This window comes from Rhododendron vialii, chromosome 10a (assembly GCF_030253575.1).
Source record: "Rhododendron vialii isolate Sample 1 chromosome 10a, ASM3025357v1".
Taxonomy (NCBI): domain Eukaryota; kingdom Viridiplantae; phylum Streptophyta; class Magnoliopsida; order Ericales; family Ericaceae; genus Rhododendron; species Rhododendron vialii.
In genome coordinates, this window is record NC_080566.1 from 4944754 (window position 1) to 5006845 (window position 62092).

At 37.6% G+C, this 62092-nt stretch overlaps 6 protein-coding genes across 12 annotated transcripts; 2 read left to right on the plus strand and 4 right to left on the minus strand.

The window, feature by feature from the left end:
* Positions 1 to 6490: 6490 nt before the first annotated feature.
* On the plus strand, positions 6491 to 10462 carry LOC131302306 (EID1-like F-box protein 2). Of its 3 annotated transcripts, XM_058328867.1 has the most exons (4): positions 6491 to 6673; positions 7909 to 8098; positions 8295 to 9064; positions 10156 to 10462. In XM_058328867.1, exon 3 carries the CDS (start codon positions 8304 to 8306, stop codon positions 9051 to 9053), a length of 750 nt encoding a protein of 249 aa, XP_058184850.1. In that variant the 5' UTR covers positions 6491 to 6673; positions 7909 to 8098; positions 8295 to 8303; the 3' UTR covers positions 9054 to 9064; positions 10156 to 10462. The 3 variants fall into 3 exon arrangements, with proteins under 3 accessions (XP_058184850.1, XP_058184851.1, XP_058184849.1); XM_058328868.1 differs by lacking the exon at positions 7909 to 8098 and having other exon boundaries at positions 6492 to 6673; XM_058328866.1 differs by lacking the exons at positions 6491 to 6673; positions 7909 to 8098; positions 10156 to 10462 and adding exons at positions 6694 to 7417; positions 9714 to 10129.
* A 689-nt stretch (positions 10463 to 11151) lies between these two features.
* Positions 11152 to 14744, minus strand: LOC131302310 (uncharacterized). Its single transcript, XM_058328872.1, has 6 exons — positions 14717 to 14744; positions 14449 to 14583; positions 13359 to 13432; positions 13132 to 13211; positions 12126 to 12277; positions 11152 to 11562 (listed from the first exon to the last, which is right to left on the minus strand). The coding sequence occupies exons 1-6, from the start codon at positions 14718 to 14720 to the stop codon at positions 11483 to 11485; spliced, it is 525 nt and encodes a 174-aa protein (XP_058184855.1). The 5' UTR covers positions 14721 to 14744; the 3' UTR covers positions 11152 to 11482.
* A 2161-nt stretch (positions 14745 to 16905) lies between these two features.
* LOC131302268 (pentatricopeptide repeat-containing protein At3g29290) lies at positions 16906 to 20620 on the plus strand. 2 transcript variants are annotated; one of them, XM_058328816.1, is made up of 4 exons: positions 16906 to 18850; positions 19427 to 19605; positions 19697 to 19821; positions 20203 to 20620. In XM_058328816.1, exons 1-3 carry the CDS (start codon positions 17213 to 17215, stop codon positions 19698 to 19700), a joined length of 1821 nt encoding a protein of 606 aa, XP_058184799.1. In that variant the 5' UTR covers positions 16906 to 17212; the 3' UTR covers positions 19701 to 19821; positions 20203 to 20620. The 2 variants fall into 2 exon arrangements, with proteins under 2 accessions (XP_058184799.1, XP_058184798.1); XM_058328815.1 differs by having other exon boundaries at positions 16907 to 18850; positions 19424 to 19605.
* Positions 20621 to 20634: 14 nt separating this feature from the next.
* LOC131302259 (chaperone protein ClpB3, chloroplastic-like) lies at positions 20635 to 29698 on the minus strand. Its single transcript, XM_058328797.1, has 10 exons — positions 29197 to 29698; positions 27490 to 27708; positions 26435 to 26672; positions 25538 to 25733; positions 25080 to 25134; positions 24762 to 24912; positions 24178 to 24486; positions 23376 to 23641; positions 21916 to 22842; positions 20635 to 21159 (listed from the first exon to the last, which is right to left on the minus strand). The coding sequence occupies exons 1-10, from the start codon at positions 29434 to 29436 to the stop codon at positions 20827 to 20829; spliced, it is 2934 nt and encodes a 977-aa protein (XP_058184780.1). The 5' UTR covers positions 29437 to 29698; the 3' UTR covers positions 20635 to 20826.
* A 7679-nt stretch (positions 29699 to 37377) lies between these two features.
* Positions 37378 to 41457, minus strand: LOC131302314 (membrane-anchored ubiquitin-fold protein 1-like). Of its 3 annotated transcripts, none has more exons than XM_058328877.1 (5): positions 41120 to 41457; positions 40447 to 40766; positions 38497 to 38661; positions 37762 to 37861; positions 37378 to 37656 (listed from the first exon to the last, which is right to left on the minus strand). In XM_058328877.1, exons 2-4 carry the CDS (start codon positions 40577 to 40579, stop codon positions 37806 to 37808), a joined length of 354 nt encoding a protein of 117 aa, XP_058184860.1. In that variant the 5' UTR covers positions 40580 to 40766; positions 41120 to 41457; the 3' UTR covers positions 37378 to 37656; positions 37762 to 37805. The 3 variants fall into 3 exon arrangements, with proteins under 3 accessions (XP_058184860.1, XP_058184859.1, XP_058184861.1); XM_058328876.1 differs by having other exon boundaries at positions 37766 to 37861; positions 41120 to 41454; XM_058328878.1 differs by having other exon boundaries at positions 37766 to 37861; positions 41305 to 41329.
* A 2417-nt stretch (positions 41458 to 43874) lies between these two features.
* On the minus strand, positions 43875 to 56086 carry LOC131302272 (probable galacturonosyltransferase 13). 2 transcript variants are annotated; one of them, XM_058328821.1, is made up of 6 exons: positions 55488 to 56086; positions 53647 to 53702; positions 53354 to 53512; positions 47640 to 48230; positions 45658 to 45960; positions 43875 to 44800 (listed from the first exon to the last, which is right to left on the minus strand). In XM_058328821.1, the coding sequence occupies exons 1-6, from the start codon at positions 55675 to 55677 to the stop codon at positions 44519 to 44521; spliced, it is 1581 nt and encodes a 526-aa protein (XP_058184804.1). In that variant the 5' UTR covers positions 55678 to 56086; the 3' UTR covers positions 43875 to 44518. The 2 variants fall into 2 exon arrangements, with proteins under 2 accessions (XP_058184804.1, XP_058184803.1); XM_058328820.1 differs by having other exon boundaries at positions 55464 to 56084.
* Between the last annotated feature and the right edge of the window lie 6006 nt (positions 56087 to 62092).

Here is a 62092-nt window from a genome sequence, read left to right on the forward strand (position 1 = left end):
ATTTAGGAAGTAATCCCCTCGGTCTGCTGTTCGATTTCTCATCGGGTGAGTACCCTGATATTTAAGTGGAGGGCCGCAGCTAGTGTGCTGTAACTAGCTCTTTCCAAAGTTTGGGTTGTACAATCGAGTCCATTTAGGCAATAGAACTGTTCCTCGGTCACCAAAAAAAAAAAAGTCAGCGGGTTAACAGAAGAATGATAGGGGACTAAATTGCTAAGAATGTAAAAATCACAAGTTTTTTTTTTTATAACTTAGATGTCCGGACATAAAAATTAACGTTGACCTACATGAATGATACGTGCTTCGAGAAAAAGAGGGTGGTCTTGGGTCCAAAGTGCTTAACGAAGGTCGCCATGTCCCGGCACTTTTGGATCATCTCTCAAAAAGCTGATACTCTGTGGGCTAAATAGATCCGCAACTACGCAAGTAAAAATCAGAATTTGTGGTTCACGAATAACCCTTATACTTCTTCCCGGACAATAAGGATAATTTTTGAAATGACTAATTTTGTTTAAACTTTGATTCGATATGCAGCAGGCACCGGTGCTCATACATTTCTGTGGTTAGACAAGTGGCACCTAATTGGGCCTTTCCCGCAGGAAGGGGGGGCTGCTGTCCTGATTTTTGGGCCCACTCCGGTCTCGCTCCGATGATCGGAATTGTTCACTTTGTAGAACTCGTCGAGTAGAACACCTATGCTAAAAATCAACTTAATTAGATATCATTAAGTGCCTGATCGGAGCCCATATAACTCTCGGTCCATGGGTTATAGTGGATTTGATCCAGTGTTTGGGGTCCATTTTTTTCAAGCTAAAAAGGTTCCGATCAAGCACTTAATGATATCCAATTAAGCTGTTTTTTGCATAATTGTTCTACTTGACGAGCTCTACAAAGTGAACAATTCCGATCATCGGAGCGAGACCAGAGTGGGCCCAAAAACACCTATCCAAAATCTTTAAAAAAAATAATAATAAATTAGAAAGTTTAGAACCAGTGGCGGAGCTAGGATTTTCAATAAGTGGGAGTCGAAAATTTAAACAAACTAGCTAGCGCTACATTTGAGAATTTTGTGGGTAGAGATTCTATTTCGACTCTTTTTTGCCTTAAGTACAAAACCCTTATATAGATTGGGGCAAAAATAAATTTTAAAGTGGAGTTAAATTAGTAAAAATGAGGTAAAAATTATACTTATCTCTATGAAAATTTGGCAACCAGTGGGGTCGACTACCCACCCTTGTCCCTATGTCCCTCCACCATTGTTTAGGACCATACCCAAAAAACACATCCAAATACACAAACACTCACGTATAACATACTTAATGGGGTCTAACTTAAATAACACTTTCTTGATCCTCCCAACTGAAATGTCTTTGATTCAAATGTCGCTATAGGTGAGATAGTGTTATAGCGGCAAGGGCGGAGGTATGTAGGGGCTAGGGGTGGCCCTGGCCCCACCCAGTTTCATATTTTGAAGTATATTTTACATAAAAAAAAATTTATAAATATTGATAAAAACTTATAAAACTTAGGAACATAATTAAAAGTAAGATCAATTTTCATTTTGAGAACACTAAATTATGGTAAATGATACGGTGCAATAATGATTATGCGTTTGCCAAATGATATGATAGCAACAATACTTAAGATCAATCCTTCAATTTATCAAAATCATCCCATAAAAACTCGAATGAGTGGATTTAGTCTTGAAAAAATCGTCGAACCAAAATTTCATTAATATTTTGGCTCCCTCCGATTTTGATTCCCGACTTCGCCACTGTATAGTGGTCTTGTATACTTCACTCTATACTAGTTTATATAGCTCACGTTCTCTTCCTCTCCTTTTTTTTTTAAATATAGAGCAGTGTAATTTCTCTCAGTATTTAAAAGGAAAAAAAAAAAAAAACATGCACAGTTATGCGTAATTGCTACGGGCAAGGTCCGGGTAAAATTGGCCTAGAACGTTAATCATTCCACTTTTATGGATATATTTGTGTATTGTAAGGCATAGTGAAGTTATTCCATTGAGGCCCCGTTTAATAACCCTCTAAAGCTTTGGGATTGGACTATCAATTCCAAGGGACTACTAAACCCTTATTTGGTAACCCAAATAGGTCCGGACCAATAATCCTTTGGAATGAGTAGTGTGGCCTTTAGGAATATTCATAATACCCCATGGGACTTGGTATTGGTAATCCAATCCCAAGTAGGTTGATGCCAAAAATACAAAGTTGCCCTTGGACTAGTAATGGAAGATATGCCAAAAATACAAAGTTGCCCTTGGACTAGTAATGGAAGGTACTTTGCATAAGGGCAAAAATGGAAATATATACTATTAATCCAATCCTATCACATGGAAACAAACATGATATTAATATTCTTATAATTTAATCTCATTCCAAACAAACATACTCATTATCAATACCTTCTCATTATCAATCACAATTCTAATCTCATCTCCTTGCGAATCTCACTCATCTATCATTGTTATCAAACGGGGCTTGAAGGTCTCAAACTCTCAGATATGTAATTTTTACACACTTTAAAGCCTGTTTTCCCTCTACAGTCAATGGTGTTTGAGCCAATGTATTCACAACTCAATTATTTTTCTCTCCGATCCATTAAAGACATGTCATTCATGCCGAGATTATAGGATTAAAAAAAAAAAAAAAATCTCTTGCAGCTAGCCTAGTCTAAGGTAGGCCTGTCAATGCACCGGATCCAACAAATTCCAATCCAATCCGAACTCGATAAGACTCAAATCTGATCCGGATCCGATAAGACTCAAATTCGATAGTGGTTATCCGAATCCGAAAATCCGAATCCAATCTGAAAACTTTTTTACTTCAAAAATTTTAGAAAAATAAAATATATTTTTTCAAAAATAATAATAAATAATAAATTTAATATAAAAATACAACTTCTTAAACATTTTTTTTCAAAATAAAAAATTTACTTTTTTTAAAAAAAATAAAGTTCAGATTCGGATTAATAACGGATTTAATCCGATTTGATCCGAATACAAATTCGATCCGATCCGAATTTGGATTACAGGATTCGGTTTATCGGATCGACGTTATCAGATTCGGATCTGATCCGGTCCATTGACAGGCCTAATCCAAGGAGTTGCCAAGTTGCCTCTTGAACTACCTTGGGATTTTTAAGAGTCAAATAACTAATCGTTAAAGATAACAAGCTTGAGTTGTGCTAGCGGCGCCCCTCTAGAATTTGCTCATTTTCCTCTGGCCGACTTTGGCCCACTAGCTTTTGGTGGGGCGATACTTGCTATGGCTCCTTAATCCTTTTTGGAATCTATCGCGGGTCTAGAGTCTCTATAGTCGCACACAGAAGAAGGTTGCTATGCCCGATCATCCCCGCCTCCGCCTTTTTAGCTTAGCAAAAACTACTTGTTTAGAGATGCTTTATAGCCAACTTGACAGGACTCGGCGTCCCTGCAGTGCTTTGAAAGCACTGCAAACAGCAGTCATAGCAAACGACCCCGTTTGTGCCAAGTATGACAAAATCATTTACCTTTTGCTCCTCTCTCTCTCTCTCTCTCTCTCTCTCTCTCTCTCTCTCTCTCTCTCATGAACAATGCAAATTTTTGTTTTAGCTATCAATTCAATTTTTTATTTCACAATTACACCACCACTATCTATTTTACTTAACATAACACCAAATAAAATATAAATTTTTCTTCTTTTTAATTTGATTTAGATTGTTTATATTTTAAAAAATTAGGTGCTCCAATTTTAAATCCGCTTGAACCAATGTGAAAATCATATTTTTTAGATAATTTTATTCTTAAAATTCATAATTAATTTTTATTTCTAAGACTCTCATAATTAAGTATCTGCTCTTTATTTGGAACCCTATAGAACAGAAACTTAGTTATGAGAACCCTATAAAGAAAAATAAACCCTGTAGGATAAAATGATAAAAAAAAATATGATTTTTGCACCAGTTCAACCAGATTGAAAATTGGAGCACTAATTTTTTTAGACTTCTTTATATATTAAAAAATTAAGCACTCTAATTTTTAATTTATTTGAACTGGTGCGAAGATTATATTTTTTTGATCATTTTAGCCTAAAGGGCCATAATTAATTTTTGTCTCTAGGGCTCTCATAATTTAGTTTTTGCTTTATAGGGTCCCAAATAAAAAGCCGATACTTAATTATGAGAGCCTTAAAGACAAAAATTAATTATGACTCTTTAAGATAAAATGATCAAAAAATATGATCTTCACGTTAACTCAAGCGGTTTGAAAATTGGAACACCTAAATTTTTAATATATAAGTAGTCTAAATCAAATTGCAAAGAAGAAAAATGTATGTTTTAATTGGTGTTAAATAAGATAGATGGTGATGGTGTAATTGTGAAAGAAAAAATTGATAGCAAAAACAAAAATATGCATTGTTCTTGATTTTATTTTACCTATTTATTGATAAAGGTGTACATGCTCTAAGAGATAAAGAGTGAGACAAAGAGAATCAGAGCAAAAGATAAGAAACGGTGTCGTTTTCCTTTTGGCTGCTGTTTGCAGCGCTTTCAAAGCACGGCAGGACGCCGAGTCCAACTTGACAAGGACGTGAGAAAGCCTTGTCAAAGAGTGTGATTCACGTGGGCGGGGGATTTGGTTTTGTTAGTGTCAAAAGATTCTTTTGTGGGTCAGTACAGACCCCTTGAACTCTTAAATATATCTTTCTTTCTTTTTTTTGGTCAATAGGAAATTCGAAGTCTTAATATAGGTATTAGGTGCTTTTTACTCTTTGCTCAGTGTATTTTTTATTTTATCACCACACATTTACGTGAAATTAAATATTAATTAAAAAAAATAAATGGAAGATATTGATATACCGCGTGACGATACTCAATAACATTGAACAAGAGCCTTAAAATAGTACTTACCTCAGTTAAAAGAACTTTTAAAAGTAGAGTAGGATTCTAACTATTTGGCCGGCATTCATTTTTTTTCTTTTTTCGGCCTTCATTTCATATAGCTACTCTCGATAATTGGTCTCGCGATTTCAGATAATACGACTCAATCTACTGTGCAGATCGAAGACAAACTTGATCTTTTGTTTCCCAAAAACACTTGGACGCTTGCCTTTTGTGTAAGGTGTTACACACGCTAAAAAATTGAGCGGTGCAAGTATGTTTGTCACTAGCATTATTTCTAATCAAAGCACATACTCTAGGAATTATTTTTAATAATACTAGAAGAATATAGTTGATTTTTAGTTGTACATTAATGATTTGTCATAATTGTTTTAGGGGGAAAGTGTTACCAAAAACAGATCATTGAGCTGCCATTAAAATAAGAAAACTTCACTTACAGAATTTTTTATGCATATTTTGACATTCCTATACAAAAAATGATATTGACACTCCAAAGAATGATGGAGGCACTCCAAAGAACAAAGAAAAATGATTTATACACTTCCAAATGTTTTATAGTATACGGTGATTTCTTCCAACCATATCAAATGGTTTTCTTATTACACGTTATTAAATAGTTAGATAATTTATACTAGTAATTAGCACATTCCAAGTTTTGAAATTCCAACCAAAGTGATAAAAATAAAAATAAAAAGCACCAAAAAAGTTAATCAAAGAATTTTGAAATTCCTAGGGGAAGAAAAAAAAACAAGCCGAATGATTAGCCAAGTGATCTTGGCCTGGGGCTTAAGGACATACTCTTTCCTAAGTAGGAATGTAAATGAACCGAGCTTGCGAGCTGCTCGATTCGGCTTAGCTCGACTCGTTTAGTAAATGAGACAAGCTCGAGTTCAAGTTTTCGGTTCATTTAGTAAACGACTCGGCTCGTTCAACAAAAGTCCGGCTCATTAAGAGAGGATCAACTCGATTAAAGTGACTTGTTAAGGACTCTGCTTGGCTTGTTTGCAGCCCTACTCCTAAGGTATTCAATTTTCTTTGTTAGCGACTCTTGAGATCATATCACCTCACACGTAAGAGTATAAAACAATTACGAGAATGACCGTAAGAATTAGCCCGAGACGCTCGGCCACGCCGGAATGGGACACCAACATTACCACACACAAAATGTAAAGAATAAAAAAGGCTGCTGATTTTGCCATTCATTTTTTTGTTAACGACACTCCTCTGCAAATATATTTTTTGTGCGTGGTAATATATTTTTTGTTAACGTCACCCTCCTGTAAATATATTTTTAGTACAAAAATACACTTAAAAAAAAGTGACGTTAACAAACAAGTGATTGGCAAAATCCTTTTTCTCATAAAAAAGCATGGGCCCCGACAAGATCGCAAGTTGCGTGGTTGATCACTTTGACCGTACTTGGAGCCAATGACAGCCTCTTGACCCAAAGCCAAACAAGACAACGTGGGTCCCACTGAACTCTCCACACGACTGCCACGTTATGGATGAGGTGTCAGAATCCAACTGGCATTAACTGATTCGTCCAGCATTCATAGGGAAATTCTAGGGTCTCCACACAACTGTCACAGTCCGGTCAGTCTAGAATTTCCGCAAATGATATGGAGTATAGTTTTCTTCTCCTATTGCATAGGGAATTCCAAACCCTTCTCCTCTCTTCCACTACCATTTCTGCAAATCGCTCAGGAAAACCCAGCCACCATAATCTTTTTTTCCCTGGACAAAATTAACCCAGTTGGATAGGGAGATTTTCCAGGTATTTTTTGCAGGTTTCTTGGTTAATTGCAGTTAGTTTCATCCTTTCTGATTTGTCCACTGCAAAACCCTAATATGTTAGATGTGTTGTTGAATTTAAGCTGGTCTGGTGGGTTTTGATCTGATTCAAAGTCTTGAAAAATTCTAATGAAGTTCAAATCAATGCTTATTTTCCTGGGAAAACTTCATTTTTGGAGTCCAGGTTTTTTCTGGATCTTAGACCTGTTGTGGTTACTTGAGATATACTATGTACAAGATATATATATATACACACACACATACATAGTTGGGAATGAAAATTTTTGGGAGCAACCACTTTGTCTATATATTGTCAAAGGTTAGGACTGTCTCCGGTCCTACCCCGCCAAAATACCCCCCTCGATTGGTAATGTTTGTTGTTATTGTGTGGATGAGAACTGATATTAAACTGATCTAAGTGATTGTGTCCATTTTGATCTATTCCGGAAGCGGTGCGGTGCGATGAGTATGATTTGCTTTTTGTTTTACTTGTGCTATAGCTTCTGATATATGTGTAAAGGGCGTAGTTTCCGATTTTAACATATGTGGGCAAAGTGGTCATGCTTATTTGGAACTGTAAAATTTACGGATTTTTTAGCTAGTTTTTGAGTCAACTGTTTGACTATCACCCAGCCCACCTGATGGGATCATGCCAAACAATCTGTTTCAATGTCCTATATTACGTCCGAGTTTTGATCCTTAAGCAAGTGTAAGATGCATGCCCAAGGTATATGGTCATCCTCAAGAATCGATGTCAAGTTGTCAACTTTCCTTTGACCAATTTCGTTGGACTTCATTTTAACTGATTTGTTATCTTAAGCCTTAAGGTCCTTGCTTGGAACAAAGTTGCAAACGTTTCTCAGATTGTTAGGTACTTCTCAGGGAACCGTCAGTTGTTAATTTGCTATTTGGTGCCAAAATAAGTGTGTTGCTCATACTTCATTCTGTGATTCACTCACAAATTCTGAGTGATATGAGTCACTCCACTTGATCTAAATGTGATATCTAATTCTTATCTTCACAAGCTTGGGTCTTCTAGATTCATTAGTCATTTTAAATAAAGGAGGGCTTCTATCTACTTAATTTAAAAGTCGACCCGCCGCACTGGGCTATAAGATAAGATACAGCTCTTGTACTACTTGACTGGTAAGAAAGAGCTTCCAAGCCAAAGAAAAGTTTAGATGGATCATTTGATGAAATTCAGCATGACTTTTGCAGGAAGTGCTTCCCAATCTGTCATGAGCCATTGAAGTTTTTTAGCATTATAGTACTATTTGATGCTTGGCCGGCAACATTTTGGAATACCCGTTGGATTTGTTGAGGTTAAACAGTCTGCTCTGGTGATCAGCTCTGATATTGGTGAAGCAACAGCGGCTTTCATGAGAAACCACTGTTATATGTTAAACTGGTGATTATACTATATTGGTGTTTGCTAATCAACCCTTTACCACTATTAACCTTGGAGTCTTAAATATAGGACTTCGTAAGGTCAAGTTGATGAACTGTATAATTGATCCTAGTTTGTAGCACACCCAATTGAAAATTTGGCGGGGACAATGCGATGAATATTGACCATTAACTCCTTTGAGGTTTGGCATTACTAGGTGGAGACAATGATTTTAACGAAGCAGTATCGCTGCATACACTCAACGAGCTGTGCGTGCACGAATGGGCATCTAAACGAGGATGTGATCTTCCTAATTTTTCGGCACTTAAACTGGAACCCAAAGTTGATAGCCGCCTTCTCTTGTGCATGCAAATGGTTTGATGATGTTGCTAAAAGAGCACTGTGGAAGGAGTTTTGTCGGGTAAGAGCTCCTAAGATGATGCTTGATCTGCAATCTAGTGGGAGCCACAGTGTTGATGGGAACTGGAGGGCACTTGGGAAGCTGCTTATTTACTGTTCTGGATCTTCCAAGGGTGGCTTGTTCAATAATGTCCATATCCCTGGCCACTTTGTTTATAGGACCCGGTTTTCTAGGACTTCAGGGAAAAGCTTTCTTTTACCGCAATGCAGAAGTGATGTTCTTTATGTTTCAGACCCTTGTGAGCATCTTGACCAAGGGGAAGAGGGAGATGTGGGGTTTTTCCGGGGGATTTTCAAGTCATTTGCAATGTCAAAAGTTCGGAAGATGCTGATCAGTAGGGGAGCCCAGCTTCACCCATCAGAGGTGTGCCCCTATTGTAAAGCGAAACTGTGGAGCATGCTGCAAGCAAAAATGGTACCACAGAGTGCTAGCTGCAGATTAGTTTCTTACGAAGACTGTGTAGAGTATTATGTGTGCCTTAACGGGCACGTGCTTGGAATCTGCACTCTCTTGCCGTTATCTGATTCAGAGGCATCAGAGTTGGAGGATACTTGAAGTGAACCAAGGTACATCTTCCACAAATACTTTCCTGTAATTTTTTCATGTCATAGTTTCTTCCTTTTAAATTGTTATTGCACTGTGTTATCTTGAGGAGATTTTTAAAATTGTGTTATCTACTGCTGCATCTTACTCCTAGGGAATTATCAAGCAGCTCAAAACACATCTTCCATAGTTGAAGATTACTTTGAAGATTCCCTTTGATATCTATCTGACCACTCCCTCTTCCTGGGAATGAATCTCCCTATTTGTTTTCTTCACCAGTTGGCCTAGTTCTGAACTGGCTCTCCCGTTGTTTTTTCACTTGATAAGTTAAGATTTTTCTGCTTAGTTAGGGCCCAGGAGAGTACCTTGGAAATATTAGGAAAGCTGGAGCTTCAATTGGGCTTGTTATAAAGTAAGTTGCCCGTGCTTGAGCTCGGGTAGGAACATTGTAAGCTGGGTTCAGCTTGAAAATTTTGCCTGATTACGCCCAACAAGACTACAATATATTTTGCATAGAATGTCAAAATATCATTGGCTTGAAGGTTGGCTTAGCACTGATTTACCCATTTGAACATAATGACACAATGTAAAACCTTGCAGACCATTTGACGAATCCTTTGAAGTTAGAGACCACATGAAAAGTATTGATATCCTGTTCCTATCTACCCTCAGAGATGTATAGAAGTTCATGTATACTACCAAGTCAAGGTTTCCCGAGGTGAACCTTCTCTTGCTGAAGATCACAGCAAGGAAGCTCAGATTGTCTGGTACCTAGGTTCGATTAGCTTCAGAGAGATAGATGTCAGTAACACAAAGCTGTTGTGAGTTGAGGTTGGGCTGCTTGACTTGTTTTAGCTCTGAGATTCAGCACCCATAGTGGACAGATAGTACCTCCTCGTCGAAGGTCATTTTCCCAAATGGTTTTTTCACGTTGCCTTGCCACTTATTCATGCGTGTTTGTTTCGGTTAATGTGGTGGGCACCGTCTTCCTAATGCAAACGCATAAAACTGAATTCAACAAATGGCCAAACCTCCCTTCTCTGCTTTCGCTGTTCTCCTTTTATATGGCGTTTTTCAATGATTCGTGCAGCCATAATCTGCTTCTATTGAACAGGTTTTGGATCACTGCAAATGTAGAATCCTAATCCGATGCTGGATCAGTCAGACAGGCCGTAAGCAGAACTTATTACCCGTTATTCTTCCACAGCTTTTTGGTGTATCTGAAAACAACTGTGATTTAGGGCATCAAGGCTATGTATAAATTTGCAGCTTCCCAATGTTAAAGGAGCTGCGCCTAACCATTTGTTACCCTCATCCTCACTTGGAAAAATTGGTACTATGCACTGTATTTGAATGTTGGAGTCGTGTCTGTAATAATTTACAGCGACTGCTTATTTGTGAGAAATCAGTTAATTTACCAAGTGACTTGAATTTCTTATCGAACTTCACCCCACCACATAAGGTATCTGAAAGTTTGTGCCTGCATTGAGATGCAGAGAAAGATGAAAAGGATAAGAATAAGTGTCGCGAATGTAACTTTATTTAAAATTGAAACTCTTTTGGAATCACTATAAGAGATATTCCAATGATTACCGTGTTTTTATTTTCTATTTCTTCATATTTCGGCTTCTATGAAGTTTGCACCTCGCAATATTACTTTTCCGTCATGAACATTTAAAGATGAATTTGGATGTTTCAATACTAGTATCTTTTTTTTTTCCTGTTCTTACCTCTGGAACTGGTTGATAGTGAGCATGAGATGGTTCTTGTTCCTCTCATCACTGTTTTTGCATGAACGTTTTATGCTGTACTTGGATCATGGCTTTGGGAAGAGAATTACCGACGGAAAAAAAAATCCATAGGGACACAACAAAATATTCTTACAATCTCCTCTTTGCGTAATGTGCAACACAACCATAAAGCTAGCTGTTCTAAAGATCCGATAACTTTTTCATAGCAACTGTTGATCTCCGTGCCAGAAAGAAAGAAAGAAAAGGTGCAAACGATAATGAAAGAGATGAAAAAGGGCACTGCAGACGGGGCAAAATGGTGATGCCATGGGGTAGTTAGATCACGATTAGTTCCATATATATAACAACTACAAACAAAATAAGGAAGATGGTTTGCAGCCAAAATTGGCAGTAGTATGAAGATAAGTGGCACTTGAGGAATTCTGGTGAACAGAGAAATAGAATATACAGAGTGCTTGAAAAATTACAACTGCAATAACTGGCAATCCCAAAACAAAATGAAATTCTGATGAGAAATGCATGTACACCACAACCAGATAAACCCATGCAGAAGCTTTTTACGTCAAGATTGATTACTCCCTAGGGGACAAGAGCATGTAAATCAGAAACACCAAGCAACTCAGGCGCAAAATGGATTTGAACAGTAGAGGCATCAAAGCACTGTCCAGCGTAACAAACATGAGAGAATTCTTACATACTCTCGTGGACGCACTCATTTCCTACACCTACTTCGAATTCCAGCCCTTCAATTCTCATCTGGCCTACATTAACTGCATGTTCAAACTTCTTATTAGGAATTCGACAATATAGCTCTAAATCATACACCCAAAGAGGACCAGAATGCTAAGGTAGTGACTACATTTTAGCAATCATTCAACTCAACGAAGGGTGGCTCCGAAGGAATTGCTTTCCAAAATGAGTAAAGAACCATGTATTATGCGCTGTAATAGCATATATAAGCTCCGAAGGAATTGCCTTTGCTTCCCGTTGCAAACAAAATCACGCTTCCCTTATTTGTTTCAAATTAACACACATATGACAAAACAGAAATGAATTCTCGAGTTAATTTGTGAAAATTAAGACGACAGAATTCTTATTCTCATTGCTTCTAGAAAACAGTTGCCCTATCAGCGTTTACAATGTGTCTTTCCCACTTGGATTTATGTAAAGCCAATATCCTCTGGAAACGAAATTATGATTCTCATCGGTTAGTGCAACAGAGGAAATCCATCAGTTTCTATGGTCCAACAGTTTCTTATCCAAAATAACTGTAACTAGTATAAGAAGGCACGACGAAAAATGGAAGGGACGAAAAACGAACTCGAATGCTTACCAACGGCATCCATCCCAGCTAATTTGGGCATGAACTTCATTATATGTTCCTCTGCTTCTTTCTCAGCTTTCAGAGTCTCACATTCAAAAGAAACTAAAATCTTGCATTTCCCATGCTCCTGTTCAACCATACCAACAACATCCTTCTCCCACCTGGATACGGGCAGAATGAATTAAGGAATTTGATGATGAAGCAACTTTCTGTGAACTGTCTAGAATGAGAGACAAAGATGGAAATCGTTAGCTGTCGATCGAGGAGCTTTTGCATATTTGAAATGAAAAGACAAAAGATAAGAATAATATTGTGTTGGGACTGGTGGTTGAGGACAAAAGGCATGATCAAACCTTCGGAGAAGGAGCTGAAAAAGAAGAAGGAAAAGAGGGCCAGGAATTTCTTGTGAGGATCTGTGAAAGCTTCCTTCCATCCCGGTGGAATAGCAAGAAAAAGGCTTCAGTGAGCTATCTCATGGAATGCCAATCAAGAATAGCCGGAATAGTTATACAATAATCAATGGGAATTCTGGGTAAAACTTGTTCCTACCAACTGAACAAATGATTATTCATGATTCCATACCAAGAATGGGCATTAGCCGATAGAGATAGACCGGATTGAGGATAGAGAACATAGACAATAGGTACAAGATAGGCCGAGAGAACTTGAAAAGGAAAGAGATCCTGCTAGAGTTGTTCTTTTTTCAAAGGTATGAGTATTATATGCTTATAAAATACATGTTCACATCAATTTTAATATCTACTACATGTGGTGTGGTTTTATGAACATTATTATCACCCTTTCGGAAAAGAAAAAAAATATGCACACAATTAAAGCTTGATTAATCTACTAACAAACTCTGAAGAATAGTCCAAAGTAAATAGGCTACTGAAAATTTTAACACAGCTAAGATAAAGGATATCAGCATAGAGAACACAAGACACTTGAAAATCGGCTATTACATTTTTCCTCGGACACTGTGTGTAGAGCAATAGTAGCTAACATATTAGCTTACCCATGAGCATGATCAACATTACAAAACCGAGCAGCATCATGTCCTCTACACTCCACCACCACATCACGTTCTTCTTTACTCTATGCTCGTCATATCAAAAGAAAAAGAAAAAGAAAGAAAAGAAACAATGAAAGAAAGGAAAAGTCAATGGCACCAAATATTTGTGGTGTAAATAAGTCAGCGAAGAGGAAATCACAATCAAGGGAGGAAGGGTGAACAGCTCATACGGCATAGTCCGTGATTGTGAGCTTGATCAAGCGGTAATCCTCACCTCTGCTGCATTCCCTTTCACATGCCAACTCTTTTCAAAGAAATAAGAAACATATGTCAAGGGAAAACCATTTAACTATTTCAGGGGGATAACAATGGCTCAAGATCAAGTCAAATACTGGCACAGTAATAGGAAGGGAACCCACTATCTCGTAGGCTGTAGCCAGGATTAAAAGGACCCCAATAGCAAAAATATCCAGTAGCTAAGATCTTTGGGTGGGAAAAGAATGCAAGGCTGTAAGCTACAAGAACTTCCCTCGAATGGTGAATCTTCAAAAACAAACTAATAGAACTTCCCATGAAATGCAGATCTTCATAACGTTTTAGTAACTTGTGTGTGAGACTACTAATTCTATTCCCGGTAAAAACGTATGACAATTTATAGTTACAGCAGACTCTGCAACTAATATTTGATGAATACAACCAAGCATTTATAAGCTTCATAGAGACCCAAATAGTCACTGATTCTGAATATCGAGGGAAAAGGAGCAGCATAGAGTCGAGCTGAGAAATGGGTTGTTTGGTTTAAAAACATTATCTGGTCCAAGCTTGGTTACCTTATATGCTTATCAAGTCAAAGTAATTAATTTTTCAAGCTTGATTAACAACTTAGCTTCAAAAGTGTGTTGAACTTAGTTTTTCTTGTAACAAACTTTCATACAGTTACAAAGTTGTTCCATTTGATTGATTGGCATCAACCACAGATCCTCATGTCACATGGTGGCCTGGTACCTAGTATGTATATCTTATGAGACGAGAGTAGAGTGCATTTGCACCAGCTTTCAACTAGCCAAATACAAATTAAGCTCGAATATTTTGGTTCATTTAATGCCCCTAGTTCTATAGAGAGTCTAGAGACCATATAACCACTGCCACCGGTAATTTGATATATGCGATGCGACTACGGTACAGATGGAAGATAACAAGAAACAAAACCAAGTGAACGGAAAACAAAACAAATTCATGACCTTGTATTGTTACTTCGTAGCAAATAAACAATGCATATATACATAAAATGCATATGTACACAAAGACAGAAAGATTTACCAGTGCCATGGAGGCCATAGCAGACAGAATGGGGAAGTTGAATGAAGTGTCCAGAGATGGACCCACATGGCAACAATGCAATGGATGCAACCCCTTCCAATACTGCCCCCTCCTTCCCTCTCTTTCCTTCTTCATCTGCTCCAGTATCAAAGTATCAGCACATTTTTCATAGATATTTGAAAAAACATGTGCAAGTAAAATAGAATTTTCACGACTTTGAGTGGATACTCAAGAGCGCCCATTTACAGGAACCGACCGAAAAACATACCCATCTGAGTCTTCTTCCCCACGATTGTTAAAACCCGGAAGAAAACCCTCTTCCCTTTTTATTTTGGGTTTACCTGCACTCTATAGTCTATATTGCTGGAATTCCACTTTAGCCCTTATACTTTCAATTGTTACAGTAACCCTTTACACTCGGAGAGTCAAATTACGATGTTATTCTCCCATCCTAGGTCACAAAATCCTGGAGAATTGCCTCCGCTCCCGCTCCCGCTATCAATATTAGTTCTGCACTCGCGCTCTCAGTCTTCCCTATCGCAAATTTTAGCAGTTAGTTTACTCACATCAAAAAAAAAAAAATTTAGTAGTTTAAAATATTTTTCAAGAACGCTATCACGTTCGTGCTCCTGCTCGCGCATGCCCACACAAATAGTGTGACTTGGTCTGGAACACATAATGCGCGTGTGCGTACGTGAGCAGTAGCATGAGTGTGCATGAAAATATTTGTCAAAAGTATCTCAAACTACTAAAATTCTCATAAATAGATTAGAGAGCAGAGCGTAGATTAAAAATAGAAACGAATAATTGTTTTGGTTGATTATGTGGTCTTTATGTGGCTGAGAAGTGAGATGTGAGACTTCTCATTAAAAAGGCTTAAATACTTAAATGATCCTTACAAAATAGAGTCGGTTTCATTTTCGTCCTTATAAAATTTTTTGTTTCGATTTCGTCCTTCTAGTTTGTGACTCAGTTCAATATCACCCCTTTCGTCAACCAGTGGACGGAATTCGCCTACTTGGATAACGGAAGCCTTATTTGGTACCTACCTGGCCCACGTCTCTTCCCCCAATATTACCAACATTGTTTTCTACCAAAAAAAGACGCACAAGATCAATCTGCCATTCAATTACATTATGAACGTGCGACAAAAAAAATCACAAACGATATAGGTTTAGAGAAAGCGCTCACTAGACTCTTTTCATTCAATAATAATCAATCACTATCTTGCCCCGAAGGCTAGAAAAACCCTAACTCTAATTGATTGGCCTCAAAACGGACACCGAATCAATTAATAACGGAATTATCAAAAATGAAAAAATTCAGAATAATAGCAAAACTAGAAAATAGAGAAAATTGTAAGACTTTTCCCAAAATAACGACTTACTTTGGATTTTTCTTGCCCAAGTTATTATTATCAAGTCAAATATTTCCTTAAACAACAAATTTGAGCTTCCGAAGGCCTAAACAGCCTTAAAGGGCTAAAAAACCACGGTACATGGCCAAAGGCCATGTGCATTGACCGTTGGGCCTTTTCGAATTGAACCCAAATGTGTACAAAGAAGGGACCACAAATGCATACAAAACAGGCATTTTTTAATAGAGAAAAAGGTAGGTGAAAGGTATAAAAAACCACACACATTTTAAATTTGTCCCCCACTGAAAAAATTAGTATATAAACTAATGATACAAATTAGAACTATATAAACTAATGATGTTCCTGAAGTAAACAACATCTTTTGGGCGGAAAACCTTAAACCATTTGCATTAAAAACTTGGGTAACAAACTGGAAGGACGGCAAGGGTGAATTCCATCCATTGGTTAACGGCAAGGGTGATATTGAACTGAGTCACAAACTGAAAAGACGAAATTGACACAAATTTTTTTATAAGGACAAAAATGAAACCAACTCTATTTTGTAAGGACCATTTAAGTATTTAAGCCCATTAAAAATCATATATAGTGACCACAATCCCATTGTGGTTTCTTGTATTTTTACCAGAATGGGAATTCAATTCTTTCTTTTCAATTATTGTTATCAACAATGTTGAGGCACTTATGCCAACTTTTGTGAGCAGCGCCATCATGAACAATAAATGAATTGAAGTGTGACATAAACTCCCTTGGTCCTAATTTGTTTGTTCATTTTTATGTTCGTGTCGATTTTCAGTTGCTTATATATTTTATTATGGATCTAAAAAAATATGCAATATAAATCTTATTTGATAATTCTTGATAAGTTCTATAGTATAATTTTTTTTTGAGATTATAAATATTAATTAAAAGATATAAACAATTTAAAAAATGCACCAACATTGAAAAAGGACTAACAAAATAGGGCATAAGGTAAAAGGAGTAGGTCAAAGTAAAATGCCAGTGAAAGTACAAGGGTGCTAAGCGTAGTTGGTCATTATCCAGGGAAGTGCCGATACACACACCGTATTTCTTCAAAATTCTCACATTAGCAACACTATCAAACAACTCTCTCTCTCTCTCTCTCTCTCTCTCTCTCAGTTCTCTGGGTGGTGCCAACGGATACCCGTTCCTTCCATATCCTAGGTGGGTTTGCTTCGTTCCCATGGACTCAATCATGAAGTCGGGCCTTTTCCAGGTAAAAGTTTGTATAAACAATCTGGGAGAGGTTGAATTAGTATCTCCTGAAATTGGTTTCATGAACTCTCAGCCCTACCCTTATTCCCACTGTCTATAATCAAGTGAAGAAAATATCAAGTTTGTTTCTTTATCCTTTTCGGTGTCGAAAATATGGTAGAAATACTGAGCAATTTATTAGCAATCACCACTACATCCCATGGGTATAGCTGCTCATATCACTCATGTAGCCCAGGTATCCATGAATATAGAACCCATTATCCTTATTTTTCTTGTTGTATATACCTTAGTTCAGACACAAAATCAAACAGAAGGCGTGCCAAAAGCTATGGCCTGAAGATGATGACCTTGCCTTATCGATGGCGTAAAGACATAAAATCATCACATGTGTGTGATAGTTCTTTCGCATTCCAGCGAAAGGTTGCTATTGTCGAATATGGGTTAGCTTGTGAAGAAGAAAATATATTGAGTAGAAGAGAGAAGGAAGAAACTGATTTGAACCTACTGAAACTGAAACCACCTCCTTGGGGTAGTTCATCGATTCAACTGGACTCGGATTCTGAAACCGGCGGTGCTAATCGGTCTTCGACAATTTCAGAAAGGGCGGGAACTAGAAACGATAATAGGCATAGGGTTCATTTTCTTGAGGAAAGAAATGAAGAGAGGTTATCAGAAAGAATTTTGAACCTTAGCAGAACGAATAAGAGTAGAAGTGCAATGGAGTTGTATTGGTCCATGGAGTATTCAGGTCTTAAACCGACTTTACATGCATGTAATTCTCTTATCTTGTGCCTCTTGAGGAACAAAATGTTGGATGATGCTCTAAGCATTTTTAAAGCGATGAAAGCAAGTGACAATATCACTGGCCATACTTGTAGCTTGGTACTTAAAGCAATTGGAAATGCTCAAGGCTGTGACGCAGCTTTGGACATTTTTGAGGAATTAGGAAGAAATGGTAATTGTAAAAAAGTCTTTGACACAGTTGTTTATAACACAATGATATCATTATGTGGCAAAGGGAACGATTGGGTTGAGACACTCAGAATTTGGAGAAGTATGAAGGAAAATGGCCTCGCTGGAACAGCAGTCACTTATTCCCTATTAGTTTCTATATTTGTGCGTTGTGGTCAGAATGAACTAGCTATTGATGCCTACCATGAGATGCTTCAAGATAGGTTGAATCCTGCTACTGATGAGATGCAAGCTATTATTGGAGCTTGTGGTAAGGAGGGGAAGTGGGATTTGGCTCTTAATGTGTTTGAAAATATGTTGAAGAGGGGTTTGAAGCCTAATCTGGTCACATGCAATGCACTGATTAACGCATTCGGAAAGGACGGGAAAGTGAAGCTAGCATTTAGAATTTACAGCTTGTTGAAATCTTTTGGTCATTCTCCGGATTCGTACACATGGAATGCCCTGATTGGTGCCTTGTATAGGGCAAATCGACATGCTGATGCTCTTCATTTATTTGAGAGCATACAAAAGGAGAAAATGCCTCAGTTAGATTTGCATATATACAATACCTGTTTGATGTCGTGCCAAAGGCTTGGTTGGTGGGATAGAGCTTTGCAGCTACTATGGCAAATGGAAGCTTCTGGACTTCCTGTTTCAACTCCCTCGTATAATCTTGTTATTGGAGCTTGTGAGGTGGCAAGGAAGCCAAATGTTGCCTTGGAAGTGTATGAGCACATGTTGGACCGAAAGTGTGCTTCAGACACATTCACTCTATTGGCTTTAATTAGAGTTTGTATCTGGGGTTCACTTTGGTATGAAGTGGAGCAAATGCTAAACGTAAGTTGCATTTCTAATGCAGCCCATTTAAATTTATTCAACTCTTTGTCTTACGTCATATTTACGTTCACTTCTGTTTAATGTTTATCCATGTATACGAAAGACTTGCACACTCAGGTAAAATGAAGTTTGTAATCTTGGCACTTGAGATGAAACCCCCAACTTGTTTATACTGTGTTAGAGATATTCAGATATAAATAAGGTTCTGTTAGAGTAAATGCAAAATTCTTGAATGCCTGAAATTTACAGTCAAATATTTTTTCCATGTTTATTTCTTGTGTCATGGGATCTTGTTTGCTTTCCAATCTCATCTTCTGCTAATATTCTCGCTTTTTAATCCACCATTGGACTTTGGAGAAAAGAAAACTACCTTTATGAGTTTGTGAAGTAGGTCAGGGCATTTTCTTGTGTGGTGCTTAGGAGTCCAATGTCGAGATACTTAATCAATGTATGAGTACCCACTCCTTTTGAGATGGAATTTTCTTGCACGATTAGAGTATTAGACGTTTTCATGATTCATGATTTATTTTCATTCCAGCTTTTAACAGCTTACTCTTTACTGTTTTTCTGCAGCAGGGTACACCAGATGCATCTCTCTATAATGCTGCCATTCAAGGAATGTGTTTAAGAGGCAAGAGTAATTTAGCAAAGAAATTATACGCAAGAATGCGTAGGATCAGTCTTAAACCTGATGGTAAAACAAGGGCATTGATGCTTCAAATCTTTACCGAAAGACCTGTCCCATTACGCAAAAGGTGGTTTTCTTATCCCAGAGAGGTACTTAAAACTGTTTGCTCACCAGCTTGGGTAATGGCCAACCTGTTTTTTCCACTTCTCTCTCTTCAGGTAATCTTACTATGACCAACTCTAATGGAAGTTGGAACAAAATACGGGGGACAATGAACACCAGTGTTATGCGAATCAGTGACCAGAATCCATGGAATGAACCATGTCTGAGAAAAGATCAACAGGTTTGTCTTCATCTCACTGCTCACGTGAACAAATTTCCAGATTTCGTGTGATCAAAAAATAACAGGTCTCTGTTTTCAAAAATTACATGGGATGATAAGATTGGAGACCATTGAACCCAATTGATCTTTAGAATTGAGTGTAAGATGTTTTAATGATCCTGTTCTGGCATCATGTGGCATAATTCTTGTTCTGAATTAGAGATGCTGCATATTGATTTTCCTAGAGGGCCTGTCCATTTCAAGTAAATAAGTCGTTCGATTACAAATGGAAATATTCCCTTCACCTATTTGCCAGGATTTCCATATTGCGTCCCTGCTGTTAAACCCATAACTTTTTGTTTTGTTTTTTTTGCTCGGCAAACTTTTGTTTGTTTGCAACAGGCTGCCTGGATGTCTGTTTAGGGTTTCTATGTGAATGGAGGAGTTGGGGAGGGAAGATTATTTCAGAAAAGCAGCTCTAACGTAGCGAGCATCACAAAGGAGTGGTAATAAACAAACATGGTGTATCATCTCATGGAAAATTCAACTCGGAATGACTAATGGTGGTTTTTGGTGGAAAAGGACCTCATACCCGGGACCAACCTAATTTATTAAACAAGCATCACCAAGCGAAGAAGGTGTTATAGGTGTTACTTACATCGGAAGACTTCGATTGCAAACATTTTCCCATCTTAAGTAATGGCTACATGTACTTGTAATCAGTAGCCTTACAAGTTTTGTAATTGTATTTAACATGCCTTGTACAAATTCTCCAGAATTATACCAATCTCCTCAAGTGTTTCTCTTTCGGTTCTGCCAATCTGCCATTTGCAATTTTGATCTCTTGCTTTACTGAAAACTTGCAATTAGGTTAAAACCCTAGACATCTGTATGCTACATACGGTCAAAGCATAAGACTGTTACAAGACAGTTGCGTTATCAAATGACTAAACAAAATTCAATACAAAACTAGGTGCCTTAGCTCATGGCGTTGTAAAAACTATATTGATGTAATATTTACAAATGTCAGATCACAGTCTGTGAGAAAGCCTCTTGGTTTTCTGCAGCAGGAGCCTCTGAACTGGGTTCCAACCTCTTGAAGACCAGCTTTTGCTGTGGAAGCTGGCCATTTGAGAATGCCATAACTTCTGTGTCTATTAGCACAGTGTCCTCGTCCTTGAACTCTCCTCGCAAGATGCCTTTGGCCAGTTCATTTTCAACATTCTGCTGAATCACCCGCTTCACTGGCCTAGCACCATAGTTGGGGTCGTAACCTAGACTTCCAAGGAGTTGAACAGCACCATCGGTCACTATGATCTTCATTTTTCGATCTGCTATCCTCTTCTGCACTCGTTCCAACTGAAGTACACATGCAAACATGATGTAAGATAAAGGGCAACATCACTCGGGAGTTCTCCAAAGACTGAAGAAACAAATTACAAGGTTGAAACACATCCAAGGCTGAAACACGTATCAAAGAAAGGGAGCATGGCATTTCTACATGGAATTGAAATGCCCAACTGAAGGGTCAGTCTTTCCAGATTTTTTCTAAGGTAAAGCATACAAAGTAATGAAATTTGCCCAGCACGTACGAATGAACCATGTCCCCACTTGTAGCGGTACGAAGAATGGGAATCGAAACGGACACATGGTATGCCACATGCCCTAGATTGTGTTACGATGGTAGACATCTATAGATTACAAAACTAGAATATACTTTTCCAAGCGAGAAGCCCAATAAACCAAACCGAGCCTTAAGTCCCAATCAATTGGAGTTAGCTACATGAATCCATGTTTCTAAGAGCATAGTGACCAATTTTTAATCATCCATTTCACTTGCCAAAGCTCCACTTTCTCTTGATTTAGATTTTTGAACTCGTTTTTTTGGAGAAAACATAGGAGATCAATTTTGGATAGGTAAATTCAATGGTTTGAAACAAAGGCCCACTGTACCATGTCTCGAAATGTATGTTGCAAAACGTAATAAAAATAAGGTATTAGCTTTCCTAGTAACACAGTGACTGAAATAATCCTACCATTGTACCTTCCCCTCCAGAAGCAAAGGATACTATAAAAAACAGCAGACAAAAGAACCATGAGAGTGGAGAAACATACCTGCAACTTCACAATACGATTAATCTGCTCACGGCTTAGAGGCTGGAACACTATGTACTCGTCCACACGGTTCATGAACTCAGGGCGGAAAACCGATCTTGCCGCTTCCATTACCCTCTGCTTGATAGTCTCATAGGCCATCTCCTTTGGTAAGGTATCGTCATCCATATTTAGTATGTATTGTGACCCCACATTAGAAGTCATAATGATAACAGTGTTGGTGAAACTAACAGTGCGACCTTGCGAGTCAGTAACTCTTCCGTCATCCAAAATTTGAAGGAACACATTAAACACATCAGAATGGGCCTTTTCTATCTCATCAAACAAGATAACCGCGTAAGGCCTCCTGCGAACCGTCTCTGTCAGTTGCCCACCTTCCTCGTACCCTACATAACCAGGTGGGGCTCCTATCAACCTTGAAACTGCATGCTTTTCCATGTACTCGCTCATATCAATTCGCACAAGGGCTTCTTCTGTATTGAACATGTAGGAAGCCAATGCCTTTGCTAACTCCGTCTTCCCAACACCCGTGGGACCCATGAACATAAAACTGGCAATTGGACGGTGAGGATCCGAGAGACCTGCTCGAGATCGTTGGATGGCCTCAGCAATAGATGTCACCGCAGGATCTTGACCCACAACACGTTTATGCAATTCTTCTTCCAAATGTAATAACTTCTCCCTCTCTGATTGTTGTAACTTGGAAATGGGAATTCCTGTCCACTTACTTACAATTTCGGCAATGTCGCTTCCGGTAACTTCCTCCCTGAGCATGGACTTCCCTGACTTAATGTACTCATCCAATTCTTTTTCTGCAGTTTCAAGTTGACGCTGCAAAGAGTTCAAACTCCCATACTTGAGTTCAGCAGCACGATTAAGATCGTATTCCCGCTCAGCCTGTTGGATCTCAAGATTTACCCTGTCGATCTGTAAAAATACAAACATCATTAGTTAATTTGTAAGCAGGAGTTTCTCAAAGTTCCATTTCAAACAAAAATAAAAGAACTGCAGTACTAATATCTCATCAAACCACTCTCCAAAATCACGCAAGACCCAAGGATAGAGAGGAGGAAAGGGGAGAAAACCCTAGAGTCTTGGGAGCCTTGACACCGCATGGAGAGAGCACAAACAAGCACTACGGTTCCTCACATCTCAATCACCGTCAAATGACAGACTTGGGTCCCGTAAATGGACTATTCAAAACCCCAAAAATAGAAAACTTTACAAAAATAACCCTGCTATACAACCAAATAACAAATCAGGCAATCTCTATAGAAGCATGTTGCATTAATACTTCCTTCGGATTCTGCAAATTTCCACTGAACTAGCCATGTCCTTTTGATTTAGAATAGTCATTTAAAATAACTTCAATCTGCTAAACTAGGGGGGCACAGTGCAATGGTCCCCTAACTCAGAAGTCAGAATACAAAAACTCGAAGTGGCTAATATGAGTGGCATACCTCTTCTTTAATCGACTGTAGGCGTGTCATGACAGTTTTTTCATGTTCCCACTGCTCATTCAGTTGCGCTTGCTTCTCTTTTAAGACAGCAAGCTCTGCTTCAAGACGACTCAACCTATCTTTGGAAGCTTTGTCTGTATCATTTGTAAGAGAGAGTCTCTCCATCTCCAGCTTCAACACTGAACGGTTTATCTCATCAAGGGCTGTAGGTTTTGAAGTGATTTCCATTTTCAGTTTAGCAGCTGCTTCATCGACCAGATCTATAGCTGCAGTTGGAATAAGAATTGGTGTCAAAGCATAACACTCAGTTACATACACATCACAACACGACCTCTTTGTGAAGAAGAACAGACGTGATACTTCCCTGTCCCTTTCTGTTTGCGTATCATTCCTTATAAGGATGTCTAAAACACATGTCCATTTTGACTATTTTTAGTTTCCAAACCCCCCTTACAAATGGTTATCAAACTGTCAAAAAGTGGCAACCAGCATAGTAAATCAATACCTGCTGAATTTGACTGCATTAAATGGATATCCCCTTGAAATTAGTGAGTTAGTGGGAAATTAGCGAGTTAACAACTAAATGGGGTTTGATGTCTCTCCATAGACTCAAACCCCAAACCTCCTCCCCCTTGAAAGCCAAAGGGGTACAACCAGATGAGCTAAGAGCCATATCTGGAACAATTGTTTGAGACGGAGGGAGTAGCAATATGAAATGGACTTGTCATGAATGATAATAATTGATTGTTGGGTTGGAGCAGTTTCAGAAAAACAACATCCCTAGGACTTTTCATGTGCATACCTTTGTCAGGTAAAAAACGCCCGCTGATATAACGATCCGAGAGAATTGCTGCTTCAACAAGTGCACCGTCAGAAATGCGAACTCCATGATGCAGCTCATATCTTTCACGCAGTCCACGAAGAATAGAGATTGTATCTTCCACTGTTGGTTGATCAACATAAACTTGCTGGAAACGGCGTTCCAATGCTGGATCCTTTTCAAGATATTTACGATATTCATCCAATGTCGTTGCACCAATGCATCTCAATTCTCCGCGACCAAGCATGGGCTTCAAGAGATTGCCAGCATCCATTGCACCATTTGTAGCACCTGAAACATAAGTGGAGCACATTTGCTTTCATCTCATAAATCATGTTGCAAACCTCATCCCAAATGTTGGAAATCAAAAGAAAAATTCTTAAACCAAACTATATGTAATTACCAACGGGAATAGACAATAGAGATACACTACTTGTCATTTGATATAACCAGCTAAGTGGTTTTAAAGATATTCAAGGAACTGGACCCAACTACCAGATGAACATCCAGAAAAAGGACAATTGCCATCTCAACTTTCTGAATTAACAGGAAGCCCAGTCAAGTACCTGCCCCAACAACCGTGTGGATCTCGTCAATGAAAAGAATAGTTTGTCCATCCGATTCTGTTACTTCCCGCAGCACAGCCTTCAGCCGATCTTCAAATTCTCCACGATACTTTGCCCCAGCAATAAGTGCACCCATGTCAAGGGATATCAACTGGAACCAGAAAGTGTATTATTTCAACGGTTAAATTATCAAAGGGCTTATGACATAAGTATAATCCTCCGGTTCATTAAAGCCTAATTGAGAGAAGTAAAAGGAAGAGATAAAACCACTAATTTCTCTAGACAAAATTGTAATAAACTTCTAGAATCTCTACACACCCTCCGGTTCATTAAAGCCTGAGGCACATCCCCTTGTACAATTCTCTGGGCAAGCCTGTTGAAGAAGCATAGTTAATTATGCAAATCAGAGGAAGATACAATCAGCTCCGGCCTTGTAAGCCTTTAAAGTATGGAACCCAGCACAATGAAAAATGAGTAAAGAGTGTTATCTAAATAACAAAATTTCACGGAAATCCTTCCTAATCAATAAAGAACTGTTGATGCAGGACTTTAAATATGCCTAGGTTAAAAAACTGCTGAGACTTCACTCATACGCAAGTTATTGTCTTCACTGGTTCCTATCTTAACATACAGCAAATGATCCAGAATGACCATGAGCTAACAAAAACTGCATCAAGTTAAGCCACGATCTGGAAATAAAATCTAAATGTATAAGAATGCCAAAAACTTGTTTCATGCACACCAATAATAATGTGTCTCAACAGACCACAGCTTACCCTTCTGAAATTGCCGTTTTACCAACACCAGGCTCACCAATAAGCACAGGATTGTTCTTTGTTCTCCGGGAGAGAATCTGAATACATCTGCGTATTTCATCATCTCTTCCTATGACGGGGTCAAGCTTTCCTGCTCTTGCCATGGCTGTCAAATCTTTGCCATATTTCTCTAGTGCTTCATATTTGCCTTCAGGATCTGTACCAAACTAAAAGTGAGGCTTCCATAATAAACATCATCATATCATTAGTCTCCAAAAGAACACCTCATTGTACAATTAACTTCAGATATACCAATATACCAAAGTAACATCGTATAAATTAGGTAAAGAAACTCCCTGATACGACATCAACGGAAAGTTCAGCACTACATAAAGGAAAATACTGTAGAGGGAAAGGTGCATCACACCGAGTTTACATTAAACAGGACAACAAAAATACAAGCATTCCCACAAGGACTTGAGGGTTGGTAAGGGGTCACACTTCCATGGTCCGAGCCCAGTAATGATCTCAAGGGTTGCAGACATGCTACTGCAGGAATCATAATCTCCCCACTTCAAAGATTACAAATTTACACCGTGTAAAGAAAACAAAGATAACCTGGAGTTATTTACGTACTGTCAAGAAACCACCAGCACAATTTTGGAGCAAAATATAAAAGGACATACAGGGAAGGGAAAAAGACGCGGTAAGAAGTAAGAAAGTCCTCTTTATGCAAAGTGGCAAACAGATAATGCACCATAAATTAGGATCAGCAAATTAAAGCAAAATGGTCCAGGAAACAGAGGGAAACTAAACATGATAAAAGCACAAATTCTGGACATAAAGCCCAAAATTCAACATGCATCAAGTAAACATAAAGCTAGCTAACTTACAGCTAAGAAAGGAAATTGTTATCACCTTGGTCAATGACGTTCTGGTTTCCCCTAATGGCTTGTATGGTATTTCTTAAGGTGTTGAGTGAAATTTGGAAATCCTTAAACAACTGTTTCCCAAATCGATTGTCTTGTGCAAAACCAAGCACCAAATGCTCTACTGACACAAATGAATCACTGTACTCTTTCTTGTAGTCCCTGGCTCGCTGTATCAGGGCTTCCAAATCCCGCCCTAACATTGAACCCGCCGACTCTCCAAGAACCTGGATTATTGAACACAGATAAACATAACAAAATTGAGCTTATCATATATGTTTTGACAGACTATTGTGTTATCTGATAAACAAAATGTTTCAAATCAAATCATACATGTGATAATAACCAAGACAATTTTATTCTCTTAACTCCGATATGATGGGTTCCTCAACTGAAAGGTGAGCACGGGGAGCTTCCCTGGACTTGAGTTAAAGTCCAATTAATTTACTTTATGTAGATGGAGTCCATTAGAAAATAGGGTAACCACATAGGATGAAGTACGGACGTTTCAGCCCCCAGGAGGGCCAGGACGACAAGTAGGTGTTCATTCTTGAGGTTTAGGTTATGTAAGCTACATTAAAAAATTTATAGACGTTCCAAAAGAGAAACAATTCATGAAGTCCCCACCAGGCAGAAACATTACCTATTGAGTGAAAACAAAAGAAAATAGAAGCTTCTGTTTACTATCTTTGGAAGGAACGGAATGGTCGGGTTTATCTTCAGGTGGGTCATGAATCTACTGGAGTTGAGAAGTTAATTCTGGATGAGGTTAAGAGTTGTGCTAGTTCCTGGAAACACGAGCTCAAAACCCCCGACAATCTCAGAGATTGTTGAGAGTGGAGAATTTCAGATTCAATTTTTTTGTAATTTTTTGATATCTTTGTTTTGGCTAGGCTGTTGCCTTTCTTGATGTATCCAGTTGGATTTGGCTGTTTTCTTTCTCAAGGTTTTCCTTGAGGTTATGGGCTTGGTCCCTTTTATAAAATTCTGCCTTTCTCCAAAAAGGAAAAAAGAAAAGAAAATAGAATCTATCTCAGGTATTACCTTTGGTTGGCGCTTGATGTACTGATCAGTAGCTTCTAGAAGACGCGTATTGTCCACCCCGGCCTTGGAGAAGATACGGCGAGCAAGGCCATTCTTCTGCTCCAGCAGGGCCTTCATCAAATGCTCTGTCTCCACTATCTGATGCTTGTTCTCTTTTGCCACTTCTGGCGATGACACAATACCTTGCCAAGCCATTTCCGTGAACTCTTGTTGGGTAATCTGTCATCATGTCAACATATCAGTACGCAGAAAATGACAGGTAAGACTTCCACAGCATGCCTAACCCAATCCATAGGCTTCAAGTTTCCACCATTTGACAAACCAAAGGCTTTATACTCAATTTTTTCAATAGATTATCATCTTTAACTAAGAAATTCCATGTCATTCAGCGCTTTCCCTCCACATATCATTTGCTTTACCAGTTATCATACCACTCTTTCTTTTGCATCTACCATTTAACCTAGCAACATTAGTTATGCATAACCAAACCATCTTATTCCGGTTTCTCTCTATGTATCGTCAATTGATGTCACTCCTACCATTTCGCAAACATATTCATTCACAATTCTAGTTGCCCTCGTTTTACCACACATTCCTATAAGCAGCCTCACCTCCGCTAAACTTCCACACTACATGTGAAATTTATGAAAGAACCAGGCCACGCAGACTCATACTAACAAACGTCCTTAAAAACTTCTTGATTTTTTACCAAACACATTTGAGGCTGGATCTCCAACAAGAACTAAGGCTACATTTTGCCTCAATCAAAGGCTGTTCTATTTTACAAATTGGATGGAAACACTGACACATAACTTTAGAAAGTGGGTTGAAGGCAACTAGCTAATCAGCACCTCTCATGTCTACACTATGTCTACTATTTATACAATGAACCCTCTTTTTGGTGAAAACGTCAACCTCAAAACTCGGTCACATTTGACCCATTAACGGTCTAAAAAAACTGTCATGAAAAAAAAAAACTGTCACCCTAGTTTCCTTCTCCCCTATGTTGTCAACCTCAAAACTCGGTCACATTTGACCCATTAACTGTCTAAAAAAACTGTCATGAAAAAAAAAAACTGTCACCCTAGTTTCCTTCTCCCCTATGTTGTACTTTCATATCTCAGATTTCATCAGTGATTAATCTCAATTCTCAATTGAAGATCTTCCTCAGTCCCTCTTTTTCAAAATAGGATAAGAGATTAATCTGAAACGAAGATTTTCCACACACCCCCTTTTGCATAATATGATTTGCGCATGCATCTCGTATGCCCGGGCGTATACTCTATTGACAATTGGGGGTTCAACTAGACGTTGGCTTCATCTGCGCTCCCTAAATGAGGGAGAACAATACCTCACTCTGATATGGAAAAAGTATAGGATCCATTGGATCAATACACCTTTTGGTTGCAGTGGGACCCAAACTTTTTCCACCCATTAGAGTGAGAGTATTGTTCACTCTCATTCAGCTCGGGTAACCAAATTCGGACTCGCCAAAAACATAACCCAATACCAAAAATAAATAAAAAGTAAGCTGGCAATTCTCAAAACAAACCCACTCCTTCATTCACTACCTTATCCTCTCATTCATCAGAGCATCCAGTTCACCAAAACCACACCCCACCACATAATCATCGTAAGAAAGTAATAAAATTAAAACAGAAAATTACACATAAATTAGATATAGATACAGGTAACGGATACACGTACCCTTCCTCCATTAGAAGCGTCGCATCGAACTACAACCGACCTCTCGACTCTTCTCCTGAGAAACAAACCATCGCTAGTCTTGCTCAATCTCAACGAATTCAGGGTTTTGAGGGAACCTTGTTTGGCGGAGAACCTCAGAGACGAGAGAGGTTGCTTCGAGAACAAGGCGGCTCTGTCTCCATAACTGGAGGGCGGCGGAGCAAGAAACCGGACGCCGGGCACTGACGTCATGGAGGCCATCGTCGGGGAGACGCTCAGAGTCTCAAGGCGGCGTTGGACGGCGAGAGCTCTGGGGGGGGGGGGGGGGGGGTGTTCTGCAGGAGTGAAAGTGAAATGTGGGGGGTTTGTGTGGGAATTTAAAGAAGAGGAGAGGGTGGGGGTAGGACTCGTAGGAGTATTGGTTTGGAGTGTTCTTTCTCTCTCAGTTTCTCGTAGGTTCGAGGATTGTTTGGATGGGCAGTGGAAGGAAAGAAGAAGAGTCCTTCTATGGGTACCATTTGGGGATACATCATTTGCCCACCGCTTCTCATTTTTCATCATCTTTTTCAAAATTGAATCGATTGGTATTATGGAAGGTTTCAATTAAATTTTTTATGGCATTCGATATCGCAATCATAAGTTTGTTTTTAAAGCGGCTGCAGTGAGTGATACTGTATAACCAAATCCATCCGGACCTAACAATCCCATTCTAACGATGACGCTCCCGCGACTCAAACACATGATTTTATGGCTCTATTTGAACCCATGCCATGCATTATGTGAGACCCTTCTCGAAGTCTCGCACAAATGAGCCGCTCAATTTGTTTAAAATATTCTTTAAAGGATCTTTGTAAAAAATCAGCTCAGTCGAATATCGATTAGGATTTGATCGATTATTTGCTCAATTTTCTATCAGAAATTTGAGAACTGAATTATCAAGCCTTTACTGATATCCGACTAAGCTGTTTTTTACATTGATCCTTAAAAATATATTTTAATGAAACTGAACAACTCTGATCATTTTTGTAGGATCTCGATATCTGTTCTACACAATACGTGTGTATTTGGTGTATAACAAACGGTGTGCCCGTAGTTTAATTTTTGGGAAAATGACAACCCATGACGTATTTTGATAATTAATACCCGTCAAGGATAAATTAAAAATATTTGTTAATGATGAAAATATAATTAATGACTATTAATTATCAAAACACGTTTTTAGCCATTATTTTCCCTTTATTTTTATTTTTTTTTTGGAAAAAGAGGCTTCGAGATTGGTCTTGGGGGAGGGCCGAGGGGGTGCTCAGTGGGCTTCGAGTACTGTGTTTGGACACGTGGCTGGAATAAAATCAGGATATTGATTACCCAGTGGGACCCGAAATAGGATAAGTTCTTCTGTGTCATGAGAGAATTTAAAAGAATCTATCTTTGCTATTAAAGTGTCATAATACTATTTTGATATCATATGAATCATGCTTATGAAGCAAATTAGTAATAGATAATTCAAATACATTGGTGACTAATATTTTCTCAGTCCCTTTTTTAAAATTCAGTATTTTATTTTGGTTTGTTCCTAAATAAGTGTTCATTTTGTAAAGTCAATGAATAAAAGTTGATGTATTTTTTATTTTACTCATAAAAGTAGATTCCATTTTTAAAAATTTGTGAGTAAAAATGTAATTATAATGTCTCCATAAAGGATTAGTAGGAAAGGTGAAGGTAAATATTGATGTAAAAGGCGTGATGATGACGTCAAAAGTTGGAGTTACGAAACTGGATACTTAAAAAGGGACAGAGGGAGTAGAAAAAATTTTAAAAATTGTTGGAAAGTCCACTATAGCATATTTGTAACCTATTAAATCCATTTCTAAATTTCATAACCCCTCTAGTCCACTAATTAAGTTTTGGTGAAGTCTTAAGTCCAATTCAATTAAAAAAGAAATTAGTTCAGGACCAAAATATCCTTACCTTTAAAAACTGTTAATCTGATATATCTCACTCCGATAAAATCTCCCATATCCCACTCCTATAAAATCTCACATATTCACGTTGTTCCCATATCCAGAAGGGAAATAAAGTCCAAACGAGAGAGAGAGAGAGAGAGAGAGAGAGAAGATTACCCTTTCCATTCAAATCCCATATTTTTAGCCCATTATCCGTTCTACGTTTGAAATCCCAGCAGTTACGTTGGAATAAAGCAACAGAATTGTACATATATAACGTTATATACTCATTAATCAGTTCTCATTTAACGTGCGATACTTACATTTTACGTTATATACCCATTCATCGGCTCGCATTTAACGTTATATGAGTTTTTGAAATCTTTTTTTATTATAATACAAGAACATATAACATTCCACGTTTACATCTGAACGTTCATATATTAACATAAAATGGTATATGTTACGTTATATACTCATTCATCAACTCGCATTTAACGTTATATACTCATTCACTCATGACAGAAGACCACATATAACAATATTAAGGATGCAAACCTAAAATGATTTTGGTTATTTAGGTTTAACCTTATATAATGTCAATATAACGTCATTGTACTTATATAACGTTATATAGGGTTATATACTTTATTGAATTAGTCCGCGCAGCGGCCTCAATAGAGCGACAAAAGATTCTCATTTTCTGATACACTGTATATAACGTTATATACTCATTCATCAGTTCACATTTAACGTGAAATACTTACATTTTACGTTATATACTCATTTATCAGCTCGCATTTAACATTATATATTCATTCACTCATGACAGAAGACCACATATAACGATATTAAGGATGCAAACCTAAAATGATTTTGGTTGTTTAGGTTTAACCTTATATAATGTCAATATAACGTCATTGTACATATATAACGTTATATAACGTTATATACTTTATTGAATTGGTCCGCGCAGCGTCCTCATTGACTTGCTTCTGATAACTGTATATGTATGAGCTTCTGAAATCTTTTTTATTACAATGCAAGAACATATAAATAATCTTATATATGTTTACAATGAAAAAACAAACAAAGAACCTTATATGTGTTTCAATTACTTTGCCACATAAATAAATACACACAAAAAAATGTAATACATGTGACAAAAAATAAACATATAACCTTATAACGTTATACATGAGATTCTGTCCTTTCTAACTCAAAAAAGAAAAAAGAAAAAAGAGAGGAGATCTCGTAACTTCTTTCCCTTCGATTGCGATGTAGGATCTGACGAAGGCGATGGAGAAACAAAGGCGAAGAACGGCGACGGCGACGGCTTCCGACTGAAGCGAAGCGAGGGCGAATCAAAGGCGACGGAGACGAACATTGGTGAACGGAGACGTACGTGGGAGAAGGCCGACGACGAACGTGGGAGGAGGCCGACGAACGTGGGAGAAGGCCGATGACGAAGAAGGGCTAGCGTCGAAGAAGCCCGACGAGGACGAAGATTGCCGACTACCAAGAAGGCGACGACAAAGAAGTTCGTCTGTGGTTTCTAATGGGAAATCGTCTGGGTTTTGTTCTTCTGGAAAAGGGGAGGGGAGGGGGGATGGGTTTTATAATGGAGGAATCCGAGAAAAAAAGGGGAATGGAGGAAAAAATGGAGAAAAAAACGGGAATGGAGGAAAAAACGAGATAAAAGATTTTTTGAAAGCAGGGGTATATTAGACTAACCAGGGTTATTATATCTTTACTAATAGGTTAGTGGACTTAGGGGGTTATAGAATTTAAAAGTGGACTTAGTGGGTTTGGAAAGTGGTATAGTGGACTTGGGAAAAATTCTCCCTAGTAAATACTATATACATGGCTTAACAAAATAAAGTTGAGCAAGTACAGGATTTCAAAGGTTGAGCGTAAAGATGTCCATTAGGCATTTGTTTTCAAAGATTAGTAAAGAAAAATGTTGTTTGAAAAAAAAAAAAAAAAAAGGGATGTCCATTAGGCCCACTGTCTTTGCTAGTGCAGGATTTTCCATCTCAGTGTAGTTTTAATTTTTGATATTTTGCTTTATCTCTTGTAAACTGTTTACTCATCTAATGAATTTCTTACTCTTCCAGAATAACAAAGTAAAACAAGCACAATCATTTTCAACCAAAAAAAAAAAAATTACTTTATTTTCTGCTCCGTATATAGAAATTTCTAATTAAATTAGATAAATTTGCCACCGCTGAAGCTAAATTAAAATCACGAAGCAGGCCTGCCAAGACATGCATATACTGCCTTCCAATAACTTGTGTATACTCTCCCCTCCCATGACATGGTGAAAAATGAGACTAGGGCATCACGTCTCAGTGCATTAGGGCACCGAATAATCTCTCCCGACATTGGTGTACACTTGCACCAAAACCAGAAGTGGTTTAGGAGGAAAGTCTACTTTCCCATCACCCATCTCTTGAATGAACCAAACCAGAATTGGTTTTACAGTTCTGCATTTCTTGTCAGACTCAATGAATTTGCTTCATGTTTACACTTGCTGAAACATATTTCGGCATCGCGAATATGTTGTTGTTTTTTTAGTACTGCAAAGGAAAAGATTCAGCCATTGCACCTAAAATGAAACTTGTTAAAGTGTGCAAAGAGCGATTCCAGGGAATAAGAGATGATCGGTTGGAACCTCTACTTTCAAAAGTTACCTTAAATTTGCAGCAAAGTATCATTCCAAGCATGGATCATAAGTTTGTCATTCCATCAGTACTATGTTGAGCTATTCTGTAGGGTGATAGACTTGACTTTAGGAGCTTAACAATCGCTTGCGTTAATCCCGAGTTTCTTGTTATTGGGACACGCTTGAACCCTACCAATTCATTTTTTTTCCTTTTTGGAGTACGTAAATGTAAATTCATCTTGCTAAATTCCATCTATTGTTTCTGCAATTGACCTAATGGCATGTGACAATTCCAATCTCACATATGCTTTGGTCTATTTGCTTGTGAAATTGACATTGATTTTACCGGCCTGTAGCTAGACAAAGTGTGGAAAGAGCATTTTCGACTATAAAAATCATAAAGAACTGGTTAAAGATATGAACGGAAGATCAATATGAATGATTGCTTGATTGCTCATATTGAAGCTAATACATTTAGAAGCGTTGACAGCAAGCTTACTATGCACAATTGTAGCTTTTTGTCACATAAAGCAAGCCTCGGAAGAAGTGAGGTCGAGGGGGTTGGACGACATACATCTTGGTTGATCCCACCACCACTCAACCAACCACCACTAGGAGATTGGAGATTTGAACAATGATATTGACATATGAAAGTACTCAGGTTTATATTTTGAGAAGTGTAGATTCATTTGTCAATAATACACGACAGATATGGTATGTGTGACTTTGCTGCAAAATTACTAATGACAGCATGGATCAAAAAGACTTGCCATTTGATAAACAAGGGTTGCTCTGGATAAGGTTAGCTCTTGGTCCTCTGTTAAGTTCTCGGCTCAAAACAGGAAGCTGTGCGATGAGTGGCTTTAAGATTCTAGGATTTTTGCTATTAACAATTGTCGACAGGTCATTTTCAGTTTTGGCTTTGGGTTGTTGGTCTTTGTTTGGACCTTTGATGTATTGGCTGCCAAGGAATGCCCCTATTGATTCGTTGTAAGCTTCGTGCTTGTTTTGGTAAATTAAATCTTTACTTACCAAAAAAAGTGTTGTTCTCTTGGAGTTTTGAGGGAGGGTATTGGGATAATGAGTGGAGAGACAAGGGCGGAGCCAGAAATTCTGGGATGTTAGGTCAAAAACTAGAACAATATTGGCCATATTTTTTATGTGCTTATATAAAGCGACAATTAAATTAAGAAATTTACCAAAAAAGTGTGTGTGTCTGTCAATGTAACTTTTCTTTTTACAATTGAGCCTGATTACTTTTCGTACATTGAAAACGATGCACTATATTAATCACATCATTTTCGAAACAACAAAGAGAGAGTTTTATTGTATAAAAATTTGAATATTATTAGCTGTAACTATGTTTATTTGGGACTTTTGCATTTGATTTGGCGGTTTTCTGCTTGATTGCGCGGGAAAAAAATTCTCAGAAATTAGGGATGTCTATGTACAACTAAATTTTTTCAAAGTAATCACATGATTGAAATAACTTGGAGCAAATTAAGAGTTTTAAAGTGGGGTAAAAAAAATTAAAAAAAAAGTGGGTATAAATTATAATTTTCCTGTTGAGAAATGGAAGGAAGTATGGTCAGTTGGTGAGCCAATGTTTGTGCCGAGAAGAGAAACGTATTGATTGTGGGAGAGAAACCTAGGAGATTCTATTTGACACCCTTTGTTTTCTAAGTGCCAAACTTTGACAATGGGTTGGGGCAAATTTGGAATTTAAAGTGGGGTCAAAGGAGCAAAAGTTTGGTGTAAACTATGACTTGCCCCAGTTAAAAGTTCATGGCAGTGGGGTCAGCTGACCCCTGTTGCCTCTGAGTCCCTCCGCCCCTGTGGAGAGAGAGAGATAGAACGACAAAAATAATAGTTGAGAGAAACTTATTGAATACCATACAACAAGAGGAAAGAGCATGGAAAGAATATATTGAATCTATTGAATCAAAGTGCCAAAGATTGTGAAGGTTACAAGAGTTTGGGAATTAGTGTGACAAGAATATATTTCAAGGGTATCAGTACCCTAACAAATATCCTCCTCAAAATTCAATGTCCCTTGAAGGGGCCATGTATCCACCTGCTGCCAGCCGTCTTTCTTCCGAACTATACGGAACGGGTCGACCTTCCCCCCTCCCGTGTGTTTTGGTAAGGCCCCGTTCCACTTTTGGTCTTTAAAAAATAAGTACTTATTTGCAATTTTCAAACTTAAAAATAGCTGGCTTACTGAAATCAAAAAATATGCAATATAAATCATATTTGATAGATCTCGATCTTACAAAAAAAAATTAAAAAAATATTTTTGTAAATCCATTATTTTTAAGCTTGAAAATAGGTCTTTATTTTTTAATTTTTAAGTACTTATTTGAAAAAGCAGGACGGGACATAACTTATCAGAAGGTCTCCTATTCTCCTCTGCCTACGTAGAGTTCAATGATTCTTAAGGCACGAGAAATGACCACAGAACTGGCCACATGAAGTATGTAGATGGCTAAGATCATACAAGGTTAGGACCCTAACCAGAAAGCGAGATGTCTCATTTCTCCAATGGCTCAGGAAGGGAATTGAGAAAAGCTTGTTTCAGATTGACATCATCCATCCTATTGAGAAGGTAGAATCTTTGAGACATGCGATCATAATGGATTTCTAAATCTTTCCGTTTGAACGAGCAACATTTCATACTGAGATATTCTTCGCGAATAAACTCCTTGTGATTACTATGGATTCCAAGAAACTCAGTGTGCAGCACATCAATGAAGTGATCCAGAAACTACTTTAGCTGTAACTGTCTGTACTCACCAAGGGCGATATACCATTGACGAAGTCGGCCAAGAAATTTTGCTGTACATTTTGTGATTACATCAAAAGAAAATCCCTTGGCATAGGCATTTGAGTGGGAAAAAGAATCAAAGGTTGGTGGTGGAGGAAGAATTTCGGGTTCAGAGGCTTCTTCAACAATAGGGTCCTCAACCTGGTATTCTAGTGGTGGATTTTCAGAATCATCAAATTTAAAGGGTAGTTAATCCAAACGAAAATACAAGTGTACAAGTCCAACAAAGATCCGATTCAAACTCATAACATCAACGGGATTCTCTCGTAGAAAGAATTCTGCAAAGAATCCGGACAAGCTCATCATCATTCATCAATCAACCCGGGAGTTCAGAAAGAAAGAGAATTGACCATCAACACATGACCTAGCTAGGGCTTTTTGTTTATCACCAAATCTAGTGTAAGTTGAGTACCACCCAAGGCCAAGAAAATGCCTAAAGTAATTGTCCACAGAAAAGGACTCAATCCTAAAATTATAAAATATAAAATAAAATAAAAACTATTCAAGGGCATCTTGCAGAAAGACGCTTAAACAGCTAAAAAAAAGAGAAATGAGCCATTCCTCATCATCTGGAAGGAATAACTACCTAACCCCATTAGGTATAAAGAATGATGGCGTATCAAAATGAAACAAATACAAAAATACCCATCTGATATCATTGTGAGAAATCTTCTCACTACTATATTGCTAATCATTGGATAACAACCAGCTGATCAAAAAAAATCATCGGATACCCACCATCATATAATAATTTGCACTGGCAGGTCAGATGGTGCAACTATAAATCATCATGATTATTATTATTAGAGCAAGTTGCAAGATTTCGACTCAAGAATCTCAACACATAAATTTAGATTTAGAGAAGTGGAATGTAGTTAACAAAAACAAAACAACATATGCCAAACGGATGTGAAAGCAACAGCAGCTATATGGACACATGAACCTGCTCCAGAACATGATCTGTGATAGGTATGGATTTCATCAACTGCCCCCTCACCGGTCAGCAACTCAATAATTTGACTGTCAATGCCAACTCTGGTATCGTTTGCCTGACAGGGTATCAAGAACACGTAAGTGAATCTTGCCAATAATGATACTAGCAATTAACTTATCAGGAAAAAAACGAACTTGAAATTAGAGGAATAGTTAAGTACCAACCAATCTTTAAATGATTCTTATCGATCCGTCAAACAGTAGTTTATAATATACCACATCCACACTTGTTCTGCTTTCGTCCCTTTGACAGTTTCTTCCCTGCTCCATGAGAAAGGAAAATGGAATTCAGAAAGAAGATTGAGGCACTAAATTTGAATAGCTTAACAAACAAGGGGGAAAAGAACAATGGTTTATCATGACTGCACCACAATGGTTGGGAACTAGCACCACAAAAAATCATCACAAAAACACCACTAAGCCTCGTAACAGCAAACCAGCATTCACAATATAGCCTCGTAAAACCTCATAACTATGACTATTCACATGGCATGCACCCCTTTGTTACCGCTCCAAAATGGTTCATAACTAATACCTCGAAGTCTCAGATATTTGCTTACGCTGCAGGGATGTGTACCACAGGTTTCTCCTTGTTAAAACAAAAATGATACTCACACAACAATCCAAACACTTGTTAAAATTGAACCATAATTTTAGTTCAAGCAAGCATAAAAGAATGAGTACATGACATCCCTAATCAGCAAGAATAAACTCTCTCAGTAAATTAGTTAAAATTGAACCATAATTTTAGTTCAAGCAAGCATAAAAGAATGAGTACATGACATCCCTAATCAGCAAGAATAAACTCTCTCAGTAAATTAGTAATTGACCTTCCCATGGATTTCCTACTGGGAAGCGTGAAAAATGGTTCTCAACTATCTCAGAGAACAAAATACCTTTATCCGAAGGCGGTGCTTGGACTAAGACATGCATGGTTGTAACTCCACCCGGAACATCACATAATGGGCTTCTGCACTCTCCCAATGTTCTGCTGTTCTCCAGAATTCTTCCTGCACTGATTATCTTCACATCTTTCACCGTCCTCGGACCATTCTCCTTCTCTGATAAAAAAGAATGTTGGATGAGGATTAATAAATCTTCAATAGTTGCACCCTCTGAAATGAATTATAAATTCCACAACAAGAGGCAGTCAAACACACAATGCCCCAATTGTTTGTCCAGATTAAAGGATCAGTTTCGACTAAAAATCGAAGGGACCACATATATTGTATTTGTTTGGAATTTTGCCCAGGATTAAAGAATGCATCCGATACAAAATCCCACAAAATATTGGTTATACGATACCATGAGGGATTGATGTCATTAACTCCGTCACGATCAATCCACTGGGATAAAGTATCCTACGGGATTACAAAATAATCCAGTCTAACACATGGGCCAATAAGGAAAAATTTTATTTGATCTGCAATAAGTTTACCTTTTAAGAAATCATATAAGAGTATGATAAGCATTGTGTTTCAAACTAGAAAAATGTATCTCGTGTCGAAGTCCAAATTTAGTTGGCACAAAAGGAGCTCAAATATGTTGATTCCGCGTCACTATTCCAAGCTAGTCTATTTCCTCAAATTTCAAGTTCAACCCAACTCATTCCATGGTCCAGTGGTTTGAAACACCACAAAAAGCAACACACACACACTGTAAATTGAGCTAAAGCTGCAAAAGTAAGAGGAATATAACAATCAGGGGGCCATCAACATTATTGCAAAATCAGTAACATGCTTATTGTTGGTAAACCCCGAATCCTGATTTTAGAATCCTGCAATGCTAAACCTTGTTTAGCATGCATTTCAAACCAACCTCCTTCATCTCTCCAGCGCAGGGAATCCTATCTGACTGCTTCAAGATTGGAGTGACTTTGGGAGTGATACCATTAATTTAAACAAGTCATCGAATTCTATTATGCAGCTTCAAGATTGCTTTAAAAGCTAATCAGTTGCAAACTATACCGTGGTGAATAATAAATACAGTATTTCTTTGACTCTATCCTCAATTAGTGAGACTTATTTTCTTCGCTTACTATTCTAATTCTTCTAAAACCCATCAAATTTTCAAAGTGACACTTCACTGGACTTTACCATCTGTTGACACAAATACCTGCAATGAAGGTGTGGCTCAACTCTCGTTTTTATGCAACTTTATGCAAACTATACCTATCAATTATCCCTGTTATATAAACATGGATCCAAACTTTGTGCAATTATATACTGATCATCATTAACCCATGAAGGCGTGGCTCAACTCTCGTTTTTTTACAGTTCTTCCTAGTTTTCTTTTTTGGCCTGTGATAGATATTTGGTTCGCTGCTTTAGGTATCGACACTGTGGCTTTCGACCTAACCGGTTTCAATCTGTTCTCTTAAAATGGAAGTTATTTCAGACAAGTCTTGCATATGTTCTAGTTTGTTCCTCTTGTCATTTGACTCATTTCTAAGTGCCAGGCTCCCAGCAGCTCTAACCATTATGTTATCATCAAAGACCTAGACATATGGCTTTTCCTATTTACCAGTACACAAAATGTTTGAGCATGAGTAAATCAGCCAATTTTTAACAAATGAGAAAGTTCACTATTTCTCAAACTGAATGAGCATCTGTCTAAAATTGCACATCATTGAAGATAGATTCAAAACCTAGATTTTCCTTACAAACTTCAAGGGCACGATAGCAACAGTATTCATGCCACACCATTTAAAGTTGAAGACCATCATTTTCCAAGTTTTCTACCTTAAAAGCTGTATTCTTGCATAATTTAAGAGCTAGAACTAATTGGTTTTCAAATGATGGTTAAACAGTATTCAGAACAAAACAGTATGTTATCAAAGAACCAACCTTTAGGCCATTGAGAAAGGATGCTTTCCTTCAAAGTTGCAACACTTGCAGCTGCAGGAAAGCTTTTGGGGCCGATATCCGATCCGTCGGTCAACCTGAACTTGATCTCAAATTGGTCTTGCACTTCAGCCATCCTCCAAATTCTCACAAATTCTTACTATCCAAACACCAGGATCTTCACTTGCTACTTATCCGGAAGAATCAATCGCGAGGCCTTAATAACCAATTGCGATTCGAAATCAAAAATAAACTGGCTTAAAAGAAATGGTTCTTCGTAAGGATCAACAAAAGTGATCCAATTACCCGTCCCTTTCTGTGCGCTGGATTTGAAATTCAGAAATGAAAAAACAATCCCTGGTTTAGTACTAGAAAAAGCAATGAAAAGCAATCATGTAGAAGTTATAAGATTCAGCAACACTCCGATTGGTCTATCAAAATTAGAATTGTCTCAAATCCGTTTCTTGGTACAAGAAAGAAAAGAAAAGAAAGAGTAGAAATCAAACATAACCTAATCAATCAACAAACATGACACACCACCAATTCTTGAAAATGGGATGTTCACAAAAAACCCGACTAAAAATCACTATCTGGGTAACCTTCAAATCAATCAAAAAAGTCAACCAGCACTCAAATCAAAGGAACCGTATACACAAATCTCCAAGTGGGTGCTCACCAAATCAATCAAACAATACAAGAGTTTACTCATGAATATTCTCAAGAGTTTTCTTGGCTCTGTAACTGATCTTTTTCTCTACCCTTTTTGGTTCAGAAGAAAGAAGAGGGCACCAAACTGTAATTGACAAAAACAAAGGCTAATGAATAAATAAAGGGTGTTATAGAAGAGGAGGAAATCCCCACAAAAGAGGCGGTTTCGGAATCTTGAAAGTCTACTAAATCTAAGGTCAATGGATTAATCGCTTTAGCCTTCTTCCTTCCAATCCTATTCGTAAGTCAAATGAAATGAAAATTTGACATAGGAAGCCGGCTAACGTATGATCTTCTCTCTATATATCACCTGGACAGACACTAGTGTCTTTCCATCATCAACACCGTTAATCTATGATCTTCACCCACTAATATGATCCAATGGTACATACTCGGAGGTTAAGAATATGATTATTGTTGGTTATTAAGTACTCCATTAACCTAATGAAATAGGAGCAATACTACTAGTTATACTTTTATCACAGGCCAAAAAAAAGTTAATTATGTTATAAAAAAAAAAAAAAAAAAAGCTAATCGATAATTTCTGTAACCTTGTCTAGAAATAAGTATAAAAATTGCAGAATGAAATGAATTTATCTGAGATTTTTAGAAAATATTTCCCTATGCCTAGTAAAAATTAACGATAAAGAATTAGATGCCTCCACTGAATTAATAATTTACAACCGATAGTTGTAAATTAACTAACTTAATAAGAAATTGTGTGACAAAAAATGAGAAAGTCTATTTATTACCAAGTTATATCACCCGTGATATGTTGTAATTTCGTGAAATGGGATACATCATTTGTATAAATTATGTGATGTGAAAACACAAGTACTATAATTTTTAATTTTTGAGTGGAGACATGTAACTTAACCAAATTGAACCTTATGTTTCAATCACTTGGGATCGGCCCTGAGTGGAGGCGCGTGGATTGTACAAATTGTGCTTTAGAATAAGTCGGGCCCTGCCTATGCGGATTATTGCCATCACCAAAGCTAAAAATGGATTTGGCCAAACCAACCATTGGGTTTTAAAAAAATTATATCGGTTTTTTGTTCTGGGAAAAATAACTATGGTGTTACGCAGAGAGAGAGATAGAGAGAGATCACGGTGCAGAAAGGAAATACATCAAGTTACCCCAGATGACTGATGCCCATCTCTGCCCAATGAAGATTAAAAAAGTGCTCATAGATTTTCTAAAATGTCACTCACATTTTGCTCGTTAATGATTTTTAGTATAAAAATTGAGTAAGAGTGGGATATTCTATACCAATCTCGCAAAGAAAATCCGTAGATGATATAGCTTAAATTCAAAAACTGTCGTCATCTTATCATAACGATTAAAACTTTCGCATAACAAAGATTGCGGATGAACATAATTTTTCTATTCATATCCAAATATGCGACTTTTTCTTGCAATACTCTTACCAAATTACGTAGCAACAAATTTTGCAGGTGAGGCATCTGCACACTTTTTTTAGTTAGGAAACAAAGAATGAAGCACACAATCTCATTTATTGTAACTCATCAACCGAGACTGCTACATATGCGATGCCGCACATAACTCCCAAAGTACTCAATAAATATTCCAAAACTTAGGTCTAGATGTTGTACTTGTGTAGTATCCTGAAATGGTGGGGTAGGTATTTGAGATGTCCAATAGCTTTTCACATCCTTCCATTCAAGTTAGGAGCAGGTATAACCAATACATTGTCTCACAAAAAGCCACTTATAACTAAGACAAATCAAATGCTTATCATTCAACTTCATAAGCCAACCTTTAACCAAAGCAAAAGCAAAATGCCAAAAAGGGTTCAACAAGAGGTGGGTATAATTGTGTGGGTCAGAATGTCTTGAGCAAAAGCACCACAAAATATCTAAAAAAATATCAAAGCTTACACCAAACCCTTTCTTGGCCTGCCACAAGATTACAAACTAACATTCTAAATGGATTTCTGGTCAAGTTACCAAATTGTACAAGTAGGAATATTTTTCTTTAAACAAAGGGCATATATACATCCTTAATCAAATAACTCCTTTAGGTCAAAGAAAACAAATTTAAAAAGAATCAGACCTGGTAGAATCCAGGAAAGAGGAAACAAGAAACCCTCTAGGAAACACAATCAACGAACTCTTCCCTGGAAGAGTTTCTTTAAATTTGGACCGTTGATTGGTTTCCTGGACTGAGTGTCCTGGTCCGTATCATTTCTGAAAAGAATACCAAGAACTCAACAAACATAAAAACAAGCCACAGAACCGGTCACAGAAAGCGCATGAATGGACATCCTGTGATTCCTGTAAAATTTCATTGCTAATGCATTTTTTCTGTCAAGTTTCTACATTCAAAAAATTACTGAAACAATTTAGGAATATTTTCTTTTAAGCAAAGAACCACCATTCATTATTAATCAAATACCTCCGTATGAAAAATGAAAATCCATATGAAAATAATACCATTAGTTCAATGTACACACGAAACAGGCCACGGATTTGGCATAGAAAGTGCATGAATGGTTAAACTTCTGGATGTTCTATGACAGATCTGCGTACACAGAATTATTGAAAGAATACCCTCTGCTGTTCCTGTAGTATTGCACATAAAGCCATAACAGCAGCAACTAATTAAGGGAAATAATACATTGTGAACATAACCAGATAGCGGGAACGTTTCATTAACTTGATCTCATTCAAATAGAGTTCTGCAATAAGGTAACGATCAATAGGCACCAAAAAGAATTTTTCTGCACATTCTAAACGTATCTCATGAATCGTACATACAAATACGAATATATCAACTAACAATTGTTCCCCCAATGCGATGGGACCTGTAATAGATCAATCTCTTAGACCTACCACCTAAAAAAATGAAATATCATGGTAGAAATCCAAAAACAAATGGCTCCCAACAATAATATGGAACTAAAACAAAAAAGAAAGAAATAGATTTCTAACTCTAATGGCGCTAATGTGGTATCCTCGAAAGAGCTGGGTCTTAACTTCCTTCTCCACAGACGTACTTTTTATCATAGTATTCCCCCTTATTCCATTCTTCTACTAGTTAGCAAGCAATAGGAAGTAGGTAAGACCCCGTCAAGAAGACCAAAAGAATGTGTCCTTGTTTCCGACCAAAAAAATACACAACCGAATGATATGTTACAGACTGAAAGAATGTATTGCATACCGAATGCTGCTGATGCAGCTCCTCAAGACTGAACAGCTGGGAATCTTGGACATTGAATCTACAGCCATTTGGCCAATTTTATGATTCCCTCTTCAAATTGAGATATGAACAACCAACTTTCCGGCTACCGAAGGAGCTTGTGCAAAACCCAAGTTGATTTCTTCTTCTGTTATGTTGAACAAGCTACTCCAAGATGTGGCAATTACTAATGAACTCGTTAGAGTAGCTAACATACTTGGACCAAAATGGACGGAGATGCTCAAACCCAATCTGCAGCCATGGTTTTGACTGACCGTTGTAGTGGATGACAGCAGCCTTTTGCACATTCTCAATCTTGGTATTGTTCTGGTAGCCCAGGCCAAGCATGTGCCAATGTGGATCAATCGCCCGAACATGGCCTTTAAATGCAATCAATGCAGGTGGTAGAGTTCCCAGCTTCCACATTGTCAAGTTTGACTTCAGATTCTGCAAAATCGAGTCACTCTGAGAAAGGGGAGATATGCACAGTATACCAAAGTCGGTGTTTTTAATACACCCGCTAACCCATATTCTTGGTCCCTTTTGAAATTCCAACTTTTTGAAGGGACAAGTAATAATTGTATTTGAACTCAAACAGAAGCATTAATTCCCTACATTACCCCCTGTTTTTAACTTTGAAATACAATCATATCGACTGCTAGGGAATAATTTTGCAAAATAAAGGCTTTGATTTTGAGTTATCAAAAGAGAATAACAATCTAAGACCTTCCAAAGTGGAAAGATGGACCACAATTTGGGACGGAGGGTGTAGCTAAAACCACGAAACCCATGCAAAAACAGTCTTGACTATGATATAGACAGTACCCATTGAAATAAAGGAATTTCATTGATTGCTTAGACAGGAAGCACAGAAAATCTGAAGAAACCTCTTAGTGGAACAATGTTAAATTCATCTCAAAGAAAATTGATAAGTAAATTTCAACACTACTTTGGATGGAAACGTGTACATTTTTTACATGAAATGCATGTGTCATATACATAGTGTAAATAAGATGATAGCGGAGCCTTGAAACTTGCATCAGTTGAATGAGGTGACTTGAAACAAAACTATTTCATCGCCCCATATACCCCAACACAGAATCTAGTAAAACACAAGACCATGATACTGAATGAGCTATATGGACACAAATAGGAACTACAATAACAAGACTTAGACGGACAAACACAAACAATGCAACCACTGCTGTAGATCCAAAGGATGTCATTCTACCCTGAGATTCACTTTTCTGTTATATAAGTCGAACCCACAAAAGTTGCGTGACGAATACGTATTAGAATTTTACCTCCTTCAGCCAGGCGTGATATGTGCTTCTTATATTCGTCCTTCTCCATGCACGCAAGTCAAAGATGTTCATCCCATATGCCCATGCACATTCATCAGGATTCAAATTCTTTGCTATGAGGGGATGTGAAAAATTGAAGTAGTTCCTGAATCGCTTAGACATTACCCACTCATCATCACCTTTGCAGGTTTCTACAGCTCCATTAACTTTTCCACCAAGGTCAATTTCCCATAGTGGAGAGAGATCACGCTGAACGACAATATCATCATCTAAGAACACCACCTTGTCAAGGTTTGGAAATAGCTGCGCAACAGGAGTAGACAGCACTGTCAGAGAGTCAGCAATTTTTTCCCCACACACACAAACAGAGAAAGAGTCTCATATACAGAAAAAGTTCCCAACAGAGGGAAATATGTCCTTCAGGTGCGTCCACAAAAGAATCGAAAAGCAGGACACAATAAATCCAAAACCAATATGGTTGATCCCCAAACCCCGCCCAAAGAAGTTCTAAAGGCACGCAATATCTACTTCCAATAATTCAGAACTAAGCAACCAAAAAAAGAAGGTTAAGCGATATGTCTGCTTTTGAAAACTTTGAAGCACAGTGTTAGTTTGCAGAGACTTTTAAGGAACCTAATAGCTTTCAAACCAATCCCAAGATATTGGAGAAACTCGAGTCTCTTGGTAGTCGCATGAAGATCTTAAATTCCATCTTCATCTTCATACAGGGTGGGGATTTTTCATATCCGGTATGGCTACACTTCAATCTGTAGCCAATCATAGTACTTTGAACAAAGTCATGGACAAGTTCCTCAACACTCTTGAACTGAAGCCTTTGACTTGACCTAGAGTAGAAACAGCGTCGCATAGTGTAGTATGGTTAGGCATTCAAAACATTTTTGGGGGAAGGCTGGAAATTGGGCAAGTTACGCAAGTATGTCACATTATCCCCCAGAAAAAATTTATCCAGGAGCCGTATAGTTTGCAGTTGCCCTAAGCGATAGGCACATAGAAGAGTCTAGTACGAAGCGTCAGCATATATTGCTCATATGTATACAGTAAATACTCCCTCCGTCCCACTTTAAATGTCCCCTACAGGAATTCTTGCAATTTCAAACCCCAAAAAAACATATTTCTACATTTCATTATTTTTATTTTCTTATACCAAATTAAAGTGCTCATTGAGTACTTTATTTTGATGTAAGAAATTAAAAAAAATAGTATGTAGAAATATGTTTTTTTTTGGGGTTTGATTCGTTTGAAAATGCAAGAATCTCCGTAGGGGACATTTAAAGTGAGACGGAGGGAGTATATTGCAAGAATAATTTTGGCTGTGTGTTAAAATGTGTCAGAATAAGAACAAACAATGGACATGTCAATAGGGAACGCCTAAAGAAGCATTTATGTTCTCATATAGACAGTTGAACGCAGTATTAATGTTTTGCTTAGTTGAAGTGTGTATGTTAAGTCGCAAATTGCTTCTTTGTAAACATCAAACTAATATGTAAATCAAGTACAATATTCCATTTAGAAATGCAATTTGTTCTCAATAGGAGTCAGATTGAGGACTGTGGTCCCCACAGGAGGTTCCCACAACTAAGATTCAAGTCTAATTGAGCTGAGGCTCTGTCTCAATAGAATTGAAGTCCTGACAAGGTTCTTGCTCCAGATTGGGAACTGAGGTTCTAGAGCAGATTCGTTAGACCAATAGGAGGTTCCTGCTACTAAGTTTTGAGTCTAGATATGAGTAGAAATAGAACCATCCACTTGGCAGCAGCCGCAAGAAAGGTAATATACATAGAATCTCAACTCCCAATCTGGATATGCTTAGCCTGGTTTGGGCAGGCTAAACCTCCAAATGCTACTGCCTCTTATACCAAGCACCAAAAGTTATTGTTTCTCATCGCACCAAAATAAAAAGAGAGAATTTTTCAAAGTCCTTAAATAAAAGAAGAGGAATGTACCACACGACATTTCCTTACCTCTGGTAAATAGATGCGGAGATGATTGAGCAATGAAATATACTTCGGGCTTCTAGCCTGCAGTTTTGAAGCAAATATTCGTGGAGTAATCTCACTAAGGTTGGCCCCAGCAATATGATTCCCATGGTAGTAGTTCCTGATGCTATTATGGTTTTCTACAGCTTCAAGCACAGGTACATTCTCTCTCGTTAACCATTCAAACTGATGAACTCCTTTTACTTCAACAATAGCTGGTGAGACGGGATTCAGAGCAAACCATGAGTGCATGCCCGCATATGTTTTCTTGTCAGTGATGACATGGAAAACTATTTTCTCCGGCTTAAGAAATGACTGGACAGCAGATGTGACCACGACTGAAGCTGCTAGTATGTTATCAGTTGACACAATAAAGTGGTAGTAGGAGTTGTTAGAAAGCATGGGGAGTAATTCTGGTGAAGGCAACTGTCGGCGTGCATGTGCATTAGATGAATACTCATCAGTCAACCGCAGAGAGAGACAGTGGATGCCTTTAGGAATGGAGCTTGCAGCGAAGTGTTTGTTCATTAGTTCTGCGAATTTTGACTCCCTGATCTCCCTCTCAGATCTCTCCATCTGTGCAAAACCAAATAACTGGTTAAGCTGAAACAAGAGCTAAAAATGGTTGATGCCAGAAGAGGTTAACAAAATATGGATTGGCGAAATATTTTTCTCCTTTACATGCACAAAACTGAAGTGATGTGCCAAAGAGTGTGAGAATCAAAGCTGCAGGAATACATACACAGAACTTGGAGACAGGCAATGCAAAATCAACAAGCAAACAAGTTCCTATCCTCTCATGTGATGCAAAATGGGACCCACCAAGGTCCCAGATGACAATCCGGAGCAAACAATACAAAGACAAGCTTCATTGAAGTGTCCAGACACTTGCAAACTGCGATTCTCAAGAAAAACAAAAACCTTCCTGGGTGGTCTCACCAGGTACAACTTGAACACAGGGACCTCCACTTCTTAAGAGATTTTCCCGAACTTCTCATCTGACATTTGGAGCTTCTTCAATCTTCTCCAATATTTATTGAGTTCACCCATTTTATCGATGTAAAGGTGGTTGGAACGTTAAAAGGTCATCTCACATAAAGATCAACTGCTGTACCTGTAACTGATGAAGCATGAAATGGTATTTTCTGGTGTTTCAAACCTTATTCTTTTCCTAATGTAAAAGCAACATCTCCTGGCAACGCTACATACATATGTTTCTCTCAATTTGGTCCCCCCTCCCAAAAAGCAAACACGGGTAACAGTCCATACATAGATGATCAAAGATCTGAAGGGCTTTCACTTTTGACTTGTCCAAGTATATAAAGAAAAAAGAAATAGTTTCTAATATTGGGTCATTCTACCTGACTCACCAAGGTTCCCAAGGCGGTCGACTAATGACCCAAGTGAGAGAATATACGGTCAATAATTATCAGTTTGCACAAAAGAGGGAAATTGTGTGTGGGTGAGTGTGTGTCTGCGAAGGGAGGGGGGGGGGGGGGGGGGGGGAGGAGAGAGAGAGATGCACACAATTCTTCATCCAGATATGGTAAACAATAAACCAAATACACCAATTGGTTTTTGCCACTCATGGTAGCAAAAAACAAACATAATGCTCTATTGCATATAGTCTCACGTGTTTGCACAAACCAAACATAGCCTTATAAGAGTAACATAGCAGTAAATATAGGTAACAATAGTTTTATAACATTTTCTGCTCCTGGGGGAGTTTTTAAACAATTCCAGTCCTTTTCTTCTATCCTGGAATACCAAAATGAAACCCTCTAAGCTTGATAAATAAACATATAAAGCAGTAAAAAGGGTAAATCCTTTACACCATCTCATTGAACACATCCACAAAGAGATTTCACTCTCAGTATGCTAGCTCTAAAAGCTTAGAAGTGCATTTTCCTTTATAATATAACAACCTGGCAGGGGATTTTTATGTATAAATATCTTATACCAAGGGTACTACCATGAGATATATGGATAGTATGTAACTGTGGCAGCAGGGACAAAAAACGGAAACACGAATAACTAAAAAAAGAGAGAACCAAGAAAAGGAAAGAATAAAAAAACTTATGGAACTGAGGGTTTTTTGGCCAATGGACAGGTAAATGAGAAATAACGATATTATAAAGTTCCATCCGAACTATTTCATTTGTTCATGGAATATAATTGTTCAGTTAGAGGCAGCAATAGCTAAAGTAGATTTACAGCACATTCCTGCATAACAACCCAACTGTCTTCAACCCAAAACTTGGGGCAGCCAATGTATTTATTTCCTTAAATCAGTAAACCTATCCCATAGTTCTACAACTAGCCACCGCTTCATCTTCCGCCATTGAACACATGACATCGCTATCTATGATATAATCCTTTTCCTTAAGCCTATCCACATATCTCTCTATGAATCCTGTAGCGAGCCAGACGGGGAGTTCCATACCTGGTCTGTCTGCACAAGGCCAGTCCAGAGAACGGCCTGACAGCCAAGCCCCTAATGGCCGGGTGGCCCGTTTGGCCCATGGTATTGCAGCTAGGGCAAGGTATTGGGCCAGGGCGCTTATGGTGACATGTGACTGGAGATGGTGCCACATCGGTGCAGAGTGGCATGGTTCAGTCACATGGTGCCGACCACTGTGGTGCTCAGCAATCGTCATGAATGAATTCAAAATGAGAGAGTTATTTGTGACGTCACCAAAAGCACGAGCTCGGCACAAGCTTATTTGGGGGCTAAACCAAGTCTCTCTATATAAAGTACAAGCCCAACAGCGGTACGCCATTATTATTCACTCTTTGCGCTCTGTACTTTCCACTACTTGAGTTGAGACTGACAAAATGCCTTGTTCAGTAACTTCAGTTTAGTTTTTGGAAAAAAAATTCCAACTCAAAAAATACTCATTACCCCTACTTCCAATCATTACTCTCCACACATTACCCCTATCTCCAATCATTATTCTCATTTCTCTCTCTATCTCTCTCCACTCATTACCCCTATTGCCAATCATTACTCTATTTCTCTCTCCACTCATAACCCCAAAAAATTTCTCACACACTCATCCAAACACAGCATTAAGCATGGGAGTGCCTTCCGGCTACCCAACGGCCGGCTAAGCGCTAACGGTGTTCTGTCTTGCGGATCAAGGTTAGGGAAGGTAAAGCTCTATCCAGAATTCAGGATCCGAACGCAAGATGCAGAGGGAGAACCGGATAAACACCCTCACAAATCCTATCAAAAGATTATTCACAAGTGACTAAACACAAAAAGGAGGACCTTTTCGTTCTGCCATAATTTTCCATTAGTCACCTAAGCAGCAATATAGCTAGCAGATCTCCTAATTCCTGACACAGTTTACTCCAGAATAACACGCGCGCTTAAAACAAATATATATATATATATATATATATATATATATATATAGAGTCCCCTTCTCCTAAGGACCACCTTAACTTAATAAAATAAGGACCTCCCTTTTTCGATCGAATTTCGATGATCTGAGCCGCTCAATGTGTTCAGAGCGTGATTTTAAGGGTACATGCGAGAAATCAGTAAAAAAAAAAGATCGGGAAGGGCTTCATCGGAGCAGTTTTTGTTTATTTTTTATCAAACGGTTCAAATTAAAACTGCTCGGATGAAGACATTCCCGGTCTTTTTTTTTGCCGATTCCTTGAGGATACCCTTAAAATCACGTTCTGAACACATTGAGCGGCTTGGATCATCAAAATTCAAACGGAAAATGGGAGAAATGGAGAGGTCCTTATTTTAACTAAAATAAGGACCACCTTATTTGAAAATGACTGTATATATATATATATATATATAGAGTCCGCTTCTCCTAAGGGCCACCTTAACTTAATAAAATAAGAACCTCCTTTTCCCGATCAAAGTTCAATAATCCGAGCCGCTCAATGTGTTCAGAGCGTGATTTTAAGGGTACACGCGAGAAATCAGCAAAAAACAAGATCGGGAAGGGCTTCATCCGAGCAGTTTTTGTTTATTTTTTATCAAACGGTTCAAATTAAAACTGCTCGGATGAAGACCTTCTCGGTCTTTTTTTTTGCCGATTCCTCGCGGATACCCTTAAAATCACGTTCTGAACACATTGAGCGGCTTGGATCATCAAAATTCAAACGGAAAATAAGAGAAATGGAGAGGTCCTTATTTTAACTAAAATAAGGGCCACCTTATTTGAAAATGACTGTGTATATATATACAGTGAGCTTCCTGTGAGGACCTTAAATAGGCTCCTTAAGTGCGGACCTCCTCATTTCTCTCCTTTCCCGATTGAATTTCGATGATCCGAGCCGCTTAATGTGATCAGAACGTAATTTTGAGGGTACCCGCGAGAAATCGGTAAAAAAAATGACCGGAAAGGACTTGATTTAAGTAGTTTTTGTTAGAACCGTTCAATAAAAAACCGTTCGGATGAAGCCCTTCCCGACCATTTTTTTTGACGATTTCTCGATATAATCCTTAAAATCACGTTTTGATCACATTGAGCGGCTCGGATCATCGAAATTCGATTGGGATCTATGAGGTCCGCACTTGAGCTAAGTAGGGGATCCCTCATAAGAAGGGCTATATATATATATATATATATATATATATATCATGCAAATGCATGAACCACAAGTACCGCTATCTAACTTGTGAAAGAAAAAAGGTAAAATGGTTATCCCTGCACAATTTATACTCCTAAAAGAAAAATAAAACCACAACCGCATATAGGCAAGCACCTTCTCAACCACAAGTATCGAGGGGAAAATTTTCAACCACAATAGGTATCTCATCAGACAAGCACATAGCAAAGCTAAATAGCTTCTCAACCACGTACGTTATTGCATCGCTAGATGTATTCAAAAAGCTCTAAGAAATATAATATGTAAACCCAAAACCTTGCACTTTTCGCATTGAATAAAAACATTAAACACAGAAAAAAAAATGGTTTCGGTCAGAACATAGGACAAGCTAATTCTAAATGCTGATCTAACATAATCTTCTTGTATCTAAAAGAAAGTGGGTATGACTTAAAAGATACACAATAAAATGCGTCATAAATCCCCACTAAATATCGAGGTCTAGAGTGCAATTACTATGGACAAAAATATGACTGAGATGTGTGCGAGATAAACACATAATACTCCAGTACACAACCAGTATCAGCATCTTAGGAAGACCATACACAAACTAGTAAACAATATATCATTCTCCCAATGAAATCCGGCAATTGATTGAAAGAACGTCAAAAATTTGATTTGTTGTATGAGTTAACCATGAAGATACAGCAGAAAAAGAATAGTCTCTCTCAAGAATAACTCCACAGTACAGAGGAGTTTATCAAGGATTTCAGGTTAAATTTTGTTTCGGACTCCTTAGTCTTCTTTACTTGGTCCCCTTTGCACTTCACGATGATTTTTTAGTTTTCCTTTTAAGCAGTTAGCAGTCAGCTAGCCAAATAACACTAGGATTCTTAAAGTAGTAAAGAAAATTCGTCGTGATTCCATAGAATTTTACGTTTCTTACCCACTAACTTTTACCTAATCTAATCTGTAGCTAACTCTTGCACATTCTAGAAGGTCCCATTACAGGGTGTTGTGAAGAGTCAAGAGACAAACAAACATCACTACAGAATGGCATAATCTATGCGTAAGGAAACAAGAACGGAAGGCAGAAAGCATATCTCTCTAGGGGCACCACCTACCATTCCCTTCATAATTAAAGCAAATTCCTTTGTGCTGTACTTCTTGTTTCTCATTTCAGAAACGAGTTGACTGAATGACTCTGGCAGCTTTAGGCCATCTGGGATTTCCTCTGTGCTTACTTGATTGAGGACTTTGTAAAAATCTTTAACCAACCTTTGCTGCAACACCGGCAAAGAACAATTCAGTTAATTCACACATCCACGGAGAGTTGTAAACTTGTAATAACTTGTGTTAAAAGATAAAATCAAGTCATATTGACAAGGGGAAAATAAAAAAGAAAAAAGTTGTTTACCCCAGAATTATCACCCCTACCAAGAAGCTTCGGTCCCAACCGCCTGCCTAAGCAATCTGTAGCACAAAGGAAAGGATGAAACAAATGATTTGCGCGGTAAACAAACAATATATGCCGAAGAAACTATGAGAAATATAAAACTTTTCCCAAATAGACAAAAAGGTAGAACACATTAAAAAACAATGAAAAGTAGCATGGTCTTGGGCAAACCTAAAAGCAGACGACTAAAAACAACTGCAAGGTTTTCAAGAAAGATTTCACAAGTCGACATATCAAAATGCTATATAACAAAGGGAAAACGTAGCAGTAGAATTCTATCGTGGTAAAATTAGAGTAGCACCAATCACCGGGAAAAAGGAAGTGAAAGAAGAAGAGGTTCAGAGACACACAATAGCCTTAACAAAGATCCATCAATCCAAAAAGACAAATGCCAAGGTACGTCAAAAAAAATAGTAGCCACAAACACAACGGGGCTTAATCAAAGTCAGGATCAACCCTACCACATTTGTCTTTGCCCAAATACATGACGGTGTGACATAGTTTTTAGCTTTGCCACACCAAATGAACGTGATCTACCTTAAGTTCGACTAGAGATAATATGATTCAAATTATCAAAAATAATCCAAGTACCAAGAGCTTCACAACAAAAATTATCCTAAATTCAATATATTTTAATAACCAGTAAAAATTATCAAAAAAAACAGTATATTAGCATTGGCAAATACGGTAACAGAATAAGAAAAGTTCCCTAGAGTCAGGTTTATATCTATCTATTGACTATGCTAACATGAATGGGTAACTTCAAGCCACATGAGTCTGGTGAAACCAACCAAATTCAGATATCTCACAATGCAAACCTAGACTTAAACGAATAAAAAGCATCCACATATGGATTTATGGTCGGTCAGGAGTACCGACTACACCCAAAGGAATAAAATTGAATAGGAATACTAACTTTAATTTGACAGCATCAAAAACCTAAGAATCCCAATTCAACTCAATCAAATCAAACATACCCAACCAAACTAAACTAACCCTCGTGTTCCAATCAATTGGGGTCAGCTCATGAATCATTTCCTACCATTATGCTTTCTCGATGGTTATAAGTTCAATTAAATCAAACCAACCAACGAGGGTTGTCTCCACTAGCCAGGGTTTGCTCCCACCCTGGAGGTGTGAGTTTGATTCTTGGGGATAGGCCAACCAGTTAGGAGGTGAAAGTCTATATCAGTAGTGTGTAGCCTCATGGGCACGTCCAATGGTCTCCTCCTAACTGTTTCTCACTGCTTTCCATGGGTGTTGGTTCCCTGCGGCTGTCCCTAGGTGGATTAGTCTTATCAGTCATCACGTTTGGGTGTGGGGATACCTCCTATGTTGTAAAAAACAAAATTAAATCAAACCAATGATAGCCAAAAGACTAAGATTGCATTCCTCCACTTTTTTCCCTGATAACTCAAGCGTCTGAGCCAGCTTATGTGCACTTCAACTAATCTGGGAGACCAATCCCGCCGGCCACCGTCTGTGAGGACTACCTCCACTACCACACATTAACCGATCATATTCATCTCTTTTACTTTGATAATAATTTTGATAACTTTTGGTATCTGGACTAGCTTACGCGCACCTCCACAAATCTCGGGGACCCAATTCCCCTGTCCACCAACGTCGAGTCCGATTAAAGTCAGGGCAAAGCCAAATCACATTCTTCTCGAAGCTAACATTCCAAAACGAAACCGAGATCTACGCCGTAAAATCACAAAGCAAATCAACACGAAGCAACCAAATTATCGACGGAATAGAGTTAAAGAAATCGGTACCGAATGAGGAGCACTTGTTGACACCTTCGAGGGTAACAACAGCAGTGAGGATGAACACGAACGGCAAGAGGAAGGCGAGGATCAGGATCGTGTGGAACAGCGTGCGGTACGAGATGTGGCGAGCTGCGACCTTGATCTTCATCAAGTCAACGAATCCATTGCTGCTGCTCGATATGGTTATGCTTCTCATGCTAGGTGAGATGTGGAGCTGCATTTTCTCCTCCTCGGAACCCTAGAATCAAAACAACAACCCCGCCATTGCTCTCTCTCCCCTGACAAGAATCTCGCGAAACCCCTCACCATCAGATCCGCCGGAGCAATCACGGTAAATCAACGGCTCGGGTTGTGCCCAATTGGGGCAATGCATTGGGACCGAATTAGGGTTCTATAGATATCTGTACATTCATACATACATACATACAAATGTATTGTGTGTATGTGTGTGTGTGTTTGAATTCAAAGCAGGTGATGAATGAATCAATGAATTTGGAGTGTGTAGCCTTCTGTTATGATGATTGTTTCTCTCTTGGATCGGAAGTGTGGAGAGAGAGAGAAGAGAGAGGGAGAGAGAGAGTAGTTTTCTTTTCCTGTCGGTGAATAACTTTTGATTGGTGGGATCAGTAGGGGTCTACGTTTTAGGAAAATAACAAAGGTTTTCTTTATTTTGGGTTCGATGGCCGGACCGTCCGGGCCAATTTATACACAATTCGATTAATTTTTTCTCCGATTCAGGTAAAGATAGATTATTCATGCCAAAAATAAGAAATTCATGAGAAATAACCTAATTATGACGAAATGTGCTCCGATTAAGTGCGTGAGAAAAAGACTCACCAACCAATCGCGATAGCCCTTGGGTCTATTTCTTAATGCTAGTCAATACCGTGTTGTGCTAGAGAGAGAGGATGGAGATGGGTAGAGAGAGATGAGAAATTTTTCAGTGCCGAGCTGGTATCACATGGTGCTCGATCGGTGCATCGGGATAGTTCATTTTTTTTTAAACGACTCGAATTTGGAGAGAGAAAGAAGAAAGAGAGTGTAGAGATGAGAGGAGATAGAATATTTAATCTGAACTGTCCAATACACTTTTGGACATCTCGAATATGCCCACTCACGCACCACGCCAGCCAAATAACGTGGTACCCACCCGAGAGAGAGAGAGAGGGGATTTGGGTAATGGGCGGAAGATTAGATTAGTTAGGTACTATTAATTTAAATTTCTGGTTTGAGATTAACAGATAACGCGGTTGGGTTTGAAAGCAAAAAAAGGGACGTTGAAATCGCAGGCATTTTGCAACAAACTATTGAAATTCAAAAATCAGATGTAGCTGTAATTATCGGGTCATTTATTAAGAGGTTTAAAATCCCATTATAAGCGTCGGCAATTATCGCGTCATTAATTAAACCTCTTATCGGGTCACTAATAAGAGGTTTAAAATTCCAAGTCTAATTAGTTGTTTTCATATTGGCATGCTTACCGTGTCGGCTTCTTTGCAATTATTGATTAGTGTGTGACTCTTCGGTCTAAGGCCCCGGATCTCCTGTCCGAATTTATCTGTCCAGTCCTTTCCTTCTGACACGTATCAGCTCCTTTTTTTCCCTCTAACAGCGTCAACTACTCCCCTTCCTATTCCATTTTAATTTCAACCTCATTTTTATATATATTATATATATAATATTGTTTAAACATTAAGTGTTTCAAATTTTAATCTGTTTCAACCGGTGAAAAGATTTTAATTTTTTAATCATTTTATCCTAGATGTTCATAATTAAATTTTGACTCTAGGCTTTCGTTGATTAATCCTAAGAAAGTCGTAGAATCAAATATCTATTAATATAGTTTTATATAATTCTTAATTTGTATACTAACTTAGTAGAACAGTAATAATACTAAAATTTATTTGTCATCTTATTTATTTGGCATCTTTCTAAATTTCTTATGTTATAACTTTTATAACTAAGTCATCACTTTTTTATTAACCTTTTTGAAAAAGCTAAGATCTGGTGAATTGAAAATAATTTCTAATAAAAGGCTTTTTTATGGAACATACATATCAATATGCGTGGATCATACCTTTTGTTCCACTTTCCATTCCTGTGTTAATAGGAGCGGGCCTTCTTCTTTTCCCAAGGGCAACTAAAAACCTTCGTCGTATGTGGGCTTTGGGGCTAATCAACGAGAGCCATAAAGTCAAAATTTAATTATGACCATTTAGGATAAAATGATCAAAAAACTAAAATCTTTCCACCGATTCAAACGGATTGAAATTTGAAACAATTAATTTTTCAACCTCTTTATACATTTTATATATTGAAAAATATGGTTAAAAAATTAAGTGTTCCAAATTTTAATCCATTTGAATCGGTGGAAAGATTTTAATTTTTTGATCATTTTATCCTAAATGTTCATAATTAAATTTTGACTCTAAGGCTCTCGTTGATTAATCCTAAGAAAGTCGTAGAATCAAATATCTTTTATTAACACCTCTAGCGGTTTCATCTACGAGAACAATGTCATCTGCAAATATCATACACCATTGAATATCCTCTTGAAATTGTCTAGTCGGAAAAAGAAAAAGACATAACTCTTTTTTTTTTTGTAATGATGTGTGTATTTGATTGAGAATGTGAGGTTAATTGAATTTAGTTATTAACAAAATATTGTTAGTTTTGGTTATCCAAAGTCCAAAATTTGATTATTTCTAAAAATGTTGCTAAGTTTGATGATAGCATTGTGAGTCATATTTTGCACAAACATTGTTAACTTTAAAAAGCTAGCACTTTTGATTGTGCGATTGTGGATACTCTAAGTGAGATTACTTATAAAAAAAACTTCAATTTTTTGATTTTTCCAAACCTACTATGAGCATTTTGATCTCTTGATACAGAGGTAAAACAAAGACCAAAAACAGAGCAGAAAGGCTTACGTCGCAACCAAATGAATTACCATTTGTATCCAATTTTTTGTGGCACGGAACTACTTAATACGAGAGATATACAGACAAGGCCAAACGTAAAAGTCCTATTTGTGATTATTTTTAAGGAACTTAGGCCGTCTGTTTCGCTAAAATTGTACCGGTGTGTAAAGACTACGTAAACATGGAAATTATATTTGGTTCAATGTACTATCCAGCTAACAATGAAAGAGGAGTTATTGGTGTTTTAATAAAGCATCCTTTGCCAATTTAAGAGCTAATAAACAACAAACTTTGGAGGTTATTCATCGAAAACATTATAAATAAATAAAACCACCAGTGGGGATGATTCATCAAAAACTTATAGAGACACCAAATAAGTACATCTATCTTTTTTGTCAACTAAATAAAAAATTATACCAACTATTATACGGGTAGGGATGAGAAAAAAAAATTCATCAAACTACAAATCCAATCCAAATTTCAAAAATAAGTACTATTAACAAAACGGGAATCTCAAAGGGCCAATATTTAAAAAATTAATCTATTGCTGAAAGTAATCTTTTTCCTGCCAATTTAGTGGTGGCGTCATGGCTCCGACTTGGTCAACTTGGCAGAAACTTTTTTAATAATTTACTAATTTTTTTATTTGAATAATTCTTGTGTATGGATTTTAAAACTTGTTTTATCCGGCATGATAATACTATAGTATCAAGCTCAGTTTGGATGACTAGACATGGACGGATTGAGAAATGTCATTTAGTGGGGGCACTTTGTTAATTATAGTGACAGAAATTTATTTTTCTAATTAACCACAATAAAATCATTACAACAAACTTTGGAGGTTATTCATCGAAAACATTATAAAAAAAAAACCCACTAGTGGGGATGATTCATCAAAAACTATAGAGACACCAAATAAGTACATCCATCTTTTTTGTCAACTAAATAAAAAATTATACCAACTATTATACGGTTAGGGATGAGAAAAAAAAATTCATCAAACTGCAAATCCAATCCAAATTTCAAATCAGGAAATTTCGTTAAGGATAAATTCCAGATACACCCCCTGTACTTAGGTCATTTTTCAACTACACCCCCTCTACTTCATTTTTAATCACTCGCACCCCTTGTACTTAAGACTAGTTTGGAACTGTAAGTATTTCCGTCCAAAATAACGAAAAAGCAGGTAATGGCTTGTTGGCAGGAATTTTCCCTTCTAAAACATCTTCTCTAAGACCAAATTGATCCCAAAACCCATTTACAATGATAATTCATTACAACCATTAATTATTGGTCGCGGACGGAGTCACGAACATATTTTACAAGTCAATTGGCTAGACATTTCAAATCTATGTGTTTTGGATTTTTTCTTGAAATTCCGAGAATGGGGTTATTCTAAGAATAATTTATTTAGGGTATTGTGTAAATTTCATATTTTTCTGAGACCGAAACCCGAATAGCTTCTCGGCTACGCGTGTGCTCGTGCGTCTGGGACCACTTGCGCATGCAAGTACACATGTCACGCTTATAGACACATGGCATGGCCAATTTGACACCTAGAATTACACTCATGCATGTGTAAATATATTTGGTTATAACATTTTTTTTATCATCTTGGTAAAAACTAGTCAAACATGTATTTTAATTTTTGAGGGAGGGAGCTACGAAATTTGAAGAAAGAGGAGGAGGATGGTGTTCTTCCACCCCACCCCCCAGTTCCACCATGAGCCACCACCTCCCGTCACCATTCACTCATCGGAAAACTTATTTTCTTGCCGGTAACTTCTTAAACTTTCTTGACAGCTTTCTGGACCATCACAAATTTGTATTTTGAGAAACCTTCTGCTATGATTCAATTTTTGAAGTCTTCATAACTTTTAAAGTAAGTTTAAAGACAAAAATTTTGATACCAAGAACATGCAAAACCAATCAACACAGAATTAGTTATGATTTTCGGAATATGAACTGATACACATGTTTCGAAATCTGGGCAGAGCCATCTTCTTTTTATTTCTGGGAACTATCCTATTAAGTTATGAATTTGATATTTTTACTGAGAATAATAATTTACGTTACAAAACTTTGAGAGTTGGTTTCAATATTTTTGGAGTTGAAATGAATTAGTTATGGATTTTCTACGAGGACATGATTGGCTGCCCTGTTTTTCTGTAGAACAGCTTGTTCTTTTGAAATTTGGACAATATTTGGTTGATAACTAATCTTTCAATTTTTACAGTAGATACATATGGATGTTAAGCAAGTTTGGGCACTGGTTTGAGTATTTTTGGACCTTATATGAATAAGTTATGATTTTTCAAAGAAAGGGAATACGAATGGGTATATTTCAGTCTTTTCGTTACTTTGGACGAAAATACTACCAGTTCCAAACTAGTCTTAAGTACAAGGGGTGCGAGTGATTAAAAATGAAGTAGATGGGGTGTAGTTGAAAAATGACCTAAGTACAGAGGGTGTATCTGGAATTAACCCTTGGTTTAATTATACGAGAATGTGTTTTTCTTAAATCGACATTTAACAAAAGCCCATGAAAAAGAGCAATTCAAAGTTAAATAAAATATGTAGATAAAACTGAAAACTATTAGGGCTCCCGTTCTACTAAAGTTCTTATTTTTAAAATTTTTATTTTTTATTTTACAAGATAGATTATTCTCTCATAATATATTATTTTTAATTCAAAAATAAGTACCATTAACGAAACGGGAATCTCAAAGGGCCAATATTTAAAAAATTATTGCTGAAAGTAATCTTTTTCCTGCCAATTTAGTGGTGGCGTCATGGCTCCGACTTGGTCACCTTGGCAGAAACTTTTTTAATAATTTACTAATTTTTTGATTTGAATAATTCTTGTGTATGGATTTTTAAACTCGTTTTATCCGGCATGATATAATACTAGTAGTATAAAGCTCAGTTTGGATGACCAGAATCTTAAGTAGAAATAGGAATGTGATTACTAGAAATTATATTGAGTGAGAATAGAAATATGATTATTTTGAATGAAATTCCTAGGAATACAATATCTGAAGTAATTTCATTTCAGTGTTTGGATTAATTCAGTAATCGTAGTAATCATTTTTTTTTTTGAAATTTATCAAAGTCAATATTCCCTTTTTTAATTGAGTAAGCCAGGAATCTAAGATTCTCATGGGGTAGGGAAGGGATCAGATTCTCACTCAATCTGGTAATATGATTCCTGGTCGGATGTGTCGTCAGGAATCGCAATTCTATTCCTGTCTCTCCCAAACATGGAAATCCTGAGAGTGTGGCATCACATTCATATTCATATTCCTTCCAAACGTCGGAATCATGAAAGTATGGTGTCGCATTCTCATTCCTCAAGACTCCTGTCATCCAAACTGAAGCCTAAAGAATTAGCGAATTTTTCCAATTCAAAGTAGTTTTTTAAATTTATTTTCGTATCCTTGACTGATTATGATGATTGATTCTGCTATTACCATTATTAGAACATGAGAATTAAACCACATTAAAGGGAATCATAAGATAGAATCAAAGCCCACATACTCTGATTACATTTACAGGTAGGGGTGCTAATCGAGCTAAGCATAGACTATTGCTCAGGCTTGTCTCAACTCCTTGTTGCACATGTTCAAGCTCAATTCAGGCTTGAGAGTTTTATTAGACTTTATTGTTGGCTCACAATGAAACTTTGTGGTCTCAGATTGTAAATGTGCAAGTCAA

What these genes read in the sequence shown, in the direction of transcription:
- LOC131302310 (XM_058328872.1), bottom strand. An exon ending in AATGTTGATCATGCTCATGG is followed by an intron (nt 12,278 to 13,131) that starts GTAAGCTAATAT and finishes GCCCGTATCCAG; the next exon opens with GTGGGAGAAGGATGTTGTTG. An exon ending in AGCTGGGATGGATGCCGTTG is followed by an intron (nt 11,563 to 12,125) that starts GTAAGCATTCGA and finishes TTGAACATGCAG; the next exon opens with TTAATGTAGGCCAGATGAGA.
- LOC131302268 (XM_058328815.1), top strand. Translation starts at nt 17,213, where the DNA reads ATGGTAGAAATACTGAGCAATTTATTAGCAATCACCACTACATCCCAT. An exon ending in AAGTGGAGCAAATGCTAAAC is followed by an intron (nt 18,851 to 19,423) that starts GTAAGTTGCATT and finishes GTTTTTCTGCAG; the next exon opens with CAGGGTACACCAGATGCATC.
- LOC131302259 (XM_058328797.1), bottom strand. Translation starts at nt 29,436, where the DNA reads ATGGCCTCCATGACGTCAGTGCCCGGCGTCCGGTTTCTTGCTCCGCCG. An exon ending in AAAACGGCAATTTCAGAAGG is followed by an intron (nt 25,135 to 25,537) that starts GTAAGCTGTGGT and finishes CTTCTTCAACAG; the next exon opens with GCTTGCCCAGAGAATTGTAC. An exon ending in AGGCTTTAATGAACCGGAGG is followed by an intron (nt 24,913 to 25,079) that starts GTGTGTAGAGAT and finishes TTCTGGTTCCAG; the next exon opens with TTGATATCCCTTGACATGGG.
- LOC131302314 (XM_058328877.1), bottom strand. Translation starts at nt 40,579, where the DNA reads ATGGCTGAAGTGCAAGACCAATTTGAGATCAAGTTCAGGTTGACCGAC. An exon ending in CCTTTCTCAATGGCCTAAAG is followed by an intron (nt 38,662 to 40,446) that starts GTTGGTTCTTTG and finishes CTTTTTTATCAG; the next exon opens with AGAAGGAGAATGGTCCGAGG. An exon ending in AGCACCGCCTTCGGATAAAG is followed by an intron (nt 37,862 to 38,496) that starts GTATTTTGTTCT and finishes CTCATGGAGCAG; the next exon opens with GGAAGAAACTGTCAAAGGGA.
- LOC131302272 (XM_058328820.1), bottom strand. Translation starts at nt 55,677, where the DNA reads ATGCAGCTCCACATCTCACCTAGCATGAGAAGCATAACCATATCGAGC. An exon ending in CAACAAGTGCTCCTCATTCG is followed by an intron (nt 53,703 to 55,463) that starts GTACCGATTTCT and finishes TTTGTGCTACAG; the next exon opens with ATTGCTTAGGCAGGCGGTTG. An exon ending in TCCGCATCTATTTACCAGAG is followed by an intron (nt 45,961 to 47,639) that starts GTAAGGAAATGT and finishes CCTGTTGCGCAG; the next exon opens with CTATTTCCAAACCTTGACAA.